Genomic DNA, 72,089 nt, shown 5'->3' on the forward strand with positions numbered 1-72,089 from the left:
TTTCAATATCATGCTATCATATTCATAAAAGACTATTTTTGAGTCTATAAGAAGACAATTTCTTGTGATCAAATCTTTTAAGTCTGAGACCTGTTCAGGGAGAGTGCTAAAATAACTTAGCATCTCTTTCATATCTTTCATTATTTCTTTTATAGACACCACCTGCCTATCCATGTCTTCAATATGCTTATCCATTTTTTGGGCTATCTCATGATCTTCCATCTCTGGTTAAAAAATCTGCTAATACATTTTTATCAGATTTAATTATTTCTATATCAAAATTATATTCGGATAGTAAAGTTTGCCATCTAATTAACCTTTTATACTCAGGTTTAGAGGGCAAATTGTTTTTTATAAAAGCTTTTACTTGTGTATTATCAGTTCTTAGTAAAAATCTAACTGGTAATAGAAAATAATAAAGCTTTTGACAACTTTTTACAACTGCTAAAAGCTCTTTTTCGTTAATATGATATCTTGTTTCAGTGTCACTAAAAGTGCCTGAACAGTATCTACAAATGCTTTCACCAACTTTTTTATTTTCGGAGTCATAGTCTATTTTTTTAAGTATCCCACTCCAATAATATTCTGAAGCATCTGTTTCTAATATCAAATCATCGTTTTCTTTAGGTAATTGTAATTTTGGTAAGTTCCTACAATATTCTTTTATATTTTTCACTTGGTCTTCTAAGCTTTTATCAAAACTAAATATCTTATCTTTCTTTAATATGTTTTGAAAAGGCTTTCTTATATCTGCGAGATTTTTAATAAAATCTGAAGCATAATTCAATATACCAAGAAAACTTTGTACTTGCTTTTTATCTATTAATTTATTAGGAAAGGATATAATTTTTTCAAGAATATGGCTCTGGAGTTCTATTCCTTTACCATCTATTTTCATTCCTAAAAAATCAATATTATCTTTTAGTAAGCTAGTTTTTCGTTCAGATAGGGCTAAACCATGTTTTATACATAAATCTATAAATATATCAAGATGTTTTAAATGATTATTGATATTATCAGATAATATTAAAATGTCATCAATATAAACAAAAATAAAATCGTAATTTTTGAATATAGTATCCATTTTTCTTTGAAAAATCTGTGGCGCATTTTTTAATCCAAAAGGCATCACTATCCATTCATACTGACCTTGAGGGGTGGAGAATGCAGTATAACTAATACTATCAGGATGCATTTTTATTTGCCAAAATCCACTTTTACAATCAAACTTAGAAAATATCTTTTTATTTCTAGTCCAGTTTATTAAACTTTCTTTATGAGGTAAGAAATATCCATCAAAAACAGTATTATCATTTAATTTTTTATAGTTTATTACCATTCTAGGTTTTCCCCTTATTATTTCTGCATGTTTTCTTACCAGGAATGCAGGAGAACTATGTGGGCTGTGGCTAGCTCTAATTAATCTCAAATCTAAAAGTTCTTTCAATTGGGTGCTAAATTCTTTTTGGTCTTCTGGATTATATCTCATGGGCTTTATTCTTATTTCCTTATCTTTATCTTTCATTTCTAATTTTGCTGTTATATGATTTTTATTCCAAAATTGTAATGGATTATCTGTATAACATTGTTTAAGCTTATGCTTTATATTTTCAATATGGATATCTAAATTTCTTAGATTTACTTGATAGTCTAATGGTTTTTCTGGGTAACATTGTAAAATCGGGATTCCTTTTTCAAGTTTTGGGTTTGGTTTGTAGCCTATATCACCACGCTTGCTGACGCGTTTTGTAAAATTAATTGGAAATTTTCTTTCGTATGCATTTTTTATTCTTTTAACAACTATTAAGTGGTGGCATGGTGTTTTTAATATTATTTGATATGCTATTATATCAAAAGTTATCTTATTAAATCTTTCTAAAAAATCACTTCCTAATAATACGTCTGATCCTGAATCATAAAAGTAGAATGAAGGACATTTAACTAGATATGATCCTAACAATATTATTGGATTTCTTATTCCTCTTCTTAAAGAGACTATATCCTTAGAAAAACTAATACCATTACAAGGTGTTAAATCCTCATGGTATTCTTCTGGAAAGCATTCTGGTTTACAAATACTTAATCCTGAACCACTATCTATGTAAGCTGCAAAATACTCGGCTTTATAATCTTTATAAGTGATTCCTATTGGCTTGTCATTTTGGTATATATATTAGTTTATCATATCGTGTTATTTTTAACCCGTAGGAGGTTATCTGATATGGTTTAACATTTTCTAAAAATGTCAATCCTAACAAAATTTCTAATGTGTCATTTTCATCCTCATTACTTATTAGTAATCTTAATGGCATTTTTTCATCTCCAAATTTTATCATAGTTTCCACAGCTTCATTAATCTCATGTAGTTCACCATTAAAATTAGTATACTGGTGAGGTTCGTCTAATGGATATTTTTGTAAATTCTTACAAAGTTTGAAATTTATATAGTTTCCATTTGCACCTGTATCTATTAAAATGTTTACATGAGAATATTTATTTCCATTAAAGTATTCTCCTTGTATTTTGTAATTTTTTATAGTATCTTCTTTTGCTTTAATTATGTCAGAGAATCTATTAGAATTTGTATCTCTTATTAAAGGGTGACTAATTACACTTTTATTAGAAAATGATAATCTAGAAGAAACATTATTAGATAATAATAACGGTTTATCTTGTAAATCAAGACTTAATGGTCTTGAATCTATTTCTTCTATTTTAGGTAAGGTAGGCGTTTGTATCTGACACACATCATTAAATAAAAAAGGAAAATCTATTGTGTCTTTTATACTAAAACAATCGGAATGATGAGTATTCGATATTGCATAAGAGATAGCATATGTAATAGAATATGGCCTGTTTTGTTGTTTAAAGAAATCTTTTCTTTTAAAATCTTGTAATAAACTTAACGTTTTATCAAAATCCTTGTCTTGAATATGATAGGAAATTCTTGGATAAATATTAAATTTAAGTTTTCCATATTGTAAATTTCCTCTTAATATTCCAAGACACGCTTCTTCTCTATTTTGGATCCTATTGTCCATGATTGCTAATTCTATAGGAGTATCTATACCTTCTTTAAATGTGGATTTTATTATTATTTGGATGGCTCCAACGTGAACCCATCCTAAAGTATTTCTTATTTCTGGTCTTACCTTTTGTATTTTTTCTTGAATATCCTTTTTAGATTATAAAGGTATCATAACTTTATTGGATGTTATATTAATATCTAGAGCCCTTTCTTGAATGTTTAATCCATAATATAAATCATGATCTCTAGGTCTTATTCCTAATCTTTGTAAAGTATTCAATTTAAATCCTGAATAGTTTGATAACGAAAAATTTTCATGTTGTATTTGCTTAAGCGTTTTCTTATCTATTAAAATTTCTTGTTTATATTCTCCTAATTGTTCATTTTGACAATCGATTATGTTATTATTTATTTTACTACTAGAGGCTGTATCCAATATATTCATCTTCAGATGACGTATATTCTGTTTCAGTTAAAATAAATATACTTTCATCAGAGTCTATTTCTTGAAAATCATTTATTGGTATAAAATCTCCTTCTTCGATCATTTGTCCTATATCCTCGCCTATTTCAAATATTTTAAGATTCTTTTTAAACTTTTTTAGACATTCATTTGCATAATGACCTTTTTTATGACAGAAATAACATTTACATTCCTTAGGACCTCGTTTTCTTTTATAAGTAGGCTTAAACGTCTTCTTATATCCCTTTCTCTTATAGTATTTTGTTTTACGCTTTTTAAAATATCTTTTTTTAAAATGAGTTCTTTTCTTATATTTTCTTTTTATCTTTCCATAATAATATGAACTATCACATCCAATCATTAAAGACATTTTTGGACTACTACAACATAAAGATATTTTTCTTTTTAATCCCTTGCTTAATTTAGCTAATATAGCATCTCCGCACCATTCACTTAATTTATCTCTAACATGAGTTATTCTTTTTCCTAACGTATCAGCTGTTCCTGGATTATAAGTTTTTATTAATCTTTGTCCCCAAGGGTCTGGTATTTTTGCAAAAAATATTGCTAAATAACTATTCATATCCGGTACTTGATTATATATATGGTAATAATAATCTTGAAATACACAAATATATTTATCTACTTCACATATGTCACATAATTGTAATCTTATTAAGGCTGTTGAGTATTTTTCGATAGTTGCTGGGTCTTTTATAATATTTCCTTCTCCACAAAATTCTAACCTAAAGGCTTCCACTACTCTTGTTATTATGTTTGCTATTATTTCATCTTGTTTAAATATTGTTCTCTTTATATCTAAAGGTAAATTTTGCCAATATCTTAAAGCACTATTTATTAAAGTTCTTTCTAAGAATCCTTGAAGTGTTTCAATATCCATTCTATTAACAGAAACCGCTATTCTTAAAGCTGTTTCCCATTTATCTATTGCTTCTTCCGTATTTTTTATACAATCTACGTCTAAATATATTCCAAAGGGATTAATCGGTTCATTTTTCATATTCTAGTATGGTTTATAATTATCTTCATTTTTTATTGTTGATTTTACAGCAGCATATCCTTGTGCTGACCTACGGGTTTCATCTCTTATTGGAATTTTAGGATTTGTACTTGAGCTTGTTTGTTCAGTATCATTAATATTAAAGTTTTCCTCATTAGCCTTTATATTTATAAAATTATCATTTAATTCCATATCCCCTATCTTTGTTATTAAATTTTCTATTTCAAGAGATACGTAAACTTCGCTTTCAGAGTCGTCTGAGCTCATTTCTAATTTCTTTTATATTCTTTAGGAATTTTCATATTTTGTAAAAGTTGAACTAAAGGTTCCTGAAATCTATTTGGGGTTATTTTGTTTTTTCTATTTGGGAACGCTGCTTCTAATAAATCTATAATCGTATCTAATTTAAAAATTATTTTATCTCCAAAAAATATAATTGTTTTTTGTAATTCTATCATATCTCTATCTATTTTTAAAGAGTTTTCTGTTTCTTTTAGTTTATTAAAACTATTATTTTTCATTACGGTGAAGGGTATTGCCAATCAGTATCATCATAATAGTATTCGGAATTAGTAAATTCATATCCACTAAAATTAAAGTCTTCATCTGAAATATAATCTTCATCAAAATCATAATCTGAATTAAAAGTTTGACTAATTTCTTCTGTTTGCATTATAAAAGTATTATTTATAAAATTAAAATCTAAGTATATTAAGTTATTAAAATCGTATTCATGTATATTAAATTCATCAGTGGATATGAATTCACTAACGATTTAAGATTATTAGTTCAAGTAAGTTATTATCCATGAAATTTAAGATTATATCTAAGTTTAAGAAACTTATGAATTTTATAAACCACATATTATAACAAATATTTAATTGTTCATATTTTTCCGCTGGTACCTCTGAAATTGGTATCAGAGCCACGCAAATTTCTTTCGCGGGGGCTCTAGCCGATGAATTTAATATACATGAATACGATTTTAATAACTTAATATACTTAGATTTTAATTTTATAAACCGTTATTATTATCTAATAATGTTTCTTCTAGATTATCATTTTCTAATAAAAGTGTAATTAGTCACCCTTTAATAAGAGATACAAATTCTAATAGATTCTCTGACATAATTAAAGCAAAAGAAGATACTATAAAAATTACAAAATACAAGGAGAATACTTTAATGGAAATAAATATTCTCATGTAAATATTTTAATAGATACAGGTGCAAATGGAAACTATATAAATTTCAAACTTTGTAAGAATTTACAAAAATATCCATTAGACGAACCTCACAAGTATACTAATTTTAATGGTGAACTACATGAGATTAATGAAGCTGTGGAAACTATGATAAAATTTGGAGATGAAAAAATTCCATTAAGATTACTAATAAGTAATGAGGATGAAAACGACACATTAGAAATTATGTTAGGATTGACATTTTTAGAAAATGTTAAACCATATCAGATAACCTCCTACGGGTTAAAAATAACACGATATGATAAACTAATATATATACCAAAATGACAAGCCCTAAAAGTATTTATATTCCAATAGGAATCACTTATAAAGATTATAAAGCCGAGTATTTTGCAGCTTACATAGATAGTGGTTCAGGATTAAGTATTTGTAAACCAGAATGCTTTCCAGAAGAATACCATGAGGATTTAACACCTTGTAATGGTATTAGTTTTTCTAAGAATATAGTCTCTTTAAGAAGAGGAATAAGAAATCCAATAATATTGTTAGGATCATATCTAGTTAAATGTCCTTCATTCTACTTTTATGATTCAGGATCAGACGTATTATTAGGAAGTGATTTTTTAGAAAGATTTAATAAGATAACTTTTGATATAATAGCATATCAAATAATATTAAAAACACCATGCCACCACTTAATAGTTGTTAAAAGAATAAAAAATGCATACGGAAGAAAATTTCCAATTAATTTTACAAAACGCGTCAGCAAGCGTGGTGATATAGGCTACAAACCAAACCCAAAACTTGAAAAAGGAATCCCGATTTTACAATGTTACCCAGAAAAACCATTAGACTATCAAGTAAATCTAAGAAATTTAGATATCCATATTGAAAATATAAAGCATAAGCTTAAACAATGTTATACAGATAATCCATTACAATTTTGGAATAAAAATCATATAACAGCAAAATTAGAAATGAAAGATAAAGATAAAGAAATAAGAATAAAGCCCATGAGATATAATCCAGAAGACCAAAAAGAATTTAGCACCCAATTAAAAGAACTTTTAGATTTGAGATTAATTAGAGCTAGCCACAGCCCACATAGTTCTCCTGCATTCCTGGTAAGAAAACATGCAGAAATAATAAGGGGAAAACCTAGAATGGTAATAAACTATAAAAAATTAAATGATAATACTGTTTTTGATGGATATTTCTTACCTCATAAAGAAAGTTTAATAAACTGGACTAGAAATAAAAAGATATTTTCTAAGTTTGATTGTAAAAGTGGATTTTGGCAAATAAAAATGCATCCTGATAGTATTAGTTATACTGCATTCTCCACCCCTCAAGGTCAGTGTGAATGGCTTGTGATGCCTTTTGGATTAAAAAATTCACCACAGATTTTTCAAAGAAAAATGGATACTATATTCAAAAATTACGATTTTATTTTTGTTTATATTGATGACATTTTAATATTATCTGATAATATCAATAATCATTTAAAACATCTTGATATATTTATAGATTTATGTATAAAACATGGTTTAGCCCTATCTGAACGAAAAACTAGCTTACTAAAAGATAATATTGATTTTTTATGAATGAAAATAGATGGTAAAGGAATAGAACTCCAGAGCCATATTCTTGAAAAAATTATATCCTTTCCTAATAAATTAATAGATAAAAAGCAAGTACAAAGTTTTCTTGGTATATTGAATTATGCTTCAGATTTTATTAAAAATCTCGCAGATATAAGAAAGCCTTTTCAAAACATATTAAAGAAAGATAAGATATTTAGTTTTGATAAAAGCTTAGAAGACCAAGTGAAAAATATAAAAGAATATTGTAGGAACTTACCAAAATTACAATTACCTAAAGAAAACGATGATTTGATATTAGAAACAGATGCTTCAGAATATTATTGGAGTGGGATACTTAAAAAAATAGACTATGACTCCGAAAATAAAAAAAGTTGGTGAAAGCATTTGTAGATACTGTTCAGGCACTTTTAGTGACACTGAAACAAGATATCATATTAACGAAAAAGAGTTTTTAGCAGTTGTAAAAAGTTGTCAAAAGCTTTATTATTTTCTATTACCAGTTAGATTTTTACTAAGAACTGATAATACACAAGTAAAAGCTTTTATAAAAAACAATTTGCCCTCTAAACCTGAGTATAAAAGGTTAATTAGATGGCAAACTTTACTATCCGAATATAATTTTGATATAGAAATAATTAAATCTGATAAAAATGTATTAGCAGATTTTTTAACCAGAGATGGAAGATCATGAGATAGCCCAAAAAATGGATAAGCATATTGAAGACATGGATAGGCAGGTGGTGTCTATAAAAGAAATAATGAAAGATATGAAAGAGATGCTAAGTTATTTTAGCACTCTCCCTGAACAGGTCTCAGACCTAAAAGATTTGATCACAAGAAATTGTCTTCTTATAGACTTAAAAATAGTCTTTTATGAATATGATAGCATGATATTGAAATCTTTGGTAAAGCACCAAATAAAAGAAAGAGTGGATTTATCTCCTATATATAAGGAGGTGAAAATAGAAAAAAGAGATATCCCGTCATCTTCAAAGGGAGTTCAAACAATAGATCTTACTTCTGATCAAGATGAACCTAAAGAAAAACATTTTAATTTTAAACCACATTCTGGGCAGACTTCAAATTTTGATAATACTTTCCAAAGGATACCAACTCAACAAGATCTTGTTGAGCAACAGTGGTTTAAAATGAGAGATTTATATAACATTAAAAATACAGATATAAGATATGTTGATTGTACTGGGGTTTACCCCAGAATTAATTACTTACAAGGTAATTCCCCTGAAGAAATAAGATACTGGTATGATTTTGGATCAATAAATTCAATATATCTTACATCACCAAATTTCCCAGAAATTTCCTTTTTACCAAAATGGGTTAGGGACGGAGTAAGGGACAGTTATCTATATAACTCTAATATTACTCCAAGTGATGTTATGGTGTTAAAACTATTTTCTGCAGGGCCTGTTTTTTATAAAAACAATAATTACCCTGCATATCATCTGATTATAATAGAAAAGGTTCATGCATCTCTTTCTTACAATATAGAGACAGAAAGATTAAAAACTTTTCAAAGTTTTAATGAAAATGATATTCATAACAGAAGAGCACTTGGTATGAAGATAGTTCTTTGTACTTTAGAAAATATTTTTAAAAGAGAATTTAGAACTTATGGAGGAAGTAAGATGCATTCCTCTGTTATGATAGCTCCAGCAAGGAGAACTCCTCCAGCAGCTAAAAAATATATAGAGGATAAAATCAGATTTTTGGATACTGGTGTTATAGCATCAAGTCCTCAAGCTCAATTTTAAACTGTGCTTAACCAGAAAACATCAACACAATGTTTGTCCAGCTTGTTCTAAGAAAAAGGACAATATGATTATTGATTCTCCTAAAGAGAGTCAAACATCATCTGAAGATTAAGATTTTAATTAATCTTATAAAATAAGATTTCATAAATTAATGATTTAATAAATAATGGATAAACTCTCATGAGATACATACAAAAGTTGGAATGCATGGATCATATAAATCCAAATGTTAGAGTTCCCATAGGGAACATGTATGTAAGAGAAAAGAAAAGCCAAAGTTCAAGTTTCCATGAGGAATCTCAACACCAAATTCAATGATTTGACAATGGAGAATTTCAAGAAAAAGAATATCGCATGGAAACAAGATATAGATGACAAAGTGGTGAAGTCTATCTAAAGGGATAAGGGGCCTATATAAGAAGAAAAAGAAGGAAGAAGAAGATCATCGGGCCTGGAACAAAATTTCAAAAAAGAGTGTTTAAGCTTTCATGTATTAAAAATAAGAGTGTTTGTATTTACTTATGTACTTTCTTTCACATCTTCATTGTAAAATACCCATCATGAAATAAAAACTTTCACTTTCCTTATAATACCTTTGAGTGTTCTTCCTATTTAGAAGTATTTCTCTTTTAAAAAGGGGAAATCTCCAACTACGAACTGTTCCTTTTTACCATACACTGGAAGTAGGAAACGAAACCTGGTTGAGCTGAATATTGCTGAAGGAGCCAGAGAGGAGTTACCTAAGGCTACTTAGGTTTGGTCTGGAATAACCTAGTAAAAAGACTCCTGGTGTAACCCGGCGATATCTTGGTCAAAACGGGAAAAAGGTACGGAAGCATGTTGGACCATTGTTCTTTTTAATTTTAAAATACTTTTAAATATTTGAATCTCTAGGGTCTTATAAGGAAATTCTCATAATTAATTTGAAACAGAGATATAAATACTTGCCTTAATAATTTTAAATTACACTTAAAAATAATCCCTATGTGTTTAAATTTTGCATACTTATTAAATATTTGTTATAATATGTGGTTTATAAAATTCATAAGTTTCTTAAACTTAGATATAATCTTAAATTTCATGGATAATAACTCACTTGAACTAATAATCATATACATATATACATATAAATATATAATTAACTTAAAATTTAATATTTTGATGTATATAAAAATCAAGTAAACTATATATAAATATGTTTATGAAACTAAAAATAATATTTTCCAATATATGATTTATTAATTTAACTAGTTATTTTATATAATAAATCTTTATGTATAATAGTATATTATTAATGGTTATCGAGTTGTTATAATCGATCTTATACTTTACTTAGCGTATCTATATTTCTCTTTTCCTTATTAGGATTTACCGTCAACGTGTGATTTCCGCATATCATCATTCTTAATATTCTTATTCACTTTGTTCGTCTATCGAGGTGAGTACCACTATCCCCTATTTTATTTGTTTTTCACGTTTTGGGGACATATGCGTAAATATATTTCTCATTATATACTTATACTTAAAACTGCAACTTTGTCCTATGTGTTAACAACTTATACCTTACTTGTTTACGTGCTTATTTGCTTTGTATGCTTTCGCATTCGGAGAGGTCCATGGCGTGAGGTCGAAGACTCACTCAAAAATAAACCGAATACAACTAGTTAGATAGCGGTAAGCGGGTATCGAACACAGGGAGTTTGTGGATAATATTTTACTAAGTAGCTTTGTAATTAATCTATATTAAACTAAATGCAGAAAATAAACTCAAGTATTTTGGTTGTTAGGTTTTGATTAACAAAATGAACTAAAGCAATAAACGAGTTTTAAACGATATAAGAAAGAATGCTCTCTCCCGATTTCAGGTTTTCAATATTGATACAGTTAACGTTTACTTGAGGGATGAACTACATAAACATAGTTCGTGAAAATGCGTTTGACAGTGATAAAAGAGGACTAAGTACTTGAATTATGAAAACGCAAGGTTGTCACTCGATAATCAGTTTTATATAGTTAACCCTAATTCTTTTATACTAAATCCCGATTGCCTATGGCACCGAGAACGGATAATCAAGAACACGGATTTACACTATATTAACAATTACTAATCAAAATCATAATCACCATAGTAATTTAATCATAGAATCAAAACACTATCCCACAAATAACATAAACGAATAACAAGTAATCAATTGAAACCCTTACAATTCGGGAGAGAACATAAAGAGTACTAGCCACACATTGTTTGATTAATCATCACCTCAATTAAGATAATCGAACGAATCATAAACCCAAACAAATGATTAGAATCACCAAAGTCTTGTTCTCAATCTCCAAAATTAGTCTCTAGCTTGTTTGGAATAAAAAAGATGATGAAAAGACTCCAAAAAACGAGTAATAAAACAAAATAAATCGGCAGTTACAACATGAACCGTGGCCCACGGTTCACACCGTGGGTCACGGTAATTCCTGAAAATCTTGGACCGTGGGCCACGGTGAGCTCCACGGCGACCGTACCAGCGACGGTACGGTGGCTTCTGTTTGAATCACCATTTTGGACCGTGGCTCACGGTCTGGACCGTGGGCCACGGTGGACTTCAGCCATACATAATTGTTTTTCACATTTTTGACTTCTTTCGCGTCTCCGGTTCCTTAGGTTTCTTTGTTATACACCATAATAGCTCCGGAACCTCCTTTGTATCTACAAATTGCCGAACACACCGTAGTCATCTAATTCCACCAAATAAACCAATTCAAAACATGATTATTACGGCTTTAAATCAATTAAGGGTTGTCCCATGGACCACCCGTCACATTCCCACACTTAATCGTTGCTTGCCCCTAAGCAACATCTCAAACAAAAAACTTTCTATTCCATTCAACTTGTATCCACCAATCTTACCACAAAACCGGTTCAGTTAAGGTCCCAAGTCATACCCTATTCCCTTATTTTTATTGGGTGCACTAGTTCACTTGATATTCCATTTAAACCGAAGATTTCTAACCAAACCTAACATGATTTCGGTTTTTACCTATACATAACACATTTACACATTAACCTTTTTATTGGTGATCATCCATAAATTTCATATTTCATCAATTCTCCTCACATACGCTTGTACAATCATCAAATCTCCACCTATGTAAATGCTTATTGACATGAATACAAATCAAGAGGTCTTTAAACGGGTTATAATGGGGCCAAGTGTAAGGGTATGGAAGGGAATATTGAAAGTAGCTCAAGCGATCCGATCCGACTTATTACAAACAATCTAAGAAAAATAACAATAAAATAAACAACTATAAACATCACGAACTTTTTCTTTTTCTTTTCTTTTTTTTTTCACTCAATATATAATACTTTGAACATTGCATACATAAACATTGCAATTCTAATACAAACTTTTTTTTGAACTAATATAATACTTGAACATTACATACTAGCATGATAAACATAATGCTTCCCATTTCTAACTGATGAATACTAAAACAATTACATAGAAACCTATTAAGTCGGATCGTTTCGCAAAATAACACCGGGGTTGATTAAATGAAAGAATAGGCCCAATAAAGTTTTCTAAAGGAACCTAACCCCCCGCCCCTCACATGACCATCCTCATATGTATAATGTATGAGGCCCCAACCCCCAAAACCCACACTCTCGCTCATCCAGACGAGGCTTAACCTAAATGCCTCTATCACTTTTGCACTCATGCCAAGCTAAGATCTCGAAATGTACTAATTGTACAAGTTCTATCGAAGAATATCAACCATCTCACCAAACAATACTTTCTCAATTCTCAAGTGTAAATGAACGTGTTATGCAAGTTATTACATCGAAAACATGCTAACCTTGCTTAGAAAACTACATAATCTCCTTTTTTAAAAACAACTAGGCACATGTTATTTAGGGAATTTTGACCATGAAAAGGGCCCAAAACTTTACCCCGCCATCTTACCACTTTCCGATTCTTTTAAACACATTTTTTTTTAAATTTTTCTGTTTTTCTGATTTTTAATTTTTTCTGATTTTTTAATTTTTTCGAATTTTTTTAAATTTTCCAAAACAAATAAAAACAAACGAAAATTTTCCTCATCCCCACACTTGGGATACATTGTCCCCAATGTACGGTTTTAAGAAAAATAAAATAAACCACTCGTTGAAAACCACCTTCATTCCAACACATTCCCATAATACTTAATCATAAGTATTCCATCCTACACCCATCCACCCAAAAATAACTGAAAACAAAGATAAAAACAATTATACAGAATATACAAAACGGGTTCACCTGGCATCACGCGACTCGATCAGTTGTACGGTGGGTGGGCCGGCCCAAAGATAGATGTCATGAAATCTGAAAATTGGCCGAAATTAAACGCCCCATCGCCGTTGCTGCTTCCTTCTCCTTGTGGTGGTGGAGGTGCTATTGATTGCATTGGGCTGACCCACATTGAATGATGAAGTGGTGGTTCGGGATATCGTACCGAACCGTCAAACGGAGAAAGAGTTGTGTATCCACTATTTGCGGATCTACTACAACCGATTCACCTGCATGCCATTGCTCATGCATCCTCCGATTACGATCATCCAAATACCTCATGTTCATCTTATGTTCGCGCCCATACGCATTGGCACGGTTCCACATCTCCAACCGGTCGTGCCTCTCTTTTGCGGCTCGTTCAGCATATGCCCCCATAAACGTCTGATGATTGAATAGTGAACGCGACTCATCTGACCAATTTTCATACGTGGAGGGCCTATGCCTCTCCACCACCTCATTCATCGACCCCACATGGGCCCAATTATTCCCGTAAGAGTTATAACCATCCGAATAGTCCCAACCCCCGTGTTGGGAACTGCTGCCACCACCAACGTCCATATAATCAGGTTCACCGACCTCTTCCACTTGTTCAACCTCATCATCTTCCTCTTTATCATCCACTTCAACATCCTCTCTTGCTACTCTCCATCTCACCTTATCACACACAAGAACATGGTGCCTATCAGTTTGTGTGTACTCACAACCCGGCAAATCTGACAACTTAAACTCCTTAAATACTTTGGTCATTCCAACCGACTCGTCAGTTAACACGCCATGATTCTATAACATTGCTGTGATCAGTCGAAAATGCGGAATTAACTTCCGCTTATTGCTTTCTCGGCTGATCCAAATATTTTGTATGACAAGATATCGGTAAGAAATAAGGGGCTTTCCACACATCACCGCATACAAAACAGGAACATCACTGTTCCTTACTACCGAAATGTCCCCCTGACGAGGCATCATGTTGTGGAAGCAAATAGACATCAATAACTTTGCCTCGATCTTCAAATCTTTTCTCAAAATCTGATCACTAAAACCTTCTCTTGCGTTAATCACCTTTGCTAACATGTCGTACCATTGAGGGTGTTTGTCAGGGCAATCAAATAAGTCTTTGGCAGAGGGGTATATGTATGAGTTGCTTGGCTTGGTGTCGAAAAGCGAGATCTGATTAAATGAATCAAATGACATCACCACTTCTTGACCTCCTACCGTCCCAATCAATTTCATGTCATTACCTTTTTTGTAAGCGGGACATCTTAATGTGGACATCCATTCTTCAATCTCTCAGTCGTACAAAGTGTTAGTTTCGTTATCATAACACTTTAACGCCGCTTCCCAACCCAAAGCTTCAAACTTGTCAACTATCCCAAAAACCTCAAAACCAGGATCGGTGACCTCCTTCTCACACATGTATCCATCAAGTCGTTTATTCAACGTAGCCATTTTATTAACAAACAGCTTCGCTTGCCATTCCGATGGGTACTTTGACAATCCCCCACCTTTCCAAGTGGGTTTTACCGATTGTACTTGCACATATGCTTGCTCTTCCTGCATCCTTTGTCTCTTTAATTGGGCTGCTAGCCCACTTGAAGATGATGCCTTTCCTTTTCCTTTATCTAATGTTCTTCCCATCTACACACAACAAACAACCCAAGTTTAGTCAACATACACTTCCCCACACTTGCTTGTTACTATGGTTGTGGATAATCACTTGTTAATCAATTGACCAAAATTTTCAACATTTGCTTCAACATATAATTTCCAATTAATCAATATAACAAACATATGTTTGTTACAATTATCTACTATCCACAACCATACCATATAATCATACTCATTACTCAAACAAGCAAGTGGGTACATAGAACCAATCATAACAAACTTACAACTTCAATACAATGTACCATCAATAATGAAAAGAGATTCCATACCTTTGTGTTGTTGAATATGTAGATGAAGAAAGCTTCAAACTAAACCAAAAACCCCAAAAATTTTCGGAAATTTCGGACTCTATATGTCCAAAATCGACCAACAAAACAAAGCATTCTTTCAATTTCAATGGTATAATAGAAATCTTTGTGAAATTTTAGTCAAAATAGACTAAAAAATCGGTTGATTTGGTGAATTTATAAAGCAGTTATGGATCTTTGAAGATGGAGGTTAGGGTTTCTGAAGAAAGGTTTTGGGAAGAAGAAGATGAGAGTTAAAGTAATAATAGTGTTAGGTGATTTGTGTGGTTTAGAATTGGTGAAAATTTGATTTTTATTGTTTATTAAACACCAAACCCGGTTCCCCCTTTGGTCTCGTCGCCGGACCGTGGCCCACGGTCTCAACTGTGGGTCACGGTTAAGTTAATGTTAACTTCTGGTTCAAGTGGACCGTGGCCCACGGTTTGGACTGTGGGTCACGGTTGAGTTATATCAAAAACGAGCATACCGCACCGTACCGTGTCCCGGGCTACCACCGTGTCTCACGTTTCCCACCGTGGGCCACGGTTCCAACCGTGGTCCACGGTTCACTGTTTAATTTTTTTAACAATAAGGAACCAAGAAAAAATAACAAAATAATTAAAACTTAATAAAAACCAAAATAATTAAAACTTATTTACCGTTATAATAAAAATAAAAATTACCATACCCCCCATGAAAAACCCGAGTTGTCCCCAACACGGTAAAGAAAAACATAAGGTCTTCCCCACACTTGATTTGGACAAACTCCAAAATGAGGAAGGTAATTTTTAAAACCAATTTTAAATAAAAACTAAAATATACAACATACCTTGGCCTATTTAATTCGTTTCCTCATCCGGTGAGCGTAACAAATAACTCACCCGGTCCACCTCGAGCATATTGATGTCCTTTCCTTCCAAGTAAGGTTTAAGTCTTTGACTGTTCACCACTTGTTTCGTTTGTTCTTGGACATCTTCTATCTCCACATCACCAAATTGACCCACTTTTGTGATGACATACGGGCCCATCCACTTGCTCTTTAACTTACCCGGAAACAACTTCAACCATGAGTTGTACAACCACACCTTTTGACCCACTTCAAAAGTCCGTTTTCTCAACTTTGCATCATGGACCTTTTTTAGTTTGTCTTCGTATGCGGAAGCACATTCATACGCTTCATCTCAGATTTCCTCGATCTCATTCAACTTCAACTTTCTCAATTCACCCGCTTCCTTATAATCCGCGTTGACATTCTTGATCGCCCAAAACGCCTTATGTGCCAACTCCATTGGTAAATGACACCCTTTCCCATAAACTAACCGATAAGGAGTTGTGCCAATAGGAGTTTTGTAGGCGGTCCGATACGCCCATAATGCATCATTTAACTTGGAAGACCAATCCTTCCTATCAACCCGCACCGTCTTCATCAAGATTTCTTTGATTTGGCGATTGGACACTTAAACTTGTCCACTTGTTTGTGGATGATAAGGAGTAGCAATTCGGTGATTCACATTGTATCTTTTTAGAAGTTTCCCTAAGTTGAAATTCTTGAAATGTGACCCACCATCACTAATAATGACCCACGAGATACCAAACCGAGCAAAGATGTTTGATTGGACAAATTTGCAAACTACCGAATGATCATTAGTTCTTGTTGCTACCGCTTCTACCCACTTGGACACATAATCAACCGCAACCTAGATATATAAAAATCCATTCGAGTTTGGAAACGGGCCCATAAAGTCAATTCCCCATACATCAAAAATCTCTAACACCAAAATCGGTTGCAATGGCATTTCATCCCGTTTCGAGATACTACCCAACTTTTGGCAATTCAAACAATGTCGGGAATATTCACTTGCATCTTTAAAAAGGGTGGGCCAATAAAACCCACATTGGAGCACCCGGTAACCCGTCTTTTGACCGCTAAAATGACCTCCACACGCTAATGCATGCGCATGAGTCAAAACTTCCCACACCTCGGAATCGGGAATACACCTCCTTATCATTTGATCCGAACCAATCTTAAACAAGTCCGGTTCATCCCAAATATACTGTTTCACTTGGGCCATGAACCGTTGCCTTCTTTTCTTCACCCAATGACTTTGAATAGACCCCATTGCTAAATAATTCACAAAATGGGCATACCATGGTGTAGTCGACACGGCTAACAGTTGTTCATCGGGAAACCGTTCGTTTATCTCCATCGGGTCATCAACACCCTCTAACGGAATTCGGGATAGGTGATCCGCCATGACATTTTTACACCCCTTTTTATCCCGAACCTCTAAATCAAACTCTTGCAAAAGCAACACCCATCTAATTAACCGTGCTTTTGCATCCTTCTTTCCATCAAATATCAAACCGCACTATGGTCCGAATAAACGATCACCTTACTCCCCCAAATATACGAGCGAAACTTATCCAAAGCATACACCACCGCAAGAAATTATTTTTCGATAGTTGTATAATTAAGTTGCGCTTCGGATAAAGTTTTACTCGCATAATTAATTACCACCGGCTTTTTATCAACTCGTTGACCCAATACTGCTCCAATAGTAGTATCACTAGCAACACACATGATCTCAAACGACTTTGACCAATCCGGTGGTTGTAGAATGGGAGCATTTACCAACTGTTCCTTCAAAACATCAAATGCTTGCACACACTCATTAGTAAAATCAAAAGGAGCATCTTTTAATAATAAATTACATAAAGGTTTTGTGATAACACTAAAGCCTTTAATAAATCTCCTATAAAAACCCGCATGCCCCAAAAATGACCTTACCCCTTTAATGTTTTTAGGTGGAGGTAAATATGATATTACCCGAACCTTTGCCTTATCCACTTCCATTCCCCTTTCCGAAATCACATGACCCAACACGATACCCTCTTGAACCATGAAGTGACTTTTCTCCCAACATAAAACTAAATTTGTGTCAACATACCTTTTTAAAACTTTTTCTAATTCATTGAGACAATTTTCATAAGTTGGGCCCAAAAATGGAAAAGTCATCCATAAATACCTCGAGTGACTCCCCGACCATATCCGAAAAAAATACTCATCATACAACGTTGGAATGTGGCCGGGGCATTACACAAACCGAATGGCATTCACCGAAAAGCAAAAGTGCCATACGGACAGGTGAAAGTGGTCTTGTGTTGGTCATCCGGGTGAATGGCAATTTGGTTATAACCCGAGTACCCATCTAAAAAAAAGTAATACTTTTGACCCGATAATTTTTCAATAATTTGGTCAATAAAAGGTAATGGAAAATGATCTTTAGATGTAGCGGCATTTAATTTACGATAATCAATGCAAACTCGCTACCCGGTGACCGGTCGGGTGGCGATTTGTTCACCGCTTTCATCTTTAATTACCTCTATACCTGCTTTTTTCGGTACCACCTGTGTAGGACTTACCCGTGTGCTATCTGAGATAGGATAGATGATTCCCGCATCCAACCACTTGATTACCTCTTTCTTCACAACTTCTCTCAAATTGGGATTCAACTTTCTTTGAGTCTCTCGGGTTGGTTTTGTCTCCTCATTGGTGATGATTTTGTGCATAACTATAGATGGACTAATGACTTTTAAATCGGCAATTGTCCAACCTATGGCAGCCTTGTTCGTCTTCAACACCTTCAACAATTGTTGTTCTTGGGCCTCTTCCAAATTGGATGCAATAATGACCGGTAATGTGTCATTATCCCCCCAAAACACATACTTCAAGTGGCTTGGCAAATCCTTCAATTCCAACTTTGGTGGACTTTCCAATGACGGTTTAGTACCCGAATCTATCACAGCCGGTAGACTTTCAATTTGATGAGTCCATGGTGGTCGTCCTTCTTTAACCGCCAACACGTCTTGATTTTTCTCTTCCATCCTCAATGCACAAAGATGTACCTGTTCAGAAAAATCACAAACACATGCTTCTAAAGCATCGCCCTCATAATTGTGCGGTTCACACGTGTCAACAATATCTGCCATGAAACACTCATCACCACATAAAGCATTAGATCCGTTAGTGAACACATTTAATCTCATTTTTCTATTTCCAAAAGCCATATCAACTGTGCCCGATCGACAGTCAATAATAGCATGAGCGGTGTTTAAAAACGGTCGACCCAATATAACATTTTGTTGTTGGGTCGAATCAACCGATGAGTAGTCTAAGACCAAAAAGTCAACCGGATAGTAAAATTCTTCAACTTTTACTATCACATCCCGTACAATTCCTCGGGGGAGTTTATGAGACAAATCCGCTAACACAACCGTTGTATCAACTCGTTTTAAAGGACCAAAATCATATTGGTCGTATAAACCCCTCGGAAGAATACTTACTCTGGCGCCAAGATCTAGTAATGCCTTAGACATTTGAAAACCACCTACTTGAATGTTAATTAAAGGCGTTCCTGGATCTTGAAGCTTAGGAGGAAGGTCTCATTTTAAAACAGCACTCACCCGCTCAGTTAAATCCACTTGTAGAGGCACTTTTTGTTGCCTCTTTTGAGTACACAATTCTTTCAAAAACTTAGCATATGCGGGTACTTGCTTAATTGCCTCAAGTAGAGGTAAATTTACCTTTACTTGCTTAAAAACTTCTCACATCTCTTTTTTTTGAGGACCCCTTCTAGAAATGATATTTTTCTTACCCGGGTCGAGTAAAGCCGAAGGAAATGGAACCACTTTTGGTTCTACTTCCTTATTTTCATCGTTTAAATTTGAAGTTTGACCCGGATTTTTTAACGGTTTTTCAAAAGTGACATGTTTAGTGGGTTTATTAATTTCAATTTCATCATCACTTTCATTACCCGTAATATCCTCAAATTCCCCATCAACCACTTCCGGTGATAAATATTTTTTATATTCTTTACCACTTCTTAAAACACTAACGTGATTATTAGGAACATTACAAGAAGAGTTATGAGAAGGATTTACCTTTGTGTCGCTTGGCAATTGACCTTTATTCTTCTTCAACTCGGACACTTCAGTTGCAAGTTGACCCATTTGTGTAGTCAAAGATTGGATGGCCTTACTCTTACTTCATCCTTTTGCATTCGCGCCTCATCAAGTTGATTTCTTCGTTGCATGTCTTGTTGCATCAACTTCAACATGTCCATAATCTCATTGCCACTCGATGAACTTTGACCCGTTGACCCACCTTGACCGCCACCCCCTTGACCTTGAAATCCTTGATTATTCCCACCATGATAATTACCTTGGTTATAATATTGTTGGCAAGGGACATAATTGCTTTGATTTCCTTGAAAATTCGGGTTAGATTGAGTGCCCGGATTTCCATAACGAAAATTCGGGTAATTTCTTAACCCAGGGTGGTAGGTGTTGGAATTCATGTTGTAATTCCTACCACCTCCCCCTTGAAGTGCATTTACTTCTTCCACCGGTGCTTGACCTACCGTACATACCTCCATTGCATGACCCAACTCGTTGCAATTTGTACAAACATTGATGACTTGATTAGTGGTTTGTACATTTCCTTCTTCCACGGCTTGCACTTGAGTTCTACCAATCGCCGGTCTTGCTCTTCTACCGGTTTGAGCCTTTCTCTTTGAAGTAACCGCCATTTGTTCCAAATACGCCCAATCGTCTTGTTCGTAATTGGTACCAAATGTACCATTAGTGATCGACCTCAAATCTCGTTCATCCTCCATACTCAAACCTTCATGAAATGCATTCAACAACTCCCATAAAGCAATACCGTGATGAGGACAATTCTTGATCATCATGTTAAATCTCTCAAATGCTTCATGAAACATTTCCCCTGATTGTTGTTGGAAGGTTCTCAAACTTCTTCTCGTATCATTGGTCTTTTGGGCCATGTAAAATTCTTCTAAAAATCTTTGTTGCATTTCGGCCCAAGTATAAACAAACGCGGAAGGCAAAGTGTAAAACCATCTCTTTGCCTTGTCTTCCAATGAGAACTGAAATAAAACCAACTTCACATCATCCGATGTAAAACCTTGACCCCCAATTGTGTTGCAAATGGAGTCATATGCCTCCAAGTGAAAGTAAGGTTCCTCCTTTGCTAGACCTTTATACTTCAGAAGACTTTGAAGGGAATTGGTTCTTATTTCAAATGTCCTCCCTTGGTTATTGAGAGGGATAACCACAGGAGACAGATTACTAGTAATTATGGGTCGGAAATGGGCTTCAATCCCCCTAACCATCTCTCTTGCGTGCCTTCTTGGTACCCCCATTGGTACTCGTGGTTGACCTATTTGCCTATAAACAAGCCTTGGCTGCGCGAATTGTTGTTGAAATTGTGGTTGGGGCATTTGCGGTTGGAATTGTTGATCTTGAGGTTGCCCTTGCGGTTGTTGAACAATCGGTGGTTGTTGAACTTGATTAACAACAACCGGTGGTTGTTGTTGAGCTTGTTGAACTGGTGGTGAGCTTGTTGTATAACTGGCGGTTGTTGAATGGGTTGTTGGACAACAACCGGCGGTGGTTGTTGTCGATTAAGCTCTTGCACTTATTGTGGTTGTTGCCATTGACCATAACCAAACGTTCCCGGATTTACCATTTTTCCTCCATCACCTCCCATGTAGTAACCTTCTACTTCATACCCTTCAAATTCATTGTCAAACCCATATCCGTATCCGTCACCTTGTGATCTTGAATGTTGCATAAACGGTTGAGGTTGATATTGGTAACTTGATTGTGATGGTTGAAAGGTTGGTGGCTGATGTTGTTGCGATGAAGATGCACCAAATGTAGGAAAAAGGTTGGTAATATGTGGCAATGTGGATGATGTTGCATAGGTGAATTGGGCATTTATGGGTTTGGTTATGGGTTGTGGTTGGAGTTCACTTGATGTTGTAGATACATTAGTAGTGATTGGTGGAGTTGGTGGATTTGGTGGAGGTGTAGTCGGGATTGTTTGACCCGAAGTGGGAAGTGGTGAATCTATGTTGTTTGATGCGGTTGGAGAACCAAGAAGCTTATTCTCCCTAAGTAAAAATCGGTTTCTTCGAAGTGTTCTGTCAATCTCGGGATCGATTACTAGCGGTGATGACCTGTTAGAACCTCTAGTATGCATACACCTGTAGGTACCTGCACACTAACACAACCAGCGTACACCCGAAAATAACACAAAAACTACTAAAGCTAACATACGTTGCGCACTACTCCCCGATAACGGCACTAAAATTTGACGTGAGGTCGAAGACTCACTCAAAAATAAACCGAATACAACTAGTTAGATAGCGGTAAGTGGGTATCGAACACAGGGAGTTTGTGGATAATATTTTACTAAGTAGCTTTGTAATTAATCTATATTAAACTAAATGCAGAAAATAAACTCAAGTATTTTGGTTGTTAGGTTTTGATTAACAAAATGAACTAAAGCAATAAACGAGTTTTAAACGATATAAGAAAGAATGCTCTCTCCCGATTTCAGGTTTTCAATATTGATACAGTTAGCGTTTACTTGAGGGATGAACTACATAAACATAGTTCGTGAAAATGCGTTTGACAGTGATAAAAGAGGACTAAGTACTTGAATTATGAAAACGCAAGGTTGTCACTCGATAATCAGTTTTATATAGTTAACCCTAATTCTTTTATACTAAATCCCGATTGCCTATGGCACCGAGAACGGATAATCAAGAACACGGATTTACACTATATTAACAATTACTAATCAAAATCATAATCACCATAGTAATTTAATCATAGAATCAAAACACTATCCCACAAATAACATAAACGAATAACAAGTAATCAATTGAAACCCTTACAATTCGGGAGAGAACATAAAGAGTACTAGCCACACATTGTTTGATTAATCATCACCTCAATTAAGATAATCGAACGAATCATAAACCCAAACAAATGATTAGAATCACCAAAGTCTTGTTCTCAATCTCCAAAATTAGTCTCTAGCTTGTTTGGAATGAAAAAGATGATGAAAATACTCCAAAAAACGAGTAATAAAACAAAATAAATCGGCAGTTACAACATGAACCGTGGCCCACGGTTCACACTGTGGGTCACGGTAATTCCTGAAAATCCTGGACCGTGGCCCACGGTGTGAACCGTGGGCCACTGTGAGCTCCACGGCCACCGTACCAGCCACGGTACTGTGGCTTCTGTTTGAATCACCATTTTGGACCGTGGCTCACGGTCTGGACTGTGGGCCACGGTGGACTTCAGCCATACATCATTGTTTTCACGTTTTTGACTTCTTTCGCGTCTCCGATTCCTTAGGTTTCTTCGTCATACACCATAATAGCTCCGGAACCTCCTTTGTACCTACAAATTGCCGAAAACACCGTAGTCATCTAATTCCACCAAATAAACCAATTCAAAACATGATTATTACGGCTATAAATCAATTAAGGGTTGTCCCATGGACCACCCGTCAGTCCAACATAATCTCAGTCTATTATGATCATACTCCAGTCGTTATAGCTTTGTGCTTCTCGACATCTCAGTTATACTTGCTCATTTGGTTATTTTGTTATTCTTATATGACTTGTTGCAAATACATATTTTTATTTATACTTTGAACTGGTGTGTTGCTCACTCAACCTCATGTTGACAAAACTATATTATTTTCAACGCATATGCAGGTATTCGTTTGATGTGAAGTACAAGATCACTTAAGGATTTATGCTAGAAGAAAAAAACTTAATAAGATATATTGTTATTGATTAATATATGTACCCGTGTATTTGAATTTGTATGGATAATTGTTATTTGGAAATTTATTTAATATATATCGACACTTTTAATAATGCATGATAGTAACCTTGAGAGCTGTGATAATTAGTTCACGCCCCGGCATTTCCGCCGTAGGTTGGGGTGTGACATACACAACATCGTCCCACTCTTAGGAAAATCCCACATCAGCCGTTGACAAGAGAGATCCTTGGTTCATAAGTAAATGTCCTACCTCTTCAATCACCAACGCGTTTTGGGCTTAGTTTGCTGTGGAGCACATGAAATCTCCACGGTTAAGCGTGCTTATGTGGAAGTAGTAATAGAATGGGTGACCACCTAGGAAGTCTCTACCTGGGCAACCAAAAATAAAGCCGTGAGTTCCCGGATGGGCAACCCATCGAGGGCAAAGCGGACAATATTGGTGGTACGAGAGGCCGAGATGTTACATTATGTTCTCTAACGTGAATCCACGAAAGGTGATTCATGTGAGTAACATTTCTTGTCAAGTGAAGCCTAAGTTTATCCTAATTGCTCCAATATGCAAGAACATAAACACTAATGTTGTTCAAGATGCCTATTTAAGACGAAAGTCTAAAAGGCTGGTAACTTATTCTCAAGTTGCTGAACAACAAATGAATGCAGTTAAATTTAATGTTTCTCATGGAAACCAAAAGGTGCCCAAGATTGAGGCATGGGTTGTCTTTTTGAACTAATAATTTTCATTTGTGTGTACGGTACATCCACGACCATTTCTGGTGAAAACTGGATAATGGACAGCGGATGCTCTCATCATATTACTGGAAATCTCAACCTCTTACAAAATGTGAGAAATATTCAAGGAGGTTATGTGGCTTTTGCTGGGAATTCTGGGGGTATGATCACACAGGAAGGTGAAGTTTCGAATGGCCATATTACCTTTGAGAAGGTCAAGTATTGTGACAAGGTGGACCATAATTTATTGAGTGTGTCACAAATCTGTGACAAAAAGTATACCACGGTATTTACTGATAAAGAATGTCTGATTCTTCAACCGGCATATGTCATTCCCTAGGACATGGTTGTCATGCGATCACCTCGATCAAATGATATTTATGTTTTAAATATGAGCTCTAAAGTATCAACATCTATCGAAACATGTTTTGTCTCCAAAGTAACCGAGAAGGACTCCATTCTATGGCGTCGTAGAATGGTCACATTCATGTTCGTAAGATGAACTATCTAATGGCAAATGACTTAGTTGAAGGTGTGTCTTTGAAGAATTTTAAGTTATCCGACCACTGTGTTTCTTGAAAAAAGGAAAGCAGAAGAAAAAGTCGCATCCTACTAAGTTATTGAATTCCATTGATACACCCTTGTGATAGTGGATTTCACGATGGACTGTGGATTGTACTTGTTAGGACCGGATTTCACGACACAAATACTATACTCGGACAAGAACAATCATGAAACTCAAATATATGAAGACCTCTAGAATGTGGCAGGTGGAATCAACCCCAAACAGAAAGTTGCTAATTATAGTAAATGCATGAAGAACAAGCACACAAATAACTCAACAAATTACATTATAAATGATATTCAGAAAGGTAAAAGGAAAGCCTAGGGTTTCAGATGAAAAGTTGTCAGATTCGGCTATCAATATTACCTTAAACCCTAAACCCTAAACCAACCCCAGAACCCCCAAACCCTATAACCGAGAGCCATCGCACCACCGTAACAATTCTCTTCCTAAGCTACCCTCCGCCGCAACCTTTGCAACCCACATAACCTCGCCACCCACCTCCGTCACCTACTTGTTCAACCTCCGCCACTGCTACCAAAACAGACGAACTACAGACACCCACCTCACCAACATCTACCCTAACCATGATGGAGACACCGAAGACGAAAATAAATCATATTAGCTCACCGGAAATTCTTCACTGAAAAATCGCTTTTGTTGTCGAAGTGGTCGAAATGGTATTTGGTATGTGGGTAATGCTTGTTCAAGTCTCGATCAATCATTCCTCTAAACTATCGGAACATCAAATTGATGTTCTCGCTGGATAAGATTGACACTAGTGGTCGTAACCCTAATGTTTTGTCGGAATTGCGACGTTGTGTGCATTTGAATTAGTGTTATAAGTGGTGGGCGGCGATGAACAAGGGAATAAAGTTGATGGTGGCGGAGATTGGTGGTAGTGGTGAGATCCCGGTTGGTTATAAAATCATTGGTTTAATGATTATAACTATAAAAGAGATGGTCAAGTAGAAATGGTCTAGATTTTTGAATATGGAGATGGTGAATTTATTTTCTTGGGAGATAATATTACAAGAAGTTCAAGGATTAGAGATAAGGCTGTGTTCAATCTTTCGGGTGGTGGAGAGGATTGGGATGAGGATGAATCTGAAGATGAGGATGATGATGAAGAAGATAAAGATGAATATGGGATGGGGATGATAATGTTCCCATATTGTATTGTTGTTGATGATGATAAAGATCGATGATGATGATGAAAGATGAGTAGATTATTATTATTATTGACACTAGGGGGAAAATCATAATTTTTTCTTAACCGAAAACCCATAACTGAGCCGCAAACTCTTGCTTGAAGCGAGAACTCAATTCCGAGATCCTTTGCCACCGAGAACCAAATCTTTCCGAGAACTATGCTTAACCGAGAACTCAGTTTGACTTTACCAATACTTCAAAGCTTCGATAAACAAGGGATTTCGATTACTTTAAATTTTTGAAAAGATTTGAGCAAATTTATCTCAAAATTCCAACCGAAAATCCTAATAACATGATGAATATCAGTTCTTCGTGTTCTTCTGTTTCCAGTAGTCTTCAGTGATCAACTGATGTAAGGATGAAATAACACGCTTTAAGTGTTTATATTGTGTGTTTTATTTGTTTATATGTATCAAACACAAGTACTTTGATTGGTTTTATATTTACAGGTGATGGAGCTTAAAAGAGCTTAAAGGAGCGAATTTGGAGCATTCATGATGGAGTGGAAATGAAGGTAATGATATATGATATGATAAGATAGAGAATTGAAATACGAAGACGTGGCCGCAAAAGGGGAGGAAAACGGAGTTGAAATGAAGATTTTATGAAGAAAAACGGTGTTTTGGTACTGTAGCTGCCGTAAGGCAGTGACCAGAGGCCATAGGCTACGTCCAGGCCATAGGCTACGGCGGGGTCTGATGGAAAATCATTTTTTCTTATTTTTCTTCCATATTTAATCCAAATAAAACCCTAGGTCGAATATTATTCATACTCTAGCCACCAAGGACGACTTTGGAGCAATTCATCACCATACTAACACTTACCGATCACCATAATCCTCCATGCTTTCATACTTCCACTCCATAAACAAGCTTATCAAGATGAAGATGCAAGGCTAAACCATTTGTCACTTCCTCCTGGTGAACGGTTTATTTAGGTTAAATATTATACTTCGTTTTATTCATGTTTGGATTTGTTTTTTACATTGACAACGTTGTATAAACAATTTGATGTGTTGGGTTATTTAAACTATTTGCAGGTGTTAGTAATCCTTACTTTACAACTTGTTCGGTTGATGAAAAAACATGGCAGCTTGTTGGGTGACATAGAGTAGCTTGATTCATACTAGTAAATAAGGTAATTGAATTATAAAAGATCCGATGACAAAGATCTGTTTTTGATTACTTATTTAACCGACTTTCCAACACCATGTCTGGTGTCCAATTAATAAAACGAGTTTTATGTGAAACCTAGAACCTGAAACCTGGAAGAGGTTGCATTTTACTTAAATTGTTTTAAAATCAATCTTTCAATTTCTGCTTGACATCCTTCGCCCATCTTAGTTAGTTAAAATTAGATTAAATAATCAAACAAATTTTGTAACAATGACCACATGCTCCACTTGGATACGATACCCTACTTACTCTATCTATATAGTTTAATTAGATGTTTGAATGACTAAAACGACGGTCATCATCAACCAAGAAAAAACATCCCAAAACATCTATTTTAGCACTTTGAAAAATTAAAAAAATCGTTTCTTGAATTCGTTGATATCACAATCGAGCCTAGAATAGGTCTATCGGCTTTTATACCACTTGTAAGTCCCGAATCTGGATTATTACAACGCAATATCGAACAAACACATGATTGGGCGGAATCCAAACACGTGATGAATCAAGAAATAGATTAAAAGAACACAAACACAGGATTCAAAGCACATGTTTATTATAAACTTCGGGTACTTAATCCCACAATACAAAACCGATTACACTCTTAGAGAGAATAATATAAAAGTGTCTAACCTAACAAATGATAAAACCATAACTTATATAGGTTAGTACAAGCCACACAGGCCAAGCCCAATCTAAACCCAATACTCGTCAAGCCCACCAAAATCCATAGGGATTTCGGGTCATACTAAACAAAACTATAAATGTTGTGCAAAGCATAAACCACAAAATAAGTCCTAACAATGAACAAATTGAGAAAACTAAATTTTCGTACCGAATACATTCATGATACGTTTGAGGATCCTATAACTAAAGGTCTATCGCCCATAAGTAATATGAAAGCGCTTATAATCATGACAACTTTATTGATGACCATATACAACTACATATCATACAACGAAGGATTAACTGTTAATTTTTCCTCACCAGTTTTGATTTTGTATGTCTTTTAACATGTTTAGCCTGCATAACGACATATAGAGATATTACTGTACAAATCAAACGTTCTGAATGGCTTACTTGAAAATTTTGAGCATAACTACTTAGCTCTTAAATGAAGACTACATTATGATTAATTCAATGTCTCTATTTCTCTGTTCCATTTGAGTTTAAAGCTAAAATGAGTGTTAAAAGCCGATCATGTGTATCTAATACTCATAACAAATTATTACTCGGCCAAGTGGAGAATGTAAGAATTAATATATAATACATATTTATTTATACGGTCATCGTTATCATTTATATAATATGGATCAAAATAATTAAATTATACGTTATTGTATATTAGTTCAATAATTGTTGATGGACCATATTAACTTTAATAACCCTTTGGTGTATATAAAAAGCGATAAAAGATTAACATCATAATTATCATAAACACAATACCGATATCATGTTCCTCTCTATCTCTCTCTCTCTCTCTCTAAACCCTAACCTACATCCTTAAATATACATTATAACGGGAATTCGACCAAGTTAACAATAATGTCGTCTGAATCATACTCTGCTAATGTTGCTTCTCTATATAATGTAACAGGCTAATATGTTTAATATTTATCATATTTTTTTTATTATTTTCATGAAAAACTAATCAACAAATTTGTATTATCCATCTCACATATTTTTAAATTCGAGTAGTTTTAATCTCCCAGCTTTTATATATTTGAAGTTTTATGTGGTTTAAGTATTGCACAATAACTTTTATTTATTTCAAATTAATTTTTTTAGTTTCCAGTTTTTATAAACTTTGATATTCATGAAAATTTGTATATAATGAATCTATTCATGATAAAGTTAATTAATAAGCTATCTTTGAATGAAGTTAATTAACAAGCTTTGAAAATTTGAATCTATTAGACCGTCCGTAGTGGGGCGCTTTCTACCCTCAAAGCGCCCTAAAGCACCTGGGATTCTAGAACACTGCTCCCCGGGTGCTTTGGAAGGGAGGGGCGCACCCCACACAACGCCAGATGGGGGATGAGAGGACGAATATGATTGGCTTGTTTTATTTTTTTATTTTTAATATAAAATATAATAATACAATATTAATGAGAAAATAATTTGAATTAGCTTCATCCACTACATCCCTTTGTGGGCATTGTGCGACACGTGGTGCCACGTCAGCAAATGGGTTTTTTTTATTAAAAGGGGTGTAGTGGATGGAGCCTCATGGAGCCCCTATCAATCATTACCTCATCATTATTTTTTTCTTTTTTATTTAAATAATCCAAATAACATTTTATTATATAAAATAAATATATTGTACATTAAAATTGAAAAATAACTAGAAATTATCCGTCTTCGTCTTCTTCGCCGTCTTCGTCTCCATCGAGCTCGTCTTCACTTTCCTCGTTTCCATCGTCATCACCGCTTAATATGTTTTCACCTTCGCCTCGAACTAATTGAACCGACCAAACATGTTGAACCAAATCACTCGTAAGCGCATTATGTATTTCCGGTGAACGCATTTTGCACCCTCTCCCCGATAGTTACCTGAGGTTGTTGTTGTTGATCATTCCCCGGTATATAATGTTAACATATTGCTCTCTCGTCGTCTTCTAAAATCATGTTATGCAATATGATGCACGTATACATTGCATCTTTTTGCCAATGTCCATGCAAGACACAGATTTTTCACGTAATGCCAACGTTGGCGAAGAACCCCGAACACCTCTCGATGTCCTTTCGCGAAAACTCTTATACTTTCTTAAAATAGTTTCTCTTTTCATGCATCGGGTCTCTAAAGGTTTTGATAATAATTGAATATTCCGGATATATCCCATCTCTCAAATAGTATCCTTGTGGGTATAAGTTATCGTTAGCACAAAACGATGTGACTGCGGAGATGTAATCCTTTGACACTGGCGATGCCTCCAACACGTTTATGTCGTTGTTGGAACATGGGCTACCAAAGAAGGCCAACCAAACCCAAAGGTCGTATGAAACGACCGCTTGAATACTCACCGTTGGTACTTTCTAGCCACCACGTGTATATTGACCTCGCCATGCAATTGGATAATTACCCCCACTTCCGATGTATGCAATTTCTATATTCATGATCATGTTGAGTAACCCATGTTCCCCTTCATGCATCGAATAAATCCATTGTAGGTCGTGCCAAGTGGGTCTTCTAAGATAACGTTCACCGTATAGTTGTATTATGCCTATATTAGAACTAGTAAATAAAAATATAAAAAACAAGCGCAATATAATATTTTTAGAAGTTTAATAAACGCCATATAAAGTTTAGTAAATACATTGGCAAAAATACTCCAAGGTGTCTAGTGTCGTTTTTACCTTCATTTTTAAGTACTCGTCGTTGATGTCGGTCGTGGTTCCGTAGGCGAGCATGCGTAATGCTAACGTACACTTCTAGATAATGGTGAATCCTAACAGCCCTCGTGTGTTCCGTTTTTTGCTTTAGGTTATCATACTCGTGCTCCAAATCATTTGCAATCCGCAAAAATAAACATTTAGACATCCGGTCTTCGGGTTTTTGTATGTCGGCGAGTCAACAAAATAGTCGTCCATCAAACGCTTGTTGGCGCCCTCACGGTCATTCAAGATATCCTCTTCTCAAAACTGGTTGAGGAGGAGAAGAAGAATAAATATATTTAATATACTTTGTCTCAAGCGTAACTGCACTTGTAATCCCCGCCTCCTCCGCCTTCTCTTTAGCTGTGTGCTCGTTATTTTGCAAGTGTCGATCGATGATGTCGAACGAGGAGGGAGAATCCATTTTACTAGTGTTTTGAGTAGAAAGTTTCTACAAAGAGTTTAAAAATGTGAGTAATTTGTAAATATTGTCTTAGAAAGTTTAGATGTTTGGTTATATATAACGGTGGCAAACCCAACCCAAATGGATTGTTTTGGGTCAAGATGGATAAACTTTAAAAGTAAAATGGGTTAGGATTGATCATAAAAATTCTTCAAATGGGTCAGGATGGGTTGGAAATATACAAGTGAGTTTTCTTTATAGGTTAAAATTGGTCAAAACAAAATATCCAAGTTATCCAAAAATTTATATAATTCAAAATACCCAAACTATCACGTGCAAAACAAAACTCATCCGAAACCCAAAAAATGATCAAAACGAAACAAAAACCCCGAACTGACTAAAACGAAACAAAAACGAAACTGAACCGAAATAGAAAAACGACCAAAACGAAACAAAAAAAACGGGAATGAAACCGAAAAACTGACCAAAACGAAACAAAAAAGTGAAATGCAACCGAAAATCTAACCAAAACTAAACAAAAACACCGAATCGACCAAATCGAAACAAAACTTAACCAAATAGAAAAACGACCAAAACAAAACAAAAAAACCGAAAAGTTGACCAAAAAAAAACAAAAAAAAAACGAAATGCAACTGAAAAGCGGACCAAAACAAAACAAAAACACCGAACCGACCAAAACGAAACTAAAACACCGAATCGACCGAAACAAAACAAAAAAACCAAAACGAAACTGAACCGAAATAGAAAAACGACCAAAACGAAACAAAAAAAACGAAATGCAGCTGAAATCTGACCAAAACAAAACAAAAACACTGAACCGACCAAAGCGAAACAAAAAAACCGAAACGGAACTGAACCGAAATAGAAAAACGACCGAAACGAAACAAAAAAACCGAATTGAAACTGAAAAACTAACCAAAAGGATACATAAAAAAACTAATTGCAATTTAAAAACCGGACCAAAACGAATCAAAAACACCGAACCGACCAAACGAAACAAAAAAAACTAAAACGAAACTAAACCGAAATAGAAAAACGACCAAAACGATACAAAAAAACCAATATGAAACCGAAAAACTGACCAAAACGAAACAAAAAAAAAGCAAAGTGCAGTCAAAAAGCTTACCAAAACGAAACAAAAAAACTGAAACGTAGCCGACCAAAATAAAACAAATGTTACGAAACGAAACAAAAAAAACGAAATGTAACCGAAAAAACTGACTAAAACAAAACAACACTGAAACCGAAAAAACTGAGAAATCGAAACCGAAATCATTGAAACCGAGCAGATACCGAAACCGACCGAAATGAAAAAAAACAAAACCGAACCGAAAAAAACCCCGAAAAACGCGAACCTGAACCGGTACGAAAAGTTTTTTTTTATTTTATGAACGAGGATAATGAGGAAAACATTTTAGTTATTTTACAATTTGCGTTTTTTATTTATATTTTGAGTTATTTTTTTTTAATTTATTTTGAATATTTTTTTGAGGGGTTTTTAAAACCCTTTGTATGCCAACCTTCACTTGGGTCAAGATGTGTTAGTTTTACCCATCTTGACCCATATCCATCCTAACCCTCTATTTTAAAAATCCATCCTGAACCCATATCCATCCTAACCCTTTATTTTAAAAATCCATCCTGACCCATATCCATCCTGTCCCATCACCCAAATCCAACCCAACTAACTCCTATTGCCACCTCTAGTTATATATATAGGAAAATAATTGAATTTTTTTTAATGAGCCGTTGTTCAACGGCTATATTTGACCATGGGTGGAATTCAAGGCATAAATCAGCGTTGGGGAGCACTCCCCACCCCTCTCCAAAGCGCCCAAGACGCACCGGGGCTGTGTTCCCGGGCGCTTTGGAGAGGGAAAGCGCCCCACTACAACTAGTCTTAGTCAAAAAACTCATTTGTTGACGTTACGTCACATGTCGCACAATGTCCTCAAAAGAACTTCATACACTACAAATGTTCTTATTGTCCACGTTTGTGTTGATGGTTTGCCTTTTGTCAGATTCTTAAAAGAATAGTTCTTTATGGACATGCGTTGAGTACACTTCACGCCTATAAATTCAGGTCTGAGTTAATGAGACCTCCGTTCATCAGAAAGCATACCCACAGGTACTTTCAAATTGAATAATTAGATGTTCCCGTGATTCTTTTCTCGTTATATTGGTTAGTGATTCTTTTCTCGTTATATTGGTTACTAATCTTTATGACATTGCAGCCAAAAGGATGAGCAACCCAAGTACAAGCTCTGGTCCTGCAGTTCCATTCATTCCGGAGACCCATAGTATTTCGATTCTTCCAGCGCCGCCGCCACCACCGAAACTACCAGATCCGAAACGACCTGTTTTTGATCTAGTCGTTGGTAATTTCTTAACTGGTTTTTATATTGATATATCCTTTAGTGCCGGCTCTGAGAAAGCAAAAAAAAATTTGGGTCGAAGGCGAAATTTTTTTTGGGCCTTAATTAAAAATGAGTATTTTGTTGGTTTAAACAATTAAACTTTTATATATGTTTACTTGGTTATAATTTGGGTTGTGTAAAAATCTTTTGTATAAAAATATGATTAAATACTTCTCAAATGAGACTTTAACCCATAACTTTTTGGTTGAGATTAATACCCCTTTGCCACTAGATGAAGCTAGTGGTTATGTAATTAGGTTTAAACATTAAATATACATATTGTTTTTAATAGAAATAAATATATTTAAATATACATATTGTTTTTAATAGAAATAAATATATTTAAAAAAAAATTCGGGCTTAACGGGGTGTCGGGCCTGTGGCCGTCGACCACCCCGCCACCCCTATGGGCCGGCCTGCTCTGGGTATCTAATCGTGTAAGATGTTCAAAGACGATGTTACAATAACAGAATATGTGAAGTAACTTTGGAGCGGGATTGAATTTAAGCGCTCACTAAATATAATATAGGGTGTTTAATAATATATAGTTAAAAACCCAAAATGAGGCGAGCTGTGTTTGACTAGATTGTTTATATTGAAGGAAGTAGTAGAGAAGAGTACATCAATGTTGGTATTCCACTTTATGAAGCAGCACTCAAAGGAGATTGGAAGGCTGTTGAACCCATTCTTAAAAACCGGCCAGATTTGGTAGGTTATGCTATTACAGAAAACCATGAAACAGTGCTTCACATTGCTGCATCAGCAAAAAGCGCCAAGGCTGTGGAGTTTGTGAAAAATCTAGTAGATTTTATGGGAAAAGATGATCTGGAGTTACAAAATAAAAGTGGCGATACTGCCCTCAATTCAGCAGCTCAAGCGGGAAATTTAGAAATAGCAATGGCGATGGTTGAAAAGAATCCAGGATTGCTTGAGATCCCTAATAACAGAGGACTGATGCCGCTTTATTTGGCAGCGTTGTTTGCAAAACCTGAGATGGTGAGGTATTTGTATGGTATATCTAAAAAAATGAGCGGTGATTTTTGGACAGATCGCAATCGGGGTTGGGTCCTACAAAAGTGTGTTGACGTTGAAATCTTTGGTACGTAATTCTTAGAAGTTGGAATATCTTCTAGCACTGTTTTTTGTCCATTTAATCTTACGCATCAACCTAGTTATGAAATTTCTCTCATATAACGACCAGAAATTAATTCTTCTGTAGATGTTGCTATAAAAATAGTTAATGATATCCCCATATTACTAAATAGCAAGGCGTTACTACACGATCTTCTATCATCCTTGGCTCATAACACTGATGCATTTGAAGAAAAAAAAAACAAATGTTGACTCCAAAATCTTCACGTCATGTAAGTTTGTGCCCCTTACTGCATTTTATTTGCTTCATTACACTTTCAACGCATAAACATCATGTTGTATATATACACATGCTTGTGATTTGTCTGCCTATATCTATTTACTTCGGTAAACACCTTTTTTTTTCAATTCTATGAACATTATGAATCTTTTACATGTTAAAGAGATTACGAAAACTATATTTATCACAATGGTAGCATACAACCAAAGAATAAGCGGAAAGTGGTTAGTTTTATATATGGATGACTGGGGCTTCAGTTGTCCCTTTCAAGTGTATAGTTTCAAATCTCAATTTTTCTCAGGGTATATAATACTGTAGTGTTCTTGGTGGATTTGTTTTTCTTTTTTTTGGCAGCGTTTCAGGTGAACGTAGGGCCTTTTGAAAAAGTAAGTGAAGCCAGACAATTATTAAAAATAATATGGGGAAAAATTGCAAAAAGGCCTAAAAGGGATATTGATGACATAATTCGAGGGGAAAGTGCAAAGGTTAAAAAGAAAAATAAAGAAAAAGAAGGTGAAGTTATGGAAAAAGGGGACACAAGTCCTACAAGAGAGATTGAAAAGGAAAAGGATGTAAAAAAGGACAATTCAGTGAAAAGCTACCCTTCCCGATTACTTTTTGTTGCTGCTAAAATGGGCAACGCAAGTTTTCTAACTGAGCTCATTCGCTTATATCCTGATGTGGTATGGCAACAAGACGACAAAGGACAAACAATATTTCACTTAGCAATCAAACAACGTAACGTAGAAATCTATAAGGTTATATATGAGATTGGTGCAATGAAAGATTTAATAATTTTTGTTACTGACAACGATGGCAATAACATATTGCATATGACTGGAAAGGGTGCCAAGCGAAAACTATTTCAAAATGTATCTGGGGTTGCTTTTCAAATGTGAATAAACACTAATCGACCCCGGGCAGATTATGGATAATCTGGGGGTTAAATAGATGTTTCCCACGAGGGTTAGTTCCGGCAAAGATGGTTGTTCTTCTGATGACCTGCAAAACAGACACCGTGAGCTCGTCACTGAGAAGGGGGGGGTACCTCCTTGTGACCACCCTCCGGCGTGAGAATCAGAATAGATTGCTCTTGAATATAAGTGTATATTAAGAGAAATGACTAGAGCAGATATCAGATAATATATGAAGATATAAGATGATGATACCGTTCCAAGGTGTTGGAGTATTTATAGCCGAAGGTAGGTTTCCAAGCATGTACAGCCGGCTGAATAGTATTCCTGTTCTGCCAACTGTGGGCTACGCACGTGCCATGCTGGTGGTTGGTGGGTAGGCAGCGGCTGATAGTGACCAGGCCGGCTGTGTACTATTCCTGTTCCACCAACTGCAGGCTATGCACGTCCTCCGACAGGTTGGTGAGTAGGCAGCGGCTGATAGTGACATACAGTACAAGAGCGTGCTGCTCGTCATACTGTTGTCAGTGAGCTGTCGTATCTTTGGTCAGATCTTTTGTCCATACCTCGTCAGGTACAGTACAAAAGATCCTCCAGTATCGTACGGACTGGCTCATTTGTGCGGGAGTGTTCCCGGCTTGCTCACTCCTTCTTCAGGTGACATTACTGAATTATTTAAGAGTTAAGTGCCTTGTGCGTGTAGCCTTGCTGCGCGGGTAGCCTTCCCTGATGGCTAGTATCCGTTACTGCGGGAACAGGCGGAGTACGTAGACCATTGGGAGGCTTTTCCTGCGGGAACAGCTTGCGTACTGCGCGTAAGGACGTCACGTCTCTGAGCATGGTGGGTCCTGCGGATCCAGTTGGTTTCTGCGCAGACGTCTCTTCAAGGTGAGTCTTGCGAGTTTAGCCTTTGCGCAGACGTCCCTGTTGAAGGTGAGTCTTGCGGGTTCAACTGCGCTCTGCTGGGACCTACCTCTTCAAGTCCCCCCAGTCCAATGTTCTTCTCATGAATTGTTAATAAGTGAGGTGAACTTTTGGACTTAAGCAAAGGGTTTTGAAAAGGGTTTAGTTTTAAGGTTTTCCATGGGGATTCTTCCCGCGGAAGTCCTAATGTCACGTACAGAAATTCCCGACTTTTCTGCTTGATCTTTGGGTATGATGCGGGTAGGTCTGTAACCTCCTCGCAAGTCAGGAGCGTTGAGTTCCACTTGTATAGATTCTCCCTGAGGTTTTGGTAGTTTTGAACATAGTGATCAATTATGTTAAAACAACCAATTCCATCTTGGAGCTTCAAACAATCTAGTTCTCGACGTTCCCGCTATGCGGGGATGTTATTCCCGTTTCCGCAAGCATGGCCCAGAAGATCCTTCTTGGTTTCAATTCCCTGCGGAGTGCTAGGTATGTGAAGGGTTTCGCCTTGACACTGTACCCGCACTCGTCTTATAGTTACTTTACTTCCAAGGTATTCCTGGCTTCAATTCCCTGCGGGTGCTAAGTATGTGAAGGGCTTTGCCTTGACACTGTACCCGCACCCGTCTTATAGTTACTTGGTCGCCGAGGTATTCTTGGCTTCAATTCCCTGCAGGTGCTAAGTATGTGAAGGGTTTTGCCTTAACACTGTACTCGCACCTGTCTTATAGTTACTTGGTTGCCAAGGTAAGGGGTATAGTCCCGCTTACTTTTGAATCTTTTTGAATCTTTTTGAAATTCGAAGAGTTGGTGAAAGGATAAGAACAGTCCAAACTGTTGAAACGCCGTCCGACGGTTTCTTCTGACATTGTCAGGACGTGCAGGAAGTTATGACGACGTGACAGTATATGGTCATTCCAGACGCTTTTTCAGGCGCGTGGGCGCGAGTTTTCGGGCGCGTGGCCGCGAAGTTTACGGCACGCGTCCTGTCAACAGCTGTTGCCAGCTTGCTTTTTCCACGTATCATAGTTTCATTGCACCAACGTTTTCCTCTCTCTTCCGCATTAAATTCATCGCATTCATTGCGATGAGTATATAAAGGGAGGAGATGTTGCATCTCAACTCACAGTTTCACCTCTCTTCTTCTTCTAAACGATTTCCGGCGAATACTCTAACTTTTCTGTCGAGCATTCTCCTGAAATCGTTCTTGTTTACATCCCAAACATGTCTTCTCATGATCCTGAGGTTACTGTCGAGGAGTCCGATGTATACCTCGAGAATCCGTCGTCCACGTCGGACAAGGATAACAAGAGTACTGCTGGCGAGTGCCAGTGTGCTCTTCCGGTCGACCTCTATCAGTACGTCGTCAGGAAGTTCATGCTCGAGCCTTTCGAGCCTGAGTTTCCTGCACCTCATCAGACGGTGTACGATGCCCCCCAGGGCAAGATAGGGGTGTACGCTGCATTCTTCGTCTATGGGAATCTCAGGTTCCCATTGACGAAGTTTGTATACCGTGTTCTGGAGAGACACGATGTGCATCTGACTGAGGTACACCCAATGGCGATCGCCAAGATCCGCTATTTCGAGTGGGTGTGTCTCATTCTGGGTGTGGAGCCCCATGTTGACCGCCTGATGACCTTCTATTCCTGGAGGTGCGTCCAGGGGTGGTATACCTTGGTCAATCGGATCAAGGGTTTGAAGATCTGCGCTACCGAGCGCAGTCTTCGATCTTGGAAGCGGGAGTTCTTCTATATCTCCGCTCGCGTCGTCCCCATAGCGATGACGTTCAAGAACGGGAGAGCTCTCCCGAACCTTCACGCCTCCAACTACCAGGAGGCGGAATGGTTCTCCAAGGTTTCCCGGATCCAGTCTCCGGTTTACCGCTTTGCGGAGTCCGGGATGGTGATGCTCGGGATGAGCCGGGTGTGGAAGGAGGTGTCACAGATTCCCATCGTCCTCGAATACGGTTTGAACTCTGTCCCTTACGGTATGCTTCATATTATCCGTTAATTTAGGGTTTTTGTTCTAACCGTTTTTTCTTTTTGTTTTCAGAGGGAAACGACTTGCAGTCTCTCCTGCAGCCGCGGGAGAGTGATGGTCCTGCTCGGATGGGTAGTCGTGCTCTAGATGAGAATGAGTTGCCCATCCTTGAGCAAACGGCGGATCGGTTCGTGGAGGTCTACCCGCCGGGCCACCCGATTCTAAGCGCCACGCGGCCAGGTAAGGAGTTGTTTAACCCTCGACCTGTCAATGCTCAAACCTCTGCTGGAATTCCTCTAATCTTGTCATCTTCTGATGAGGAATCCGCAGATGGTCCATTCTTCGTGAGGAAGAAGAAGGCTGCTGGCGGGAAGGGGAAGGCGAAGGTTGCCTCCACTGCCGATCCGGTGAATCGGTCTGACTCGGAGGTGGCGGGGAACCATGGTGGTGTTGAGATCACTGCTCCGGAGGTTGAGACGGTTGTCACCTCCGGGCAGCCCAGTACAGCGACGGTGACCGGCGTAAAGAGGCCGGTTCCATCGGGTTCGTCCCCGCCTGTTCGTACCTTCAAGCTCAAGAGGACTCGTAAGTACAAACTTCCTTTACTTTTAACTTCATATCTTTCCGCCATTATACTTATATATCTTGTCTTCGTGTAGGCGTGGATGCTACCGCATTCCAGGGTGGAGCGGGGAGGAGCACCTCCGGACCCATGATGGTAGGTTTAGTCAACCTACCTAAGGCGATGACCCAGGCGGCTGGGCCTGCTTCAGTTGGTTCAGTTGCTCACTCGGTTGAGGCAACTGCTCCAACTGTGACGACGTCTCCGCCGGTTGTCAGTGCCATATTCACTGATTCTTTCACTGAGCCGGCGGTGAGTTTTTTTGTGGTCTCTTCCGCAGCAACGACCGCGGTTGTGAGTTCACCTCCGGCGAGTTCACCTCCGTTGGTCTCTACCACGGCGGCCTCCGCCATGCCTCCTCCGGCGCCGGCGACTACGGCCGGTCCTTCAGGTATGTCCGGGGTTGCGGCGTCTAGCCAATCTCTGCCTCCTTCCCATCTGCCTGACCTCTTGGATGGATATCCGTTAGGTTCGGGTGATGGGTTTGGCGGCTACAGGCCTGTCGTCGACCCTACAGGTGCGTAGGGTTATTTTGGCCTGATATGTTTTTTTTTTTTTATCATCTTTTCCTAACTGCTTTTTGTTTTTGCAGTGTCGGATTCGAATGAGGTGTTTGTTCCGCGGTGGAACATCCGCCGGGGAACCACCCTTCGGACGGCTGTGGACTGCGTCGAGTGGGCGCGCCACGCCGCCCCCAGTGGTGCACTGGGAGAAGCTATGTCAAGCTACCAGGAGGGTAGGTTGACAAACGAGCTTCGAATTCTCCTTGCCCGGATGCAGCCGCGCGTCGAGCTGCTTTGTCGTGAAAACGACAAGTTAAAAGCAGCTCGTATCCAAGAAGTAGCTCAGGCGCGGGCTGTCCGGGAGGAGAACAAGAGGCTCTCCGCCGTTGCTGCGGAGAAGGAGAAGGCCTTCAAGGCCCTTGAGGTTGAAGTTCAGGCCCGTCTCGAGGCCCGTTCCAAGGCTGCCCAAGCTGTTAACGAACAGCTTCGGTTAGCTAAGGAAACCGCTCGGAACGCAACTGAGAGGGCCATCAGGGCTGAAGCTGTTGCTGAGCCTCTACGCACCGAGAATGAGGAGCTCAAAGCCAAATTAGAGAGGCTCCAGCAGGCTCATGACGCCTTGGCCATGGAAGACGCCAAGAAGCTTCAAGAAATCTTGGACCAGAGGGGTATGCTTGACCATACTGAGCGTAAGCTAAAGGGCGTTGAAGAGGCTGCTGCTAAGGAAGTGTTGCTTGCCAACCTTAACAAAAGTGAAGCCGAACGCGCCCGTAACCAAGCTCAAGCTGCCCTCCAGGAGGCTCTGGTTACCAAGGAATGGCTTTTACGAGAAGCGTTGTCGCAGGTAAGCTTAGCTTCATAATGTCTTCACGCTTTTCTTTATACTTAGAAAAGGTTTTGATACTTGTATTTTTGTTTTGTAGGTTGTGCATCGGGTCTTCACGGACACATCATATGACGATGCCATGAGCGCAGCCCTCAACGCTTCTCATGAGGATGGGGAAAAGGCTGGCTTCCTGCTTGGTCTAGGGTTCGTTGAGAAGGGCATCCCGCCTTCCAACTTCCCTTTATATGATGTGGATACTGAAGCTGCTTATGACCAAGCAGTGAACCAGTATGCTGCCTTCCCGCATCCAGTGGTGGAGAAGGTGAACGAAGTTGCTGCTGCTGATGATGGATTAACCATTCTCAAGACCTTCCTTGAACTGCCACAGCCAAGTGATGGTGCGGGTACAAGTGGGTTTGGAGGAAGTGGTCCTGAATCTTGAACCTTTAGATCCCTTTCCACTGTTAGGATAGGTTTATGTTTTTGTATAGATTTACACTCTTGTAGGCGGGTAGATACCCGGCCATTCTAGTAATACTTGAATTTTTATGGAATGTAAATCCTTTGTGCGAGTAGGACCGTCACTCTTGCTTTATAAACGTTATACGACTTGCTCATGCATATTATAGTTTAATTTGGCACTTGTTTTGCCGCATAAACAATATATGATTCGCTTGTGCATACTTTTAGTTTAACTTAGCAATTTCTTAAGTACTTTGAATAAGTTAACCTATTCAACGTGGCAGATAATAGGTTAAAGTTTTGCTTCCTCTTTCGTGATTGTGCGGGTAAGACCGTCACTTGCACTTAGTAGGATGGCTAAACTTTACCTATCTCTGACCTGCGTGGAGGTTTTCCTCATTTTTTCCTTGAAGATATTTTCTAAGTGTTCTGAATAAGTTAACCGTTCGACGCGCGGTTGTCAATAGGTTAAAGTTCAGTTTCCTCTATCATGATTTGTGCAGTTAGGCCCGGCACTTTCATTTAGTGGGATGACCGAACTTCACCTATGACTGACCTGCGTGAAGGTTTGCCATTTTTTGTGTTTATGCGGGTTTTGCCGCTTTCCACACGCAACGCTTTCTTCACACTTATTTATGCGATGAAAACCGGCATATCAGTGTTTTGAATAAATTAACCGTTCGACGCGCGATTGTCAATAGGTTAGTTCGGTATCCTCTATCATGATTTGTGAGGTTAGGACCGGCACTTTCATTTAGTAGGATGATCAAACTTTACCTATGACTGACCTGCGTGAAGGTTTGCCGTTTTTTGTGTTTATGCGGGTTTTGCCGCCTTCCACACGCAACAACTTACTTCCCTACTTATGTATGCGGTGAAGACCGGCATATCAGTGTTTTGGATAAATTAACCGTTCGACGCGCGGTTGTCAATAGGTTAGTTCGGTTTTCTCTATCATGATTTGTGCGTGTAGGACCGGCACTTTCATTTAGTGGGATGACCCAACTTTACCTATAACTGACCTGCGTGAAGGTTGGCCGTTTTTTTTTTTTGTGTTTATGCTGGTTTTGCCGCCTTCCACACGCAACGACTTACTTCTCCACTTATGTATGCGGTGAAGACCGGCATATCAGTGTGGAAAGTTCATAAGTATAAATGTAAGATTATCAGCGTCAATGTGATAAGGAGAATCATTTCCATTAGAAGTGGCTCTGGGCCTTTTCTTTTACAAGTTTGGAATTGATCTACATGCACTGTGTAATTCAGCTCCCTTCCTTGTTGTTTGGATGGGAGTGCCATCGAGCCGATATGCACTTGGTTCGGAATCTCGTTGTTTACGCAGTATGTAGTCTCCAACATTGTGGCTGTAGTTTTGTGTTTTTCCCAACTGGGGTTCTACACGCGTTGGCCTGCTCAGCATCCTTTACGCCACGAGGTGTGCGAGTTCTCCATCTCTGACGAATGTCTCGATGATGTCTTTCAAGTCTATGCATTCGTCGGTGTTGTGGCCTTTTGTCCTGTGGAAGTCACAGAATTTGCTCTGATCAGCGTTGTGACGCTCTCGGATTATTGGAGCCTTTGGCCATGGGAGCCTCTCGGTGTCGAAAATCTCGGTGACGCTTTTGGTGAGCGGCGTCCACCGGGGGTTCCGGTTCGACGACTGCCTGTTGTCCTTTCCGCCTAATCGAGGGTGCGAGCCGGATGAGGTGTCGAAGTTTACCCTTGACTGCCAAATACCTAGCTTCCTCTTTTTGTTTAGTCGGGCGGTAAGGACGTTATTTTCTCTTGTTTTCTGGGTGTAGAGGTTTGTGCTTTGGGGAAGATCTCTACCCAGTTGCTTTTCCTTTTCCGCGAAGCGTTAAGCTGCTGTCATGATGGCATCCCATGTGGATGGCATGCCATCTTTACCCGTTAATGTGCGGATGAGCTCTGGGTCTTTCGCGCCCTGGATGAAAGCAGCGCGAACAAGATCTTCGCTAATACTACCCAGACTTAGCTTCTTTGAGTTGAAGCGAGTGATGAAGTCTAGCAAAGATTCATCTTCCTCTCGAATGCAATTGAGGATTGTCCATTGCTCTTCGATATACTTTCTTTGTTGGCTGAAGTGTTTGCTAAACTTCTGTTGGAAGTCTGCCCAATCGTAGATGTGGTGGACCGGTAGACGGTCGAACCACGCTCTGGCTGCTCCAACCAGCGTCATCTGGAACATATAACACCACGTGGGTTCCGTCCAGTTGCTGACGGTTGCCCCCGCTATGAATCTGTTCAAATGATCGTCTGGGTCAGATATGCCATCATAGGTGCCAATGTTGGACATCTGTTTGGCACTTCTTGGGGCGATTGCTTCCGCAATGTCCCTTGCAAACTTGGAGGTTCCCGCATTTGCAACGGTTGGTCTGAAGGTTTTAGAGAAGTCACGTGGGTTTCCACCCGCGTTTTTTGGTTTGAAGGTTTCTCCAAAATTCCTTCTTGGTTGGAAGTCCGTTTCCTTACGCTTCCCTTTCGCCTTATGGCGAGGGTTGACGTCGGTGTCGGATTCCTCCGAATCATCGTCCAAGTACTCGCACTCATTGCTCATGTTGAGCTGTTGTCGAGTGCTTCCGAATTCGTCAACCTGTTGGAGTGAACGTAAGCGTTCATCCAACTCAGCTTGGAATTCCCTTTGACGTTTTTCCGCCCACGCTTTAACTTGTTCAAGTGTTTGGCGGGGGGCCTCGTCTGTTGTCTTTCCACCTGGGTATTGGTGAATCCCAGTGAAGGATTGTTTACTGCACTTGCCCCGGCTCGGGTAACCGGGGTAGTGTTCGTAAAATTTACTGCACTTGCCCCGGCTTGAGTAACCGGGGTAGTGTTCTTAAAATTTGTGTGCTCGCCGGTGTTCCTCCCAGTAGCCCGGGGTCGATTAGTTCTAGCTTTTATGCACGGATGGCGCCAATGAAGAAACACTAATCGACCCCGGGCAGATTACGGATAATCTGGGGGTTAAATAGATGTTTCCCACGAGGGTTAGTTCCGGCAAAGATGGTTGTTCTTCTGATGACCTGCAAAACAGACACCGTGAGCTCGTCACTGAGAAGGGGGGGTACCTTCTTGTGACCACCCTCCGGCGTGAGAATCAGACTAGATTGCTCTTGAATATAAGTGTATATTAAGAGAAATGACTAGAGCAGATATCAGATAATATATGAAGATATAAGATGATGATACCGTTCCAAGGTGTTGGAGTATTTATAGCCGAAGGTAGGTTTCCAACCAGGTACAGCCGGCTGAATAGTATTCCTGTTCTGCCAACTGTGGGCTACGCACGTGCCATGCTGGTGGTTGGTGGGTAGGCAGCGGCTGATAGTGACCAGGCCGGCTGTGTACTATTCCTGTTCCACCAACTACAGGCTATGCACGTCCTCCGACAGGTTGGTGAGTAGGCAGCGGCTGATAGTGACATGCAGTACAAGAGCGTGCTGCTCGTCATACTGTTGTCAGTGAGCTGTCGTATCTTTGGTCAGATCTTTTGTCCATACCACGTCAGGTACAGTACAAAAGATCCTCCAGTATCGTACGGACTGGCTCATTTGTGCGGGAGTGTTCCCGGCTTTGTGCGGGAGTGTTCCCGGCTTGCTCACTCCTTCTTCAGGTGACATTACTGAATTATTTAAGAGTTAAGTGCCTTGTGCGTGTAGCCTTGCTGCGCGGGTAGCCTTCCCTGATGGCTAGTATCCGTTACTGCGGGAACAGGCGGAGTACGTCGACCATTGGGAGGCTTTTCCTGCGGGAACAGCTTGCGTACTGCGCGTAAGGACGTCACGTCTCTGAGCATGGTGGGTCCTGCGGATCCAGTTGGTTTCTGCGCAGACGTCTCTTCAAGGTGAGTCTTGCGAGTTTAGCCTTTGCGCAGACGTCGGTGAGTCTTGCGGGTTCAACTGCGCTCTGCTGGGACCTACCTCTTCAAAATGCAAAGAGAGTTATTATGGTTTCAGGTATTTATTTACTTTATCATCTTTTTTTCTCCTATATTTCATTGGTACACCGAAAGATCTAATTAGTCTGGTTGTCAAATATATTAGTAACTGGTCAATGAGGTCTAATGTTGGCAAATGCATTTATACGAACTTCTAAACCATTTTATTTAACAAATTAGGTTATTATTGTGCCGCAATTGTATATGTAATTACATTTAACACTATTTAGATCACAATCACATATATTGCCGGGGCGGATGCACATGGAAGGGGAGACCAAGCCCCATTCAAATGGATGAGGCCACAACTGGTTTTTTTAAGATGTTCCGTCATTAAAAATGGATGAGGCCACAACTGGTTTTTTAAGATGTCTCGTCATTAAGTGTTTTTTTTACTAATAACATGATAATTCAAAGTTTCTGATAGGAATCGTATGTTAGTTTTTTACTCTAATAGTATTTTGCAATTGTGGGAGGGGGTATAATAAAGAGGAATAGTGGCTTGGGAAAGGGGAAATAGAATTGGTTAGTTGTTAGGCTCATTGCCATGTGCATGAGAAGGGCATAGCCCGGGACCACTTGTGGTTATTATCCTTGTAGATCCTTGTGATCAAATCTTTCAATTTAATACAAATATTATCTTTTGATTTTCACCATCGATGTTATAAACATACCTAAACCCTATCAGTTTCAAACCCCAGCTCAAATGTATCAAACCGTAATGAAACAACCAAAAAAATACGTTTCATTTATAATCACAATTCTAGTATTGTGATTATTAATGAAACGTATTTTGTTGGTTGTTAAAAAGAGAAAAAAACTAGCCAATAGCAAGAGAATTATATCACTTGTGCCATATTGGTAGAATGTTTGTATTTTTTAGTAGAGACCCAAGTTTGACATTTGTGTTATTTTTGATGGATTAATACAATAAATGAATTGAGCTAGGTCTTGTGCAAGGTTGTCAGTTTGAATTCAAAGTCCACCCGGGGTTTCTTTCATCCGTTACGCCAGAGAGTTCTACTCTTGTCGCGGCACAACGACTGTCAAGTGGCAGCTAGCGATATGGTTTCTCGGGGGAACACCCAAGCCAAAATCTGAAACCAGTGTAGGCCCGATTAAAACTGCATAGTCTGACCAAGGTGGGCAACGTGATTCTCTAATTTAAAAAGTGCAATGTTTAAACACAAAATGAAAGTCGACGATTTTTTAGGTGTAGGTGTGTAGCCACTTGCTCCTAGGTTCAATTCAATTTTTTCTTTTAATAACCAAACAAACAAATATTATTCACATGTGTTTCACCCAATTCTTTAATTTGTTATTAAATCACCTTTACCACCACATTAAATGGTCTGTCATCTAATGATTTATTAAAAAATATTATTAAATATTTATTTATTTTCTAATTTCTTATTTTATTTTGTTTGACCCATATTTTATTAAAGTGTGTTTTAATTGTTGATTTATTGTTTAAATTCTTATTATGGTATTTTGATCTTAGGAGTATAATGGTACTCTAATTGACTTAATTGGACATGTTTTTTTTTTGACTCATTTTTAATTGTTTGAACACGATCCACACTGACACGCTTGAACTCAATCTGTTTTGATTTATTTTTACGAACACATTTTTTTGTACATGCTATTGCTAACTAAAATGGATCCTCCACTATCAGTGGGGATCAAAGTTTGAACCGGGTTTAGTGAGATCCACGTATCTGGTGGTTGTGTGGAAGGCCAACTATGATGGCTGAGTTCTTGTTCAACATTGATCAAAGGAAGCTATCCATCCATAACGGCAGAAGCCGACAGATGTTATATGGGGAATGTGATTAGGGCAGAAGCGTAGTGAACGGGATACAATGATGAATGTAATTAAAGGTAGAAGATTGAAGTGAAGTAATCGTAGTAGTTGACGGGTTATTCTAATGTATAAGTTCCAGGTGATTCGGATCTAGGGTAACTTATTATTGGTGTCCGTATTCAAATTATAAGGTGAACGGGCTGTAAAGAAAGGGCTTAACAACACTAAATAGAGCATCAAGACTACTAGACTCGTTTTTTCATATTTTCAATAATAATAATAATAATATTATTATTATTATTATTATTATTATTATTATTATTATTGAACGGCAAGTTCGGATCACTGACGGGCCAGGACCGAATCGATCATCTACATTTCACCCTCAGGAGGAAACCCACCTGTATATGAGAAAACCCTCTGGCGTAACTTAAGCCCCTATTTATTATTTATTTATTTTTTGTCTTAAATGGGACTTGAACCCAAGACCTCTCCTTATAAATTAGTATTATGGTTACCTGTTTTTTAATACCGTTTGGTAGATTGGATGAAGGCCGCTTCAATGATGAACACGTAAAATAGTTGGTTTGATTACCAACCCAGTTTTCAAAACATTTGTATTGACGCAAACCAATTTATCGAATAAAGGAATTAATGGTTTTTTTGATTCACTAATTTATGTAATACTTGTTTGCAGGAGGTAGAGCAATTGATCCTACCTGAATATAGAAAGAGGAAGAATAATGTTGGAAAAACACCACAAGACTTGTTTACCGAGACGCATGCAGACTTATAAAAAGCAGCAGAGGATTGGATGAAAACCACTGCATCTCAATGTATGGTGGTTTCAACCCTCATAGCCACAATCGTGTTTGCCGCAGCTTTTACCCCTCCTGGTGGATACCACCAGAACACTCCTTTTATCCGTAAAGAACCAGCCCTCATTAATTTTGTAATCTCAGATGCTGTTTCTTTAATATCCTCTTCAACCTCGATCCTTATGTTCTTATCTATCCTTACATCCCGTTACGCTGAGAAAGATTTCTTAGTTTCATTACCAAGAAAACTAGTGAATGGTATTGCAACACTCTTCCTCTCTATTGTAACCATGATGATTGCATTTAGTGCAAGTTTCTTTGTAATTTACAATAACAAGATTGGATGGTTGCCGATCACCATTACCAGTTTGTCTGGCATTCCGGTCATTTTATATTTCTTGCTGCAAAGTGATCTTTTCAGGGATGTTTTTAAGTCGGCATATGGATCTAAGTATTTCTTTAAGGGCACTAAACGTTTTCTTTACTAACTGAACCCTGTTGTAATTTTCATTTCTTTTAAGATTCATGTACTTCAATGATTACTTGATATTTTTCTTGTATGTTTTTGTTGATCATTAAGTTAGTGTTATAATCCGAACTTTTCTTTTATTGTTTTGGTATCCGTTACCTGACCCGTTTCTATGTTAAGGTAATTTAATCAATAAAATATCGCATTTATCGAATTACTATTTTTATTGTTTATCATAGTTATTTAATTATCTAATATAACTTTGAATTATATACAAAATCCACCCCAAACTTAGTTTTAACCCTTTTGTATCCACACATGAAGTGCATGGACCATTTTGCAAATCTGTCTAAAAATTTTATTTTATTCCTTAACCCTAACCCGTATCCATGTCCATTACCTGTATTTGGATCCAATTCCGATCCTTAATCTTCGTAACCCATTTTGTAAGTCGTATTTCGTTTTCCGTTTCTTTTTGTTCAAACTATATATATATATATATAGGGTTAGTTTCAATTACGAACACTAAAAAGGTTAAGAACTCTTAGGAACTCTTAACAACCAAACAAATTTTTTATTTTTTTTATATATTAACATTATTTAATAGTAGTTTTATCATATTTTATATAAAAAATTTTGATTACATATATTAATCACAAGTTTACATATATGTAAAATTTGTGTACTAACAAATTTACATATGTATAAAACAAAACATAGATATCTATAAAAACTAATTTTCAAAACTGTAATCGTAGATATAGATATACATAATGATAAAACTACTCTCAAAGAACATTAATATACAAAATTTTTTATAAAAAACGTTAGTTTTCAAGGGTTCCTTCAAGTTCTTAAATAATTTAACAGTTCTGTAATGATACTCATCCTATATATATATATATATACCCTATATATATATATATATATGGGATGGTTCATGCGAGAAGTAAAGTTACAACGATAAGTGTGAGAAGTTGATCTAAACCATTGATTATGTACATCAATGGTATTCAATAATAGTGGCAACTTAGTAATTACCAAGACATTATTATAACACTATTTTAATTATAAAGGGCAGAGTTGTATTTTGTGCAAGCCAAATTAAATGTCTTCATAAGTTACCTTTAGTCATTAAATAATTATTAAGTATTTGTCTTGTGAACCATATAATGAACGTCATCCTACACATTAATTATATGTGACATACTAGGCATTAAACAACGCAAGATACACTTTTAAATTTTATATACTGAAATCATTAAATTTTAGTTTTGACATGTAAAATTTTAATGCTGTATCCTACACATAAACTAATTTATCATAGACACAATATGTAAAATTTTAATATTATATCCTACACAAACTAATTTATCCTATACATAAACTGGTACATCCAACACTTGAATTAATACATCCATTACAACAAATGTGTTACAAACAACGCAAGATACACTTTTAAATTTTATATATTTTATATACTAAAATCATTAAATTTTACTTTTGACATGTAAAATTTTAATATTATATCCTACACATAAACTAATTTATCCTACACACAATATGTAAAATTTTAATATTGTATCCTACACAAATTAATTTATCCTACACATAAACCGGTACATCCAACACTTGAATTAATACATCCATTACAACAAATGTGTTACAAACAACACATCAAATCTACATACCAAACACCATAACCTACACATGAATTAAGACATCCTACATATCAACTGGACACATAGAAAATAGTGACATACATATAGAACATAGAGAATAATAACCTACAAATAGAACTTATCATCCTACATATGACCTACACTAGATCTTAATAATCTACATGACAAAAATGACATCCTACATTATTATAACATACACTAACATCCTACATATGCCTACACATAAATCTTATTTCACTGTGAATGGGTTGCTAGTTTTTTCATATTCACCAACACATAAATAATATTTACCTACAAATAACTCATATTCGTCTACACACCTACACGTAAGTAATATTCATCTACACATAACTCATATATACCTGCACACAAAAAATTGATAAAAACATATAAACTACACTTAATTTTTGCATTAAAAATTTATAAATAACTTGCACAAAATATTTTATTGTTTAATAAACTTGTTTGATGTGTAGTATATATCTGTTTGTTGTGTAAAATGTTTTTATAAGTTATTATTGTGTATTGTTATGTTGTATATAATGTTGAAATGATGTATATCATATCCGTTATTTGGTATCATAATATGTAAAAATGTAGGAGTTATGTATTGTTTAAGTTTAAATATGAAAAAACGTGTAAGAGTCTAAATGGAGTCCATTAATAAAAAATGTGTAAAACGGAGATGAAATAGTAATTCATTTTAGTTGTTTTAAATTTTATTTTGTTTTGATGAACTCTTGTTTTTTTTAGTACACGACTGGTAAATTAGTTTTATATATGGGGATATTAAAAGTTTTAGCTTGTTTAGATCGTTGTTGGTTTTGTTTATATAGAAAATTGAAAATAAAAATAAAATAATATAATATATATTTGCTTGTGAAAGATGTACTGTATGGATTTGAATGAAGTATAATTTATAATATAAAATGGACTAAATTCATAATAAATAAAAAATATAGGATTGTTTGTTATAATAAGAAAAAAATAATGAAAAATTGTTACAAATTTCAAATTATAAAAAACTGGAACGGGGGAACAAAGATTATAACTTACATTAAGAAAAAATAAAAACAATAAATATGTAACTGTTTTCAAGGAATAATTAGTTCCAAAAATAAGAAAATCCATTTGTACTAAACTAATCTTATGATTAAAATAAATCATATAATAAAAGAAAATTTGTGATTGGTTGGTTTTATTTCTCGCACTTCTCGCGCTAAGAATACTTCTGAAATGAACTTAATCCTATATATATATATATAATTGGAGCAAGGTTATACTAAAAATTAGGTTTTTCCTTAAAAGTGTAGAATGTGTTTTAATCATTAGATCTAATAAAACAAACCACACAATAAATACACCTCAACTAAAATAAAACACACCGCACAATAAATATATTTTCCATATCCACCATCAAATTTGCATATCTAACGCACCAGATTACTTCTTACACTTCTTAGACACACTTCACTTCTTATTTAACTCCACCATATATATATATACATATCATATATATATATATGTGTGTATATGTACATGTATATGTCTTTAAAATAAAGGTTTTAACAAATAAAATCGCAATAAATATATTAATTGTGTTTTATCAACTTCATTAACGGGAATTCGTAAAATACTTCAAATAAATATTTAAAATAAACGTTATTATATAACATATCAAATTATGACTATTTATATAAATATTATATTTATAAATATATGATTTAAATTAGATTATATAAATCTTTGTAAATAAAAGTGGCGTTATAAATAATAATAAATTTAAATAATAAGCGTTTTCACAAATACACCCGATCATCATCAAATCCCGAATCCCTATCAAGTTATAGAATGCGTTTTTAATTCACATGTATTTCCGCAATCATTCTTAACTATGGTTTTTCGTTGATAATTCTCGAAGAGTGTGACGTCTTATTTTCTTATCTTTTACCCTTTTACTTATTTGATAAGGTGAGTAACTCATTCCCCTTTTTACTATTTTATGTTTTGGGGACAAATGCGTATCATATCATATTTACATATTATTTAGTATTCATATTAGCAAACTGTTAATCTTGTGTGCATATCAATTAAATGCCTAATTTTCTACATGTCTAATTGTTTATTTGATCGCATTCAGAGAGGTCCATCATAATCACATTAATAGTATAATAATACGACCATCGTAGTAGCCAAAACTCATTTCGCAAGGCAATTTTTTACCGACACACTTAATTACTCAACGGCTTTATTTTTTATCTCACAAAGGACAGTTTTACATTTTTGTATTATATTATATTTAAATTTATTGATGTTTTACTCACTCAACCTTTTGTTGACAAATCCTACTTTATTTTATACGCATATGCAGGTATTCGTTTGAATTGATTGCCAAAATGAAGAACTTAGTGATGATTTAAGTTAGACGAAATTATCAACTTTGAATTTGAATTTGAATTTATTTTGCTTTTATTATAAATATTATTACTATTACTATTAGTGTATGGTTTAGATGGTTGTATTGATACATTTTTTAGTTTATTGTTTTGAATGTTGGTTGGTTAGTTTTGGAACATTTGTGATTTGGTAACATCTATTTTGTTATTCACTCTTCTTTTGTTTCATGGGATGTATTGGTGCCTTTTGTATGAAAACTTTTAATGAATCGTAATTATGGAGTATCTTAAAACAAATCGTAAAAACAAAAAACACTTTGTTAAAAACACTTGTGATACGCTTATTAAATCGTAAACAACATTTTGTTAAATCTAAAAATAAAACAAAAAACACTTTGTAAACGATTAGGTTAAAATGTGTTATATATTTTTTCAAACAAGTCTATTAAACTTGTAACACACTTATGTACAAAAACATATATAAATATTCTAATACGCTAGTAACACACTTATGTACAAAATCAGTTATTGAATAATTGATGGTTTTTGATTAATTGGAAACAAGAATCAAAGTCTATTACGCTTGTAACACACTTATGTACAAAAACATATATAAATATTCTAATACGCTAGTAACACGCTTATGCACAAAATCAGTTATTGATTAATTGATGTTTTTTGATTAATTGGAAACAAGAATCAAAGTCTATTACGCTTGTAACACGCTTATGTACAAAAACTCCTTTCTAAACCCTCCTATATATATATATATATATATATATATATATATATATATATATATATATATATATATATAGTTTTGTTCTCAATAAAAACTCCTTTTTCACCCCATAAAAACACTAAAATAAAACACTTAAAAAAACCACAACATCCAGTAACAGAAGCAATCGATCTCCATGGAAGAAATCTCATCACGAACCACAACACCCAGTAACAGAAGCAATCGATCTCAGGTTTATTGTTTTTGTGGTCAAGAAGCTATTCTAAGAACATCAAGGACAACCAAAAATCCAGGTCCAAGGTTCTACAATTGTGCATCTCAGGTTAGTGAAATTGCAAATAAAGTTGTAATTCATCCCGTCTTTATGTTGATTGTTGACCCTAAACTCTATATTTTTTAACTTAGGGAAAAAAATGTGATTTCTTTATATGGTCTGATTGTGTTTCGTCCACAATATCTTATGTGTGCACAAGATGTACAAACATAATTCCTATCTTGATAAGGGCAAATAAGTCATTAGAGGATCAACGTGCAAGGAGTGTACCTTCACGGATTGAATCAGAATAAGTGAAGATATCGTATTTTATTTTATTCTTGTTGTTTTTAGGGCTTTTAATTAGCTTTGTAATATGAGTAAAAAAGCTAAGAAACTTTGTTATGATTTTAGACCAACTATTATGATGTATTTTTATGTTTCCCCACAGATTTAAAGGCCTTTTTAATGAGTAGTTTAGTTTGAGTGTTTTCAAAATGAGATATTTGACCGTTCACAGTGTATTTATTTCATTAAAAAGAGGTTACTACAAAAATTTAATAAAAATATGTTCCTCCAGAGTTTCGAACCAGCGATATTTGCAATCTATGTTTAATCACAAGCGCCTCAATCGTTTGAGCTACACCCTGAGAACATAATAGAACCTCTTCTAATATTTATATAAAGAAATTTCGATGTTTAAATTTTTCATTTTTACCCGCCAATTAATCGAGTTATATTCTTATGGAAGACTCCCAAATCAATTATTGACCAAATAAAATCTCACAATCTCACCAAACCCTAATAAATGATCTGTTAGTGTATTTATTGAACTCTCATCAATCTCAATCCTACCAAACAGCTTCATTAATCTCAGGTGAGTACCAAATATTTTTGCTTTTAGTGTCATACATAAAAAAATTCTTGGAAAATGGATAAGTCTTGGATGTCAGTAGGCGACAGGTGCAGTAAAGCATATAAAGTTGGTGTTAAGGCATTTCTAGATTTTGCAGTTCGTAATTGCAAGGAGACATCACCACCAATTTCTATTTCATGTCAATGTGTTCGGTGTGTGAACCACGTATCTCTTAGTGTAGACGATGTAGAACATGACTTGTACAGGTTTGGAATTGAAAATAATTATACTACTTGGATAAAATATGGAGAAGCCGACACCAACATTCCAAGTAATGTTAATAATACTGGGTTTGCCTGCACCAGCATTCCAAATAGTTATGATAATAATACTGGGCTTGTTAACACCAACATTCCAACAGATGCCTATGAAACTGTAGAAATGGTAAATGCTACAAGAGACAACTTCAAAGGCGACAAGAAGTATCAACAGTTTCTACAACTACTTGTTGACGATGAGAAGCCCTTTTATAAAGGATGTCCTGACTTCACCAAGTTGTCTGCATTAGTACAACTACTCAACTTGAAGAGCAAGCTTGGGGTATCTCATAAGTTCGATGATGAACTTCTGAAATTGTTGAAAAATATGCTACATGCAGATAACAAAATGGTAAATAATATGTATGACGGCAAAAGGATGATGAAGGCAATGGGCTCTGGATACGAAAAGATACATGTGTGTATCAACGACTGCATTGTTTACTATAAGGATTACAAGGGTTTGGAAGCATGTCCAGTTTGTAACAAGTCAAGGTGGAAGGTGGATGAGAAGACTAACAAAACTTACATAAACATGCCCGCTAAGGTACTGTGGTACTTTCCCATTATTCCACGATTCAAGCGCCTCTTTCAATCAAAGAACACAGCAGAGAAATTAACATGGCACGGCACGAGTACCAATAAACCCGGTGTTTAACGCCACCCATCAGATTCACCAGCATGGAAAGCCATAGATGACAGGTATTCTGATACCATCGGAAGCGATCCAAGAAATCTTTGTCTAGGTATTTGCACTGATGGGGTCGACGTACATAGAGGCAACTAAAAACCACAGTGCCTGGCCTGGTTTAGCAGACATATACAACCTTCCACCTTGGCCTGTTTTAGCAGGAAACAATATTGATGTGCTTTTACAGCCTTTAATTGAATATATAGCATCTTTATTTGAGGTCGGGGAGCCAACATATGATGCATATAAACAAGAAATGTTTACACTGCGTGCAATTGTGTTATGGACGATTAATGATTACCCTGCTCTTGGTACACTATGTGGTTGCCCTTACAGTGGATTCAAAGGTTGTGTAGTGTGTCGGGGAGACACTCAGTGTGTTCGACTTTATCACACAAAGAAGCAGAGTTATGCTGCCCACATAAGGTATTTATCACATGACCACCCTTTCAGAAAACAAACAAATACGTTCAACGGAAAAGAAGAGATGAGAACCGCTAAAGAGCCTATGACAGGGGAAGAGATATACGACGAGGTCAAAAACATTAACAATGAATGGGGAAAGGGATCTGAATCCCTAAGTGGGAGTAAGAGAAAAAAGGATAACACAACGCCGCAGCCATATTGGAAGAAGTTCAACATATGGTACCAATGGCTCAGCTATTGGAAGTATTTACCTGTCCAAAATTGTATTGATTTGATGCATGTTGAAAAGAATGTGGCAGAAAGTATTGTCGGGACGTTGCTGAACATTCCCGGTTGGAAAAAGACGGATTGGTAGCTAGAAAGGATTTGGAGTTTTTACGGATTAACAAGGAGTTGCAACCGAAAGCAAAAGGCAACAATACAGAACTGCCTGTAGCATGCTTCACATTATCAGCACAAGAAAAAGACATGTTTCTTGAAACATTGTATAAACTGAAGGCTCCACTAGGGTATTGTTCTAACTTCTCTAGTTTGGTGAATCTTAAAGAAAGGAAGCTACAAGGCCTTAAATCACATGATTATCACATGCTTATGCAACAATTTCTGCCCCTTGCAATACGGTCCATCATGCCAGAACCAATGAGAAATGCTATAATCAGGCTTTGTTTTTTTTCCAAGTCAATTTGTAGCAAATAAATCATTGTAGAAGAGCTTGATAAGATGCGGGAAGAGAAAATAGTTACACTGTGCATGCTGGAGAAGTACTTTCCTCTATCATTTTTTGATGTCATGGTTCACTTAACCGTGCACCTTGTCAGAGAGATAAAATTATATGAGCCACGATGTTTTTGTTTGATGTATACCTTTGAAAGGTGTATGAAGGTTATCAAAGGGCATGTGCGAAACAAAACTTATCCAGAAGGGTGCATTGCTGAGGAGAACATTGCGGAATAAACAATCGAGTTTCTCAGGGAATACCAAAAAAACATCAAGAGTACTGTTGGTGTTCCACATGATAAGCATGATGATAATGGGGAGACAATTCCTGTCACAGGCGCTACATCAGTTGAAGTTTCTCCTGATCTCTTCAAGAGAACACATTTCTATGTGCTACGGAATACGCCTGAAATAGCACCGTATATTGAGTAAGTATTACTAACATATATACTCTAAATTATATATATATATATATATATTAATTCACAATATATTATACTCCTACTTGCAGACAACACAAGACCTCTTTGAAAAACCAAACGCCTGGTAAACGACAAGCATTGCTGGAGAATGAGCATACTTTAAAGTTTGGTGACTAGTTACGTGACAAGGTAGATCATTTTATTAAGTCTTCTATAATTTTTAAAAATCTTTTATAGTTTCTGCAATGTAGGTGAATCTAATGAAATTCAGGTTGAAAGAGAGCTAGCGGGCTCCCCAGGTTCTATATCGGAAACCGTAAAGTGGATTGCACACGGAGCACACCGCAACGTATACAAATACGACTCATACGACATCAACGGTTTTGAATTTCGTACAAAATCTCATGATGGTAGAGTTTACCAGGATAGCGGGGTTGGTGTAGAGGCGGATGACATGCACATCAAAAAAGACGTGGTGACCTATGGATAAAACTTTTATTTTAGGGTTTTGCAAGAGATATGGGTCCTAGATTATCATACTAAAAGAATTCTGGTCTTCATGTGCCGATGGGTTGACCGTAAACATGTCAAACATGATATTCTTGGTTACACGTCGGTCGACCTAAACAAATTTGGCCACAAGGATGATCCGTTCATATTGGCCTCGCAAGCACGCCAGGTGTTTTAGGTTCAAGATCAGCTGGATAGAAAAAAACATGTTGTCCTCATGACTCCACCCAACAATTATAGACATTCGTATGACGAGGTCGATGAGGAATTTAATACGGTAACTTTCCCTCATGAGGGTAATACATTGTCACGTGTAAAACCAAATCAACTGCTTCGTAATGAGTCCCCAAATGATTACTGGAGGCCCGGGGAAAAGCCTACAACTATTCGTAATGGAGATTGAACTGCAAAGAACTGCTGGTTTGATACAGTAGTTTGTTCGCCTAGTTAGATGTCAATAATATTTAAATTTAGTTTTGATACATGATATCACCAGTCTTTACTTTGTACTTATTAATTCAAAGTAAACAAATATTGGCAGTTTTTAATACTATTACTACTTATACAGGCCGGTTTGTTGAATTCATTTCTGTTAGTGCACGGTTTGTGACTGGTGATTTGCAGTTAAAGTATTCAAGGATAAAGTATTCGATAGCTACGGAAAAGGGGGAGTCTGTTAGTGCACGGTTTTGGTGTCCGTAGCGATCAAATAAGTTATAGGCGGTTTAGTCTTTGTATTTAACGTATATTGTAAATAGCCTATAAATAGGGAGCTTATGCTCATAATTTAGTAGAGAACTTGTACATAGTTTAAGTTATCCTCTCCATAACTTATTATTCTCTCTAATGTATTTACACTAAATTATCAATAAAGTATTATATTTAAAGTATCGATTTCGTGTTGATGTATCGTATTAGCGGCTAGATCTTGGTCTCTATGACGTTCTCTCAATTGGTATCAGAGCAGGAGCTGCTCTCGATGCATCAATAAGGTAAATCTGAGTTTTCGTGTTTTTCGTGTTCTTCGGGTTTTGGTCAGATCTGGAGTAATTTAGTGTGTTATTGGTGGATTTGTTGGTGAATTCGTGTTTATTGATGGAAGAGGGAACTTCCTGTGTAATTTGGTGTTAAGTTATGGTGTATTGAGTGATTCACCATGGAAGAGCATGTTAACTTTTGATTCGGTTTATGATGATTTAGTGATTGTTAAGTTAATTGGATGATGGATTTGTGTTTAGAATTGAAATCCTCATGTTTCTGTGGATTTTGGTGGTTAATTATGGTGTATTGAAGGTTTCACCATGGAAGAGCATGATATGGGTTAAGTTAATTGATGTTGAATTAATGGTTGTTAAGTTTAATGGTTGATATATTCGGAATCGTGGTGAAAATCCGAGTGTTCGGGTAGATTTTCATGGTTATTTATAGTGTTTTGATAATTTCACCATGGATGAAGTTCAAAAAGTCCAGATTCCGGCCAGATCTAGTTTTTCCGGCGATGTAACAGTATTTTCCGGCGAAATTCGTTTTTTCGGCGAGCTGTTCAGATCCAACCAACTGATTCGTTAGTTACTGTAGCTAATTCGTTAAGAAAGCTTAATGAATCTACTGTAGCAATTCGTTATGGAAATGGTAACGAATTAAGTTAGTTCGTTAAGGAGATTCGCTAAGGTAAACATAACGAATTAAGGCAATTCGTTAAGTTAATTCGTTAAGATAATGATAACGAATTAGAGTGATTCGTTAAGCTAATTCGTTAAGGTATATGTAACGAATTAAGGCAATTCGTGAAGCTGATTCGTTAAGTTAAAGATAACGAATTAAGGCAATTCGTTAAATTATTTCGTGAAGGTGATTCGTTAAGGTATTGATAACGAATTAAGGTGATTCGTTAACTGTTATAACGAAGTGAAATCTTAACGAATGGGAGGCCATTCGTGTAACTGTTATAACGAATTGGAGTTGGTAAGTTATAACGAATTGAGTTGATTCGTTAAGTGTATAACGAATCAGTGAATGGTTGACGAATGGTGGATAATTTATAACGAACTGAGTTAACGAATGGAGATGACGAACTAAGTTAACGAAGTGGAGTGGTTAATCTATAACGAATTAGAGAGGCAATTCGTTAAAAAAAAAAAAATTTCTTGAGTGAATTTTTTCCTGAATACTCCTCGTAAGTGAGTTTTCATTCTTGAAAATTTTAGCGTTAAAATTTATTTTTCGAAAATTTTCGGTGAATTTTTGGCGGGAAAATCGGGAAAAATTTTCTTAATCGAAATTTTTTCTAGGATGTTCCTAATGTATTGGAGACTCTTCGTGAAAATTTTGGTAATATATTTTTCGGCTGACTGTTTATGCGTTTCGACTGGCCGAGGGGGAGATCTCGTGTAATTTAAGGAGGAGTGTGTTTGTTTGTGAACATTGAAGATTATTTAAGACCTTGCCGAATTTGTCAAGTAAAGGGGGAGATAAAACTTTCATTTGAGATTATTTGGCTTGTATCTTCCTACATTTGCAAGGTTTCTTGAAAAATTACTGCAATTCGGGTGGTAATTCGTGTTTGAAAAGCTGCGTTTAACTGAGTTCAAGACTGTAGTTGTTCTTCGATTGGTGATTGATTTGTTCAAAGATTGAAACCTGACTATGTGGTATACGAGTGTCTGTTCGTTTACTTCTTTCTGAGGGACTTGATCCTGACTATGTTGGCTACGAGTAAATGGCGGATTACTTCTGTTGAGGGGGACGATTCTCGAACGAGATGATCTTATTGAAGAATATACGAGTCTTGTCATTGGAGTGAAGAATTTGATCATTTGAGGTTTATTAATGAAGGTTGGAATTCTGAATCTTATGCCCAAACATTAGTGCATCTTTGCGAACGAGATGTGGAAGAGCTTCAAAGAGTATATTTGGATACACGTTATCAAGAGAGGGAAAACCGAAGTGAAAGATGTTGAATGATCGAGTTGTTCATGAAGATGTGTGACGAGGTTAAACGTAAAGATATGTTTTTCTTTTACCGGTGTTGACGGATAGCTGATGACTTGCTGCTGATTGTTGAAGGATTGAACCATATCATACGCCAATGGATGATCGGGATGATCTCCAAGAGTTGCTCACTTTGAGGGGAGATCTGATATGAGAAGCTACATGTTATTAGTTTGCTGAAAAAGATTTAAAGATTGTTTGTCTGCACAAGCCCGAAAATCATCAGTCAAGGGGGAGTCTGTTAGTGCACGGGTTGTGACTGGTGATTTGCAGTTAAAGTATTCAAGGATAAAGTATTCGATAGCTACAGAAAAGGGGGAGTCTGTTAGTGCACGGTTTTGGTGTCCATAGCGATCGAATAAGTTATAGGCGGTTTAGTCTTTGTATTTAACGTATACTGTAAATAGCCTATAAATATGGAGCTTATGCTCATAATTTAGTAGAGAACTTGTACATAGATTAAGTTATTCTCTCCATAACTTATCTCCACAATAATGTATTTACTCCATAATTATCAATAAAGTATTATATTTAAAGTATCGATTTCGTGTTGATGTATCGTATTAGCGGCTAGATCTTGGTCTCTATGACGTTCTCTCAATTTCATTAAAGTCTCATTCATTAAGTTCAAACAGACATTAACTAAATACACACATTCAAACATCAAGTGTAACACTGAAACCAAATAAGCAACAAATATAAAATATAACATCATGTTGTCACAGTTAATCCACTTTATTTCCATGCTGTGACAGTCATCATTTCTCCGCCTGCTGGTTTTGTTTCTTGCACAACCTCTATTTGTTCATATTGTTCTTCTGCCTCTAATGTATTACTTTCAACAGCTAGTTTTCCTGCAAAACATTATCAACTCATTTTATAAAAAAAAAACCATTATGCCCTTCTTTTCACTAACCTGCATACCAAAATTATACCCTCCATACTTAGATCTTTGACCAAAGCATCTGTGGGTCTTAGACTTTGAAGAAGCCTTTGAACAAATAAAATTCAGTTTTGAAAAAACCCTTCCAAACTCAATGCCGTCACCAGTAACCTAATTTAAGATCTGGTGATGGCATCGAGTTTTGGAAGGGATTTTATCAAAATTTAAGATCTTTGGGAAGTTTAAGATCTATGGAAACCTTAGATTTTTTCTGCTTGGCCAAGTTTGGAATTTACATAACATATATAAAACCGTAATAAATTTCAGTCATAAGTTTTATTGCAGTCATTAAAGTTAAAATAGTTGTTTGTTGAGTAATTGCATACTACCTGTCAAAATGGTATCCACGCGCTTTGGAAACGCTCGCAAGCTAATTAATTTTGGAAATTAATTACATTTATACCTACTACCTGTCGAAAATCTTGAAAATATATTTATGTAATGATAGCCTACATTAAAGTTAATTAAAATTAAAAAAAAAACTATATCTAGTACGATTTAAAAAAGCTTACTAGAAATATTGGTTGTTTTAATACAATTACTATATCTATTATGCTTTAAATACGCTTACTAGAAATATTGGTCGTTTTTAATACTATTACTATAGTACGCTTAAAATACGCTTACTAGAAATATTGGTTGTTTTTGTTTTAATTCTATTACACACATTCAAACATCAAGTGTAATGCAGAATAACAAAAAATATACTACTTAAATTACATTACATTATAATAAAACTAACATTTAGCATCAGATTCTAGTTCTGAATCTACATCAGCAATAATATTAATTAGTTCTATTAAATGACAGGCTCGTTTAGGCTCGTGAGCCAGCTCGAGCTCGATAATTGATATAAAATACATGCATGCAGCATCATCAACACAGTTAATTATAGGATAACCAAAATATATTAATAATTAATTAATTTACATATGCATGACAATATTAATATAAAAAAAACTAATTACTAATTATAAAAACTAAATCCTACAATCAGATTCCATACCTGAATCTATCATCTGATCATTCTCTTCTGAAGTAAGAGAGGGCATGATCCTCTCCCACATGTCGTCCGAGGTGTAGGTGGAGTCCTTTAGCCTTTGCAAGTGAAGGTGCACCTCAGTATGGAATGTCCCATAAGCGGACACAGCCTTGAAGTCCTCGATTCCGTTCAACCCGATCCAGGCGGCCTCGATACCCCGGGGCTTCCAACACAATGCTGGAATAATCAGCAGTGGTGTACCCAAGAAACCTAACCATTCGGTTAAGTTGTTGGTACCGGAAGGTTAGAGGGTTGACATAGTCAACATACCTCACCCTTTGATTCTTCCGGACGTAGCTGGAAGAAAAGTTAAAAACAATGGTGAAGAAGGTGGGGTCGTAGTAGATGGGTGGAGCTGCACCCTGTTCTCGTACAACCCAATTTGTCGGCGCCATAATATTTTTGGAAACCGTGAACAAGGCGATGGGTTGATTGTGATTTACTGGAATATTGGAGACGATGTGGGGGAAATCGGAAACCATGAGTGGTATTTAAACACCATCATCGGAAACCGGTACATCTCTCTAACAATTTGAAATTGGCGGCACAAGAAAACTAGAAAGATAATGATTACTTGGCCACTCGTCAATTTACCATGTGGCCATTAATTACGTTTGGACACACTTAAAAATATTTTAGAGTGACCATTTATCACTTATAGCCACACATAATAAGTGTATCCGTGACAATAAAAAACTTAGAAAAAAATAAAACTAAACTACTCTTTGGTCACACAACCTCGTATAAGTGGCCATTAATTACATTTGGACACACTTAAAAATATTTAAGTATGACCATTTATCACTTATAGCCACACATAATAAGTGTATCTGTGACAATAAAAAACTTAGAAAAAATAAAACTAAACTACTCTTTGGTCACACAACCTCATATAAGTGGCCATATATTTTAAGTGTTTTACCCACATTACTAATAAATACAATGGTTGTTCGTCATATTTTGCCACATTATTAAAAATGTGGTTAACAAATGTGACATTAGGTCACAAAACGTAATATAAGTGGCTATATCTTTTACCTTTTAGATACATCTCTTATCAATACAGTAGTCATTCATCACATTTGGCTACACTATTAAAACATGTGGCTAGTTAAATGTCACAGTTTTCCCTTAGAGTGTGGCTAATACATGTGTTTTTGGTCACATGTATCAAAGATCAAACAAACTATGACTGTAGGTCACATTTCGCCACATATTTTTATAATGTGGCTAGCTTATATCACAGTTTATTTTCAAAGTGTGACGAAAAGTACCTGAGTAGGTATAGAATGGTCACATGAATAAAAACATGTGTGGCCAAAACATTCTGGAAGGTTTTCATATGTGGTCGAAGACCTTTGAGCCACACATTTAAGCCGAAGTGTGGCAAATCGCCCGGACCACATGTGTGGCTAAAAGGCGATTTTTACGTAATGAATGTTATTTTAGAATTATCAAGACTAGAGAAATATATCATAACCTATATCTCATCATTTCTAAGTACAATATAAGGATCCATGTTTTATCTTGAATAAGTTATCAAGGTATTCTTTTTACCATTTCTAGTCTCTAAGAGCATGAGTTAACATGAATGATTATTAATCATCAACCTTGATGTATTGAGTTAAAGTGATAAAACATTTCTTCATCAATGGATAATTGAAAAATAACCATGTACTTTACCAAACTAAATCACAAGTTTAACATAATCATCAGGTAAAACAAAGCTTCTTCATAGATTTTAGATGGTAAATGGAGTTTAGTTCATAATGAGCATGATTATGAACATTAAAAAATATGAGAATAACAAACACATGATCAAACTAGAACAATCTAACCAAGTGTTGGATGAATCTTCCCTCTTCAATGGTGATGAATGATGATGATGATGATGGATGATGGTAACCTCCAAGCCTTCAAACTCTTAACAAGATCTTCAATATGAGTGTTTTTATAAGAGAAACCCGTATGGAATTTTTCTTCAAGCACACTAGATCAATGCAACATGCTACTCTATTTATAGGTAGTCTAGAGAGGCATGCACGGCCCCGTGCTCCGTGAGGCACACCCTCCGTGTCCAGCTGTCCTCTCGCATTTAATGCTCTGTCAGATCGTACATGCTGACTCACCACGATGGCGTGCTTCCGGAGGCACGGTCCCGTGTTTCTGGTGATCTGTTATATTTCTTTTTGTCTTTTCTAAAAGGTGACCACGGCCCATGCTTCATGAGGCACGACCGCGTGCCTGAGTGTCCATTATTTTGTCTTTTCTTGTAGATTTTTATCTTTTCTTGCATCTAGAGGCATGAGAGCGTGTCCATGGGGGCATGGTGGTGTGTTCAGGTGTTTTCTTGGGTTTTCTTTCATTTTTCTTTGGCTTTTTTCTTGTTTATTCATTTAAGGCTTGAGTTTACCTGAAAATACATTTTAATATAATAAGTAGCTATTTGAGCTATATTATCTGATAATAGTTGCATTTTTTAGGGATTATTTGATGCTAAAAATATGTATATTTGTATATACATCATTTAGTCTTCAAGCCATTTGTTCACACAACATTTGGATTTGGTCGGCCTACTTCGGCTCCGTCAGGGCCAACAACAACATAAACTTTCTCAACGTGTCGCCCATGCTAGAGTATTACATGAGCCGTAGCATACCGATCTTACCATTTTATGCCAACGGTATCTACTATCGTCACAGATACTATTTGAGAGATGAGATATATTCGGGGTACTCGATCATCGCCATAACATTTCAAGACCCGATCGGAGAAAAAAGAGAATACTTTAAGAAGAAGCAAGAGTGCGCACGAAAGGATATCGAGAGGTGTTTCGGGGTTCTAAAAAAATGTTGACATTATGTGAAAAACCCATGTCTTGTATGGTCGATGGTAAAAATGAGCGATGCACGTGTATCATATTGCATAATATGATTTTAGAAGAAAAGGGTAGAGCAATATGCCAACACTATATACCATGGATTGTTCCAGAACAATTCCCTGAACCAACCGAAGAACAACGAACACGAAACATTCACGAGCTCACATCAAGTGAGACACATAACCAACTTAATGCGGATTTAGTTCAACACGTTTGGGATAATACTCCCGCTGAAATCGAAGACGATGACGAAGATGAGGAGGAGGACGAAGACGAAGATGAAGACTAAATTAGTATTTTTATATGTTTTTTTATTTTGATTTTAATATAATTGAGCGGCACGTGTCACAATCCCCCTTTTTGTAGCTCATTCACTACACATAGCCTAAAAAGAGAGATGTCACATTTACCTCAAAGGGAAACATACCAATGATGTAGCCAAAGATGTCAGCCCTTTTTCAGATAAATACCACAAGAAAGAAAGAGTTCATATGGGTAGACATGCACAAAACGGTTAATCGGTTTTAAAAATAACGGTTATTAACCTAACCGGTATTTGTTCAACACGATCAAAATCGGTTTGGGAAAAAACCAGTTCGGCTCCTAACCTATCAACCGGTTAGGTTTTGACCGAAAACGGTTAGCCGATCAACTAACCGGAAAAAAATCGGTGTTTTAATTAATAATGGTTTAAAACCAATTCAATGCTCATTACTCAAAACCAATTAGGAACCGCGGATTAGAATCGAGTTAGGATTGGTTTATGCTCTAGTGGTTGAAACTGGTTTCAGTTAATAACTTGTTCCGGTTCAAAAAACCAGTTTCTTGTGCACCACTATAGATAGGCTATCTCACTCGTACTTAAGTCAATTCACACTGAATTCTGGAGAATATGGTTTACTATGAGAGATTGCTAATCATGTCATCGGAAAGGAGTACTTGAGGAACGGATCTTGGTATTGCCAAGACTTCCCTTTTAATTAATTAATAATGTGACATATCTTTTTTTATATCTTTTACAAATAGCGGAGAATACATTAATATCGGGTTTACTTTATTACTTTTAGCATGTTATATAGCTAGTTTTCTGCTTTTATATTTCACTAATTTGGAATATTGTAAGTAGTGAATCACGAAATATATTCGATCTTTATCTCGGTTTTGAATCAATTAGTCCTTTCATTACTTAATTAGAACAAATGCTACTATTGAACAATAATGCCTAGTGATTTGAGTTATTTGATGTTGTATAGAATGATAAAATTATCAAGATTCTCATTTCGAAATTCAAAATAATTCTTTCATATCACTTAGGCATTTATGAGAAGTTTGTAAAATCATTGTTTATATTTGCTCTTCAGTTTTCTGTTTTACTTAATTGAAATGCTTGGTACATCTTAAAAGAAGTTCACAACGTCATGATTGACAAGGTAGGCAGCCACCTAGGATCACTGGGCATCCCTACGGTGTATACTCGTTAACCTAACCAACGTATGCCCGACATTTAAAAAACTCAATATATTTATACTAAGTCTATGAAATGGATAACTTCAATGTCGGATCCAGACTAAAATTCCAGGGGTAACATTTAAAAAAAATTTAACCGTATTTTATACAACAAAAATAGAAAGACGATGGTATATAAATTTAAATATATGGGGTGCAAATTTCCCCTCTTCAGTTTTTGAAAGTTTGAAATCGAGTCATTACGTCCTCTTATTTTATCAAACGCTTAGTCTTGTCTCTTATTTTTAAGATTTTTTGATAGAGCATTTATGATGCCTACAATATCGTCCAACAATTGTATATAAAACACAAATTCAAGACTCTTAAAATATGATAGAATACATTTCGCATTAGATCGTTGTTGTACGTTCTCTCCATGTTTATTAATAAAATCCAGTATCTCAACAATTTTCGGGAATAACTTTAACAAACTTATAATTGTTCTATAATGAAAACTCCATCGTGTGTCTCCGATTAGTGCAAGGGAAACCTCCTAGTTAATCACTTTTTTGTCTTAATTTCACCAAGAATAATTTCTTTTCCCATTTTTCTTTTTTTATCTCCAACATCGTATCTTTTCTTTTGCAAGAGGGACCAACCATATTAACAATCATGCCAAGCAATTCTTTAACATTGGCATGTTTTTTTCTTTTTTTGTAACAGCTACAATCACTAACTGAAGTTGATGCGCAAAATAAATTAATGTATATAATGTGCTAATGGATTATCTCTCAAAATCAAAACTTTTAATCCATTAAACTCTCCTCTTATGTGCTTGCACCATCATAACCTTGACCTGTGACCTATTGAAATAAAAATTAACCAGAACAAACTTAAAACAAATAGGGTTAATGGGCTTTAATTAGGTTGGGCTTTAAACTTTGGTCGGACTTTAATCAATTTGAAATTTTATTTTGGTTGAGCTTTAAACAAATAAAGGTAAGATTATATTTTTTCAAGGGTAGCGAAATACAAAAACCGACAAAAATATTTTCTTTTCGCACTGCCGACACAAAGTTGAGGGGTATGGAGGCTACCCCTGCCAACACTATAGGTCCGCCCCTGGATAACTTCTATGTTAGACTATGTAAAGGACTCATAAGTCGTTGATCAACAGATGAACAACTTTACATTACAAATGACTTCACTAATTTGCTCATGCATGCATGCACCGGTTAAGGTGGGTTCAATGTATCCTACTTCTAAGTTTACAATTAAGCATTTTCTCATATTATCAAATCACTATGCACAGGGCACTATACATTAATTGATGCATACAATAGCCCAAATGGGGTGATTTATGTTTATTTATTATATAAAAAATAAAAATATAAACTAAAACATGTATTATTATAGAAACCCTATAAATACCACCACGCAACTTTAATTAAAGTACTTAATTATTTTTTTATTCTATTAAAATTATAAGAAGTATTAAATTAAAATTTGAATAAGAATGATTAATGGTAGAAAATACGAAATTGAAAGAGATTAGACATAGAAATCGAGTGTGATTTAAAATATATTACACACTTTAAATTAAGGAAAAAACGAATTTTGGTATATGATGACGGGAGTAGTCCAATGTCTGGTAAAATAACTTTCACACATTAACGCTAAAAATGTTAAATGTTTAAAAGGTTCATTTACCGCCAATACAAGTACATGCACAGTAAAAAGCATGTAACGGTAACGCATCACATCACTGTTCACGTGTCTCTCAGCCGTAAAAAGAGCACAGGCTCAGAAAGAATACTATTAACCACAGGTCAATAACCTCACGCGCATAAAAGGGTCAGCCCTCTATCACAAACGGAGATTCACTAGTATAACCGCCAGACAAAAGCCTTACATTCCTTATCTATAAAAGGAATGTAACTCAGTCATAACAGGACACAACAGATCTGGGAGTTAACTTACACTCTCTGATCTTCTCTTCTTCCTTGAGAACTTGCACTTTGCATGTTTCTTTCTTATTCCAAAAACAACATAGCTTCACTAAGAACTTACATCCAAAAACCAGCTCCAACATCTTGGTCTTGGATCCTTGGTGAACAATAACAAATAACAACTAAACTAGTGAACCTCTCTCTACGTTTTGCAAACGTAGAGGGACACGATGACCTGCGTTAGGTTAATCAGAACCCTTGAAGCCTGTTAGCCTAACCAGTCTATTCACTATCATTGGTCTTATAATTGTCGTAGCATCAAGTTGGCGCCCACCGTGGGGCTACGCCGCTTACTTTATCTTAAAGACCAGTAGTGTAGCTCCATTTTCATCAAAATCATCATGTCGGAAAGTGAATCTCCGGAAGAAGTCGACCAAGTGTCAAGAAGACCGACACTGAACGCTAGCCAGCAAGCTACGGCTGCGACCACGCCTCCTTCCATTCCGGAAGGTACTCCGACGGGACCTTTGTTCCTCGAGTTTTCACCTTTCCGAACTCCAACCCCTTCACGATCCGGAGTTCCTTCTCCTCACGTAGGAACCTCAAACCTCCCGGAGCGTGTCGACTTGACACCGGAAGGGGTATCACAACATTTCTTACAACTAAGATATCTTCGTAACCAACACGTGAGCCTTGAAAGAGAAAAAGGGATAAGAATAATGCTGGATTATGACGATCCTGAACCCTCACTGTCACTCGAACATCCCCCTTCCCCTTTAACCAGCTCACGACCGGCTGCTTCTCATTTAGAAGCTGGTCCAAGTGTGACATGCCAACTTTTTAATCCAACTCCTTATGCCTACGGGAGGCCAAGCCCAACGGCCTTCCCCTTGTTCACTTCACAACCCCTGGGGCATGAAACCACTCTCGAACAAATATGACAGTCATCAGCTTCAAGTGTTCCTCCTCCTACAGCCAATACATGGGAGCAGGCCATGACGGTCTTGCCCTTGGCTCGAAGTGCAGCAATGAGCACCCCCATGGGAACAAACCAAATAGCAGCAACTTCTGAAAGCCTTCAAGGCTTTAACCTCATGCCTCAGATGATGGCTCAAATGATGGCACACTTCCCTTGGACCCAGCTTATCAACCAAGCGCTGAGTACTCACCAAGGAGAAACAAGTCATAATCTCGCTATAAGGGTAGAAGAAGACCTAGCAAAACCCTATAAGCCCGGTAACCTATCTTGTTTCTCACAACAAATCGCCGATTATGACTCACAAACGAAAATCAAGATGCCATCCCATATAAAAACATATGATGGGACCGAGGATCCCGAGGACCACCTCCAGATCTTTACCGGTGTTGCCATAATTGAAAAGTGGTCCTACGCTGAATGTTGTTTAATGTTCATGCAAACACTTGTCGGATCTGCCAGGATATGGTTCAACGACCTTCCTGCCCAAAGCGTCCGAAGCTTCGATGATCAAAGCAGATGATTCTTGGCCAACTTTTCACAACAAAGGAGGTACGTCAAGGATGCCACGGTGATTTTTCATATAATCAAAAAGATGATGAAAACCTACGAGAATTCATCGAAATATATAAGAAGGAAGGGTTGACATATGTGGGGGCGACAAAAAAATGAGGGTGGCTGGCTTCATGAACGCCATCACCTCTTAATACCTCACAAAGGACTTTAACAAGTGCCTGCCTAAAACCCTTGAAGAAGCCCTCGAACGAGCTGAGGCTCATATCCGAGGAGAAGAGGCCGGTGATATCAAAGAACATAGAAAAAGAGCTCCTAGTTGGCGAGGCAACAGCCCGAACCGAAAGAGAGGGAACTTCAGTCCCTATAATAAACATCCAAGGAGCTCAGATCAACGAAGGCCTGAAGGTCGGAACCTTCCAAGCAGGAAAAAACTGTGAACTTCACAACTCTAACCAAGACCCCTCAGGAGATATTTGCTACCAAAGAAGTGTAACACAGCTTCCGACCTCCATGACCCTAGCCCAAAAGCAAGAAAAACGAAAGCTCCACCCAGTTCTGTGAGTTTCACGAAGAAAAAGGTCACCGCACCAAAGATTGCTTTCAACTCAAGAGAAGAATTGAAGAAGCTGTTAAGTCCGGAGAATTGGCCCATTTGGTAAAGGGGGTCAAGGACAAAATGGCCAAAAGAAAAATCAAAGAAGTGAATATGGTGAATATAGACCAAGGTGTTCCCCACAAACGACAACGCTTGGAGGCCTGGGAGCTTCAATGCGTCTGCTTCCCACCACCTCAAGGTGACTTACTCTCAAACCCTTTGATGGTAGAAGCGAACATGGGAACAATCAAAACAAACAAAGCCTACAATGACACAGGGGTAGCCCTTTGATGGTAGAAGCGAACATGGGAACAATCAGAGATATTGCCTACATTGCACCAATAAAAAAGACTTCAGGTGGACGGAAGAAGCCTTCAGTCAAATGAAACAACACTTGGCTTCACTTCCAGCTATTGCAACTCCCGAAACGAGAAGCATTAAGCGCGGTCCTGACCATCGAACGAAACAAAGTTCAGGTACCCGTTTATTTCTTTAGTAAAACGTTAAAACTAGTAGAGATCAAATATCCTCCTTTGGAAAAACATGCTCTGGCCTTAATTCAAACTGCCAGAAGACTTCGAAGGTACTTTCAAGCACACCCTATACAAGTGGTCAATAACCAACCCATCAAGAGTGTGCTTGAAAAGCCAGAAAATTTAGGCCGATTAGCCAAATGGGTTGTGGAACTAGGTGAACACAACATCACCTATGTCCTAAGAAAAGCTGTCAAAGCCCAAGTTTTGGCGGATTTCATTGTAGAAATCCCGAAGCAAGTCATTCCTGAAATACAAACAACTGCCACTGAACCTTTTGACCCTGAAGCCTGGAAGCTTTTTACCGATGGAGCTTCCAGCATTGAAGGGTCAGGAGCTGGGCTCATTTTAATCAGCCCCGAAGGGTTAGAATTCACATATGCTCTCCGACTTGAATTTCAGACCACCAACAACAAAGCTGAATATTAAGCATTGATCACTGGTCTGAAAATCTCCAAAGAGATGAAAATCCAAAAACTACACGTCTTCACAGACTCGTTGCTTGTTTCAAGTCAAGTCAATGATAGCTATGTAGCAAAAGAGCCCAACATGAAGAAGTTTTGTGAGAAGGCAAAGGAAGTGATGAACACGTTTCGAGAATGCACTATCAAACAAGTCCCAATGTCACAAAACAAAAG

At 36.6% G+C, this 72,089-nt stretch overlaps 1 protein-coding gene across 1 annotated transcript; it reads left to right on the forward strand.

Moving 5' to 3' along the window:
* Positions 1-26,191: 26,191 nt before the first annotated feature.
* Positions 26,192-36,204, forward strand: LOC143579698 (uncharacterized). The gene is made up of 6 exons (XM_077062931.1): positions 26,192-26,267; positions 26,357-26,509; positions 33,751-33,875; positions 34,519-35,032; positions 35,153-35,272; positions 35,660-36,204. The coding sequence occupies exons 1-6, from the start codon at positions 26,192-26,194 to the stop codon at positions 36,202-36,204; spliced, it is 1,533 nt and encodes a 510-aa protein (XP_076919046.1).
* The last annotated feature ends 35,885 nt before the right edge of the window (positions 36,205-72,089 follow it).

This window comes from Bidens hawaiensis, unplaced genomic scaffold (assembly GCF_021521415.1).
Source record: "Bidens hawaiensis isolate Kalapana, Puna unplaced genomic scaffold, B.hawaiensis_p1.1 tig00029913_1, whole genome shotgun sequence".
NCBI classification, from domain to species: domain Eukaryota; kingdom Viridiplantae; phylum Streptophyta; class Magnoliopsida; order Asterales; family Asteraceae; genus Bidens; species Bidens hawaiensis.

What these genes read in the sequence shown, in the direction of transcription:
- LOC143579698 (XM_077062931.1), top strand. Translation starts at nt 26,192, where the DNA reads ATGAACAAGGGAATAAAGTTGATGGTGGCGGAGATTGGTGGTAGTGGT. An exon ending in GGTTGGTTATAAAATCATTG is followed by an intron (nt 26,268 to 26,356) that starts GTTTAATGATTA and finishes TTTTCTTGGGAG; the next exon opens with ATAATATTACAAGAAGTTCA. An exon ending in GATGATAATGTTCCCATATT is followed by an intron (nt 26,510 to 33,750) that starts GTATTGTTGTTG and finishes ATGACATTGCAG; the next exon opens with CCAAAAGGATGAGCAACCCA.